The following is a 72,089-nucleotide window of genomic DNA, read 5'->3' as shown; positions in this document are numbered from 1 at the left end:
TTGAGCCCAGGAGCTACTGCGCCAGTTATGAATCAAACGTTCTAGGTCAGTTTATTTTCTTATTTCTGTTATTGCTTTGAAACAAAGCGAAGCAAATTATTTCTACCAGCCTGTAGCTTAAATATTTCTAATTTGGCCATTGGTCAGGGAGAAGAGGATGTGACAACAAGCGAGGCAGGTGGAAGGACCTTGGACATTGCGTTGGAAGAGACTCAGTTCTTGACCTTGTCATCAGGTATGAGATGAGACAACACACACATCTGAGGACAAGCAAAACAAAGCACGCATGAGAATTCCTAGAGGCCTGGCATTCTAATCAGAACTCCATCTACCTTCCCTTAAAAAACGAACTGGAAATGACATCACCCATCTTAAGAAACCAAGACCTATAAATGGAGAGGTGGGACATACCACCAGCGCTTCACTAGGGACTCTCACTGATGGTGTTACCTGGTTATGGTGACAAAACGTCTGAAAACAAACCTTCCAACTCAGCAAGCTAACTTACATCCATAGTTGTTCAGCGTGTGAATGAGGAAAGACACTGCAGGGAGAATAGTTAAACTGACCAATACATTGTGGTCCAGGAAGCCATTCAATCAGGGAGAGCATAAGAAAAACTGATAGCGGATTCTATAATTAGGCGATAGATAGCATCTTTAGGAACAGGATCAAGAGTCTGCACAGTCTGTTGCTAAAGTAAAGAACATCTCGAGTCAACTTGAAAGAATACATGAGAGGAAGAGGAAGATTCCAGTTGTTGTGGCCCATGTTGGCAGCAACAACATGACAAGAGTAGGCAAAAGGTCCATTTTTGGTGAATATCAGGAATTAGGAACAAAATTTAAAAACAGGAAGTCAAAGATTGTAATCTCAGGATTATTACCTTAGCTACACAAAAAAAAACTGGCAAAGAGATAAGAAGATTAGTGAGGTAAATAGTGGCTAAAAGGGTGGTGTGGGAAAGAGGGGTTCCATTTCATGAAGCACTGGCCTCAGTATTGTCACAGGAGGGAACTGTACCATTGGGATGGGCTCCACCTGAACTGATCTGGGACCAAGATTCTAGTGAAAAGGCTAAACAGAGTGGTCACAAGGACTTTAATTGAGTTAAAGGGGAGGGAGTTCTCAAGAAAGGTTATTAAAGTGCTTAGAATGAGTAATAGAACAGAGAGTATGGAAAGGGTCAGGAATCTAACTTTGGGATTAGCAGATAATGGGACAGTTATGACAAGGGAGGCCAGTCAAAGCAGGACTGAGGTTGTAGTACTAAAATGCATGTTGTTTATGAAACAATGTAAATAAGCTGGTACAATTGATTGAAAGTGGCAAGTATGATGTTTTGGGTATCATAGAGATGTGGCTGCAAGGGGCATGGGGCTGGGAACTAAATATCCGAGGATACATAAGAAAGAACAGACGATGGCGAGACAATGTGGAATTGCCTTGTTAGCAAGAATCAAATTAAATCAGGAGCAGATCCTGAATGACTCTCCCAGCCTGGAATTGCAGATTGGGCCAAGGGTCCAAATCTGCAGCCAGGCCCAAGCCCCTGAAGGAGTGGAAGCATCAGCAAAAGGGACAGAGGGACAGACAGTGGATCGATGGCAGCATCTGGAGGAGTGTCAGGTGGGGAACAGGAAGTTTCTCCCGTCCCAGTGACAAGATGGTTTCCAGCGACTCAGCATAGCAGCCTCAGCCCGGCGTGGTGGTCTTTTTCAGTGGAAGTTTCTGGCCAGTATTCCAGTGACTTGGCATGGCGGTCTTGTCCCAGAGTAGTGTTCTTGTCCTGGATGTGTCTTCAGGTTATTCTATTGTTCCTCAATTGGCTTTTCCCAAGCCCTGGAGCCATGAACCGAACTGTGATGAACTTTGTCTTCATTTTACTTTATTTATTATTTTGTATGACTTCTGTCATTAATATAGGCACCGTGGTGTGGCAACTTAAAAAACCTTTCACGGTATTTTTCATGTAAAAGTACAAGGGACAATAAATTTCTATTCTGCTCTATTCTATTCTAAATCAATAGCAAGAAATATTATAGGATTGGAAGATGTGGGTAGAATTGAAGAACCACAAAAGATAAAATACGTTGATGGGACTTATGTCCAGACCTCCTAGCAGTAGTCAAGATGTGAGGAAGAAAATAAATCAAGAAATAGATAAAGCACATAAGTAAGATAGTATTACAATAATCGTAGAGATCTTCAACATGCAGATAAAATCATTTTGGGAGCAGACTCTAAGAAAAATAACACATAGAATGTTTGTTGGAGCAGTCTGTGGTAGAGCCCATTCTACAGTTTGACATTTGGTGATGTGTAATGGGGCAGATTTATTAGGGTGATTAAGGTGGAGGGTCATCTAAGCGGCTGTGACCATAATATGATAGAATTCACCCAGCAGTTTGAGAGGGTGTAATTGGAAACAGATGTGATGGCATTACAATTGAGCAAAGTTAACTACAAGGACATGAGGGAAGATCTAGCTAGTGTTGATTGGAAGGGGAGCTGAGCAGGGAAGATGGTGGAGCAGCAATGGCAGCAGATTCTTAGGGTAATTCAGGAGGTGCAGTAGAAGTTCTACCCAAGGAAGAAGAAACATACTAAGGGGAGGACAAAACAATCATGAATGACAAGGAAGGTTAGGGACAGCATAAAAGCAAAAGAGAAAACAAACAATATGCTGAAGATTAGTAGAAGCCAGAGGATTGCAAAGGCTTTAAAAACCAGCAGAAGATAACTTAAAAATTGGGGGTGAAGATGCAGTATGAGAGTAAGCTAGCTAGCAACATGAAGGAAGAGGCTCAGGGGCATCTGATTGAGGTATACAAAATTAAGAGTGAAATAGACAGAGTAGATTGTGGGATTCTCTTCCCCATGGCAGATGTATTTAAGACCAGAGGGGATAGGTTTAAAGTGAAAAGCAAGTGATTTAGTGGAGATATGAGGAAAACAAAATCACCCAAACTTTGGTGGAAGTTATGAAATGTGGTCCCTGAGAATTTGGTGGAGTCAGATACTCTTGCAATATTTAAGAAGCATCTGAATGAGTAGTTCAAAGGCCATGGCACAGTAGGCTATGGACCAAGTGCAGGTAAATAGGCTTGGTATTCTTCGTGTTTGTTGGTCAGCATATTCATAGTGGGCCAAAGAGCTTGTTTGTACTGTGTGTCTGTATGTCTCTGAGATTGCCACAGGATTTTAGATATATAAAGGTGAGAAAGAGGTAACGATGGACATTGGACTGCTGGAAAATGAAGTTGGAGAATTAGTAATAGGGAACAAAGAAATGACAGAGGGACTGAATCGGTACTTTTCATCAATCTTCACGGTGGAAAACAGCAGCATACCAGAACTTCAAGAGCATCAGTGTGAGCATAGTGGCATCACTAACAAGAAAGTGCTAGGGAAGCTGAAATGTCCAAAGGTGGATTAATCACCCAGAACACATGGACTACACCGTAGAGTTCTGAAGGAGATAGCTGAGGAGATTATAGAGGCATTAGTCGTGAGTTTTCAGGAATCACAGGAGTCAGGGAGAGTCCCAGTGATTAGGGCCTGTCATATGAAGAGCGGTTGAGGAATCTGGGTCTGTACTTGATGACATTTAGAAAGATGAGGGGGGATCTGATTGAAACTTACAGAAGACAAAAAGGCGTGCATAGATTGGATGTGGAGAAGGTGCTTCCACCAGTAGGAGAGACTAGGATCTGAGGACACAGCCTCAGAGTAAAGGGGCGACCTTTTACAACTGAGATGTGGAGGGATTTCTTCAGCCAGAGGGTGGTGAATTGATTAAACTAATTGCTGCAGAAGGCTGAAGATCCCAAATCTTTGAGTGTATTTAAAATAGAGATAGCAAGTCTCTTGATTAGTAAGAGAATCGAATATTACAGGGAAAAGGCAGGAGAATGAAGTTGAGAAACATTTCAGCCTCGCTCGAATGGCAGAGTAGACTTAAAGAGCGAAGTAGCCTAATTCTGCTTTTGTATCTTATAGTCTTATGGGCACGCATGCCATGAGGCAGTATTGATATTTTTGCCATCACTCGCAGTATGTCAAATTTTCATTTAAATTTAGATGAATTAACAATTAAAGCTATTACTATACAGTTTCCCTTTCTCCCACACACCAGATGGAAACTAGACGACAACAATTCCCAATCTGAAAGTCACAGCAATTATCTAGTAACTCCAGCTTGCCACTTGATCTTCCAAACTTCGTCTTGGACATCATACACCAACATCTCAGGGCACATTCCCAAGGACAGCATCTGTGCACACCCCTCAACCACAGATATTGGCAGCAGACATGTACCAGCTTCATTGCCCCATGAGGGAGAAAGTGAGGACTGCAGATGCTGGAGATCAGAGTCAAGAAGTGTGGTGCTGGCAGCATCCGAGCAACAGAAGAGTCGACATTTCGAGCCTAAGCTCTTCACCGGGAATGTGCTGATGAAGAGCTTAGGCTCAAAACATCAACTCTTCTGTTCCTCGGATGGTGCCTGACCGGCTGTGCTTTTCCAGCACCATACTTTTTGAATTATTGCTCTGTGAGGGATGTTTTCCTCAGCAAAGTCAAGAGAAACATCCATAAATCAGAGGTTCCCAGCACATTAAATCAAGGGCCAGCTCCAATATCAATCTCGGGCTGAGAGACTGCTGGAAGTGACTTTCCATGGCATCAGCCAACTTAGCCATGGAGGTAGGCAGATGCCCACATGCCAGAGATGCCAGTACTTGAATTGGTAGTGAGTGCAGGAAGGAGGTAGTCTTGCCAGTGCATTGTGTGTGTGGTATATATGCTCTCATTCTCAGAGATGGAGGAAGGTATGCACTGCAGTTCTGCTCTCTTAGCCATTGTGATCCTTCTAATGCCATGTGTGTCTACAGGAGACCAAATGCATTGCAACAAAGGGTAGAAGTTCTGACATGTTAAAAATACATTGACAGTTGGGTTAATGGAAGGGTAGCACAGCAACCAACAAGGCTTCTTACTTGGTTGCTGGGAAATGAAATTTTTGGTGTCTCTACAGAAATGATTTCAGTCATCATTGGTGATTGCCAAGGTCCTGTCTTCACAGGGAGTGAGGAGAAAAACAGTCAGTGCCCCACCACCCATTTGTCTGCTTTCAGCTCTATCATGGCCTCTTTCCTCCTGGAATGAGACAAAGAGAGGAATTAAGTAAGTTAACATTGAATGGCATAGCTATGAGTGCTTGTGCATCTGGAGGAAAAATGGTGCAGAGTCCCGAGTATGCAGTGTATAGACCATGCAGGGTTGGTAGTATGGTGGATTGAGATGGGTAACAGTAACTGAGGGAAGTTGTTGAATGCAATAGTGGGAGTGGTAGGCTATGATCCTTTGTAGGAGGTAAAGTGAATGTGAGGTCGCAGAGAAAATATGGCTACAACTGGGAATTGTGGAGGGCAATTGGCTTTCTTCCTACATTGTTTGGCATTTAACCAGAGAGTGGAGCCTCAGACAAGGCTGGCAGGGACTGTTGGCATAGTCACCACTGCCTGTCCTGAGGAAAGTCCTCCTCTGTCCCATCCCATCTACCAGGACGTCTGGGCAAGCTGTAGGCAAATTGGGGCAATAACATGTAACTGTCTGCCAAGTTCAGAGCAATTCTTGAGATGAAAGAATTGTGCATGGCAGTCCCAGACTGATGGCACATGACCGGGTGCACCACAGCCTCTTAAACATTCAACCTTTGCCAGGAATCCGAGGATGTTTAAGCTGCTTTGAATGGTTCTGTCTATGGTGAGTGGGGGAATAGGACAGGCAGGCTACCATAAGAGTATGCTGCATGGTTAATGAGCCAAATTTGGGATGATTGTGTGAGAAAGCCCACTGTACCTTATAGAGGGAAACCCTCCATGAATCTCACCAAGAATGATATTAAACCAATTTCTTGTAAGATTCAGCCCACTGTGTCATTCTTATTAGAGCGAAGAAGGATGAAAGGTGACTTCATAGAGGTGTACAAGATGATGTGAGACATAGATAGTGTGGATAGCCAAAGATTTTTCCCAAGGGCGGCAATAGCTATCTCATTCTTTTCCAGGCTTAATTACACATCTCAGTTAGACAGCATCCAGTAATAGCTTCCCTTCCAAAACCTGCACTCTGGAAACTCTCAAAAATTTATCTTTGGCACCCATTTCTTCCACATATGGCTCCTTGACAATGCCAACCACAGACATAAAGATAGGTTCCACTTCTAATATCATCCCTCTTATACTCCCCATTTCTTTGTGCTCTTTTTTTTGTCTCAGTGCTATGAAATGGCTTCTCTGATATACAATCTTGGATAAGTTGTCACCCCTTCCAGCTGAACTATGGGATGATATAAGCCATGTTCAGCCTCCATTGCAAACTCTCAACCAACTCAGCCTTCTAACTGTTACCTCAGGCTATATCTTCATCAAAATTGAACTAAATTTTGATCACTTGTCTTCGTCATCATGAAGACTACATACCTATTTGACAACAACTGCGTCTTCTCTACCATTAACCATCTTGTGATGAAAGCAGTGTGATTTATATCTGTTAATATAATTCTTTCAGATTTCAAACCAATGGCATATGGATGTTGGTCTACTTTTGTGAAGGGGTTTAAAAATTATTTAAGTCAGTCTTTCCAGTATAGTGATTTTAATCAGTGTGTCAAAGAGCAAAACTGCAAGGCCTCCTGGAGTGAAGTTTGTTTTTATGTGAATATTTACAACAGCAGAGAGAACACACAAATCCCTTACCAGTAACAGAATCTAGGATGAGGACGCTTGTTAAAAAAATTAGCTCAAAAGGTTTTGGGGTTCAGTACGTAGGAGAGCTCATTGGAGAAGCATGTAAAGTCTCTCCCAGAAAAGGAGATGTTAAGGGACTGAGTTACCTCTGTGAAAGAATGTAACTTGTGAAATTTCCAGACAGGAATATAGCTTCTTCTGCCTTTGTCTTTCGAGGTAGTGATGTTTGCAGTTTTAGAAGATGTTGCTGGAAAAGCCTTGATGAATTGCTACAGTGACTCATAGATACCATAAGCAGTTATGTTACACCACTGCTGGAGGCAGTAAATATATAAAAGAAAGGTCTGGATGCCCATCAAGCATATTGCTTTTTCCTGGATGGTTGTGTACACAATAAAAATGCCATTTTTAATCTTGAACAAGATCTGTTTAACATTTTGATATTTTTCTATTATATTGGTAATCGTGATGACCACAGTAAAATGGGACAGCTTTCCTGAAATTCATCCTTCCTGGAACTGTGGATTGGAGTTAAAAGTGTAGTTAAATTGGTTACAAAAGTAAAAGATAGTTGTATAAAAAAGCATGATGAAATGTTGCAAAGGATTCTGGACAGAATATGGATGCAAGAAAGTGCATGGAAATGCCAAAGCAGATTCTGTAATCCCCAAAATAAATCAGGCTGTTCTTCATGGTAGCAAGATTTTCCCCAGCTTAAAATAAAGAGCAAAGTTAACACATAAGTCCACTGAAACCTCATCTCATATCGCAACGGCTCAGTTGAGAAGTAGAAACTATTTGGTCATTATAAATCATTATTCAATCTACCCAGAGTTATTCACAGTAGAAAATAACCTCAGAAAAATGGTGTTAAATCAAACGAAAGCCTTTTTTAAAATCTGATACTGAATATGTAGTAAAATAACCTCATGGAAATGTGTTGGTATTTGCTGAATCCAAATAAAATGCCATACAATGGCACTTCATTCTCACAGCTTTGAATCGAAATTATTTACAGTTGCAGGAGCTGCTGAAAAAAACCATACTGAAATGGGATTTACAAAATTAGTTCTTTCTGCAAAATTCTATGAATGGGTGGGTTGACATTGGTGCCTAGATTAGAGTGGTGCTGGAAAAGCACAGCAGTTCAGGCAGCATCCGAAGAGCAGTAAAATCGCTGCCTGAACTGCTGTGCTTTTCCAGCACCACTCTATCTCTGATTTCCAGCATCTGCAGTCATTGTTTTTACCGGGTTGACATTGCTGCAAGTACACACATAAGGAGACCAGGAACAAATCTATCTATTTCTGAATTTTTTTTTTCAATTCTACACTTTATAGCCTTGCAGGCTCAACACTGATTTTAATGATTTCACAAAATAGTTTCTGCTCAGATTTTGGGTGTTGCTCTGTTACTCTCACTTACACCTCCTCTCGATCTATCTTTAGTTCTTTACTTGTCCTATTACCATTGCCTTTTGCTTTGTACTGTCGTTACATATGTCCTGCCTTCTACACATCACAGTCTTTCCCTCTAATTCTTCCCCACCTCACCCACCCTTCCTGCTTTGGCATTTGCTTACACACTGTCACACCCATAGAATTCCTACAGTGTGGAAATGGGCCATTTGGCCTGAGTCCACAATGACTCTCCAAAGGGTATCCCACCCAGACCCATCCCTCAACCCCACCTAAGTTATACATGCCTGAACGCCAGACCTATTGCATTTCTTGAGCATTCCTTCTGTTTATTTTAAATATTATCCCATTGCAAGAAAAAAATCATTGCCCAGAAATAGTACCTGTCCTTCTGTCCCTGCAGATGCCTCCTGCCCATTACGTATTCAGAGTATTTTCTGTTTTTATTTTAGAAATAAAATTTGGGCCCCGTTCTGAATCATATAGTCATACAGCACAGAAACAAACCCTATGGTCTTCACAAGTCTCATCTACTTGCACTTGGCCCATATCCCTCCAAACCTTCATTATTCATGCACTTCTCCAAATGTCTTTTAAATGCTGTAACTGTACGCACATCCACCACTTCCTCTGAAAATTCATTCCATGGACAAACCACTGTCTGGGTAAAAAGGTTGATTAAATCTCTGCAGTTGCTGGAGTTTAGGTGTGGCTTACAACTCCTAAATTTTCAGTCATAATTTTATGGTAAAATATTGAATTTGATTTTCTACCACATTGTACTAATACTGTCACAGATACACAAGTTGTAGTTTAGCCCATAGAATTGGACTGAAATACATTTAGGTCAGGTGGCGCACCTGATCCTGCAATTTTGAAAATAACTTTGCAACATTTTACAAATGTTACAAAGTCATTTTAAAATTTACTGAAGAAAGAAGCTACCAGTTATCCATTCCCATAAAAATTAGCTTTTGGGTAACAAAGTAGGCACCCATGTTTGCATAAGTTGAATTTCTTTGCTGTTTGTTTCACTATCACCTGCAGCAAACTGTGCTACACTTGTTCTTTATTTTAATTAATGGGATGTGAGCAATATTGGCAAAGTCATTCTCTAGATCCCATCTCTAATTGCGAATGAGATAATAGTGGTTAGCTGTCTCCTTTAATATAATAAAATGGCTGAAAGAACGTTTTCAAACATCAATATGACACAGAGCCACAGGAGAGATGATTAATGACTCAGAGAGATAGGTTTTAATGTCTCTTAAAGGTAAAAAAAAGTGACACAGATAGATAAGAAGGAATTGGACTGTAGGTCCTTGACAACTGATGGCCTTGGTCATCAATGCTGGAGCAATTAAAACCGGGGATGTTCAACAGTCCCATTACTAGAAGGATGCAGCTATCTCACATGGAGAGTATTGGTTGAAGGAATGGTGGTTGATGGGTATTTTTTAGGCTGGAAAATGATTTGCAGTGCTGATCTCCAGAGGTTGTTCTTGGGGCCTTTTCCATTATACATATAAAACATTTTCTCGATCTTGGTATACAGGGGACAATTTCAAAGTTTACAGATGATACACAACTTGGGAGGTTTGTAAACTCTGATTAGAATAGTGTGGAGTTTAAAAAGTATATAGACAAGTTGATGGAGTGGGCAGACAGGTGACAAATGAAATGTATGCAGAGAAGTATAAAATTACACATTCTGGTACAAGCAACATAGACAGACAGTATGTAATAAATTATACTGTTGTAAAGGCTATGCAAGAGCAAAGAGTCCTTGGTTATATCATTAAAGGTGGCAGAACAAGTCAAAAAATTTGTTCATAAAACCTACAATATTCTAGGCTACATTAATACAGACATGAGTACAAGATCAAAGAAGTTGTGCAAAACATATATAAGAGATAAGTTAGACCTAAGTTGATGTATTTTGCAGAGTTCTGAGTTCCACACTTTAGGAAGGATATGAACACAATGGACATTGACAAGAATGGCTGCAGGAATGAGAAGCTTCAGTCATGGGGATTAGACTGAAGAAGTTGGGATTGTTTTCTGTGGCAAGGAGGAAGCTAAGAGGAAATAAGAAGTTTTCTAAATCACAACAGGCCTGGCCAGAGTAAATGAGGAGAAACTATTCCCAGTCATAAACTGAGAAACAGAGTACATTGATTTAAAGCCTTTTGTAATGGAAGCAAATGGAATGTGAGAAATAGATTTTCACACAGCCAGTAGTAAAGGGATGAATGCACTATCTGGGAGTGTGGTGTAATAGGATCAGTTAAGGTAATCAAAGTGGAATTAGATGATTTTTCAAATCAAAGCAATGTCCAGGGTTACAGAGAAAAGGCAAGAGATTCAGAGTGTCCTTGCTGAGTGCCCTCCTTTTGTACCCCTGTAACAATTCTGTAATAGTGCAATAGTGGGGCTGGAGAAAATTACAGAAATAGGGAGTTGATGTGTGATTTTGAAATAAAAGTTTTGCCTTTGGCCTTCTAGGTGGTAGAGGTGGGGGATTTAGAAAATATTGTAAAATACTCCAGAGTTCTGAGAAACTCTTCTCCTGTGTGAGTACACAATACAGCCACAGTGTATGGTAGCAGGAGGATGAATGCTTCAAATGATGAATGGGGCTCCAATCAAGCATTTTGCATTGTTTTAAATAGTGTTTTTTTTTTGGTTTTGTTCTCACCCTGTCAAATGGAGAGTTTTTCATTACACTTCTGACTTGTGTCTGAATGATTGTGAAAGGACATTGGGGAGACAGGATGAGAGCTTTTAAACCTAAATCTGACCAAAGAACATTGCACACGAAGCCACTCCACCATATCTCTGCCCTGCAGTGAAATAACTGAAAAATAATAGCCGTCTTTAGAAATGAGAGAGGAAAATCATGAAACATCTGAAGACATATTATCAGTTTTCCCAATTTAATGTGACCTTTCTTGAACCTAGGGAGTTTTGAAAAATTAAAAGCAATGCATTAACAATTTCCCTAGGAATTATTTTAAGACCCAAAGTGACATTCATTAGAACCCAGCCACTTGTCAGCCCCAGCTCCCACAATTTATTCAATGCTACATCTCTGGTGATTGTAATTTTCTTGAATTCCACCCACAACTTCCATTTCATGAATTATTGCTGCTTCTGGGAATTTCTTTGTAACTTCTATGGTGACGCTGTATGCACAACACCCACACTGTTCAATTCATGTGCCATCATTTCCCATCATCAACTCTCCACCCTCACTTTCTATAGAGCCAACACATTGTTTGGTATTTTCTTTTAAAAATATTTATAGCAACTCTTACTGTCTGTTTTTGTATTTCTGGCTAGTTTTCTCTCAATCTCCAATGTTTCCCTTTTTATTCAATTTTTAGAAATTCTTTGTTTCTTTTCTATTCTGTTCAACCTTCTCACCTAACACCTGCCTTTGCACAATGTTATGATTTCTCTTCAAGGTTGATTCCATCTTTAACATTCATGATTAGCAATGGATGGTGGGTTCCTTCCTTGGAATTTGTCTTACTCATACCATTTTAAATATAATTTTTCAATCCACAAAGAATCCTAATCTAGTGTTCATGGACTACTTGCCATTCACTAGTTTTTTTTAAAAAATGGGATGAAGCAACATGAACAGTTTCCAATCTGTGTAGCTTTGGTATGATTGGCTGAAATATATTTTATCTTAATCCCTACTCTCTTCTAAAGGAAACAGTACCTAAATAACATTGAAACATTAGAAATGTAATCTGAGGGTTCTCGTTAAAATATTGATGATTCTGATGAAATGCATTGGAAAACAACCTAAAAATATCTGAAGTAACTTTTTGTTTTCGGCTTCCATTCCTTTTCTAAACTAGCCCCTAAATTTCCAGGTGTCTGTTGTCTCATTTAATTACTAACAGGATCTCAGATTTCTACTTCTGCCTGGTTAGGTGCTGAAAGCAGGTTCAGCGCTTGGACAGTAATATCCCTGGGAAAGACCATTAAAATGAATGAAGGGGTGAGAGTGCCTTATAAATACAAACACGCGCACAGTGTGTGCAACACAGCCGCCGCTCGCACTTGGTACCTGTTTATGTAGATGTGCTGCCAATCACTCTCAAAGGAGCTTCCTGCTTGCAGCATATGGAAAGAAAGGTAAAAGTGAACGATCAGCTAAATTTTAAAAACAACATTTAAAATGAAGTAACAAGTGTTTATAATGTGAATTACTTCACAGCTTTTAGTTCTAAGGCCTCTTCTCTGACTTTGATAATGCATCATTCAAACGCTGCCGAACGCTTCTCAGTCACCAACCAAGGAACCAGTGTGGCTTCAGCAGGTAACGGGCAAACACCATCAACTTTATTCTTCCTTAAAAGATCGTTTACTGTGCCAATTACATTTTTTTTTGTAAGAATGTAGCTACACAGAGGCGATGCCATGAGAGATTCTTCACTAGTGAGGAAGGCTCCACAAGTTAGGAGTCGTCAGGGCTGGAAGATTTGCCTTAGGTTTCCCACATATAAACATAAACCTAGTGAGAAAATTGCCACCAGAGCTTAGACATTTGAGACAACACTATTAGCATTTACACAGCATCTTGAATATCAAAGATACTCCAATGCACTTCACAGAGCAATACTCGAAACACGAGGAACTGAACTAAAAGAGAGGCAATCAAAGGTTTAGTCAAAAAAGTCAGTTTTAAGAAGGGTCCTCAAAGCAAAAGGAAGTAGTCAGGCTTACAGCTTAAGGCACTGACATCAACGAAAGGGATAAATAAGCGAGCAGAATAAGAGAAAGAATGAAGTTAGAGGTAGTTTCAGGACTGAAGAAGGTCCTAAAGACAGGGAAGGGCAAGGCCGCTAAGTAATGAGGGCTAGGATTTTCTGAAGGCATTTATAGACTGGCTAAAGTTTCCTGCAGCTGTCGTTTTGATGGAGGATGTCAAGCTCAATAAATATTGTACAAATTATAATCATCTCTGATTCAATGTCAGGTAAAATGCTGCATTTTAGACAATTCAAACACAATAAGAATATCATTCTTTGTTAAAAATGTAAAGTAAGGCTTCCTTTGCCAAGTGTAATTAGTTTCATTAACTGTCTTGTTCTTTGTGAACTACATAATGTAAGAAAACAGATTGGATCATTAGAACTGTGTCACTACTTGTGGCCCAGAATAAAATAATTGAGGATATTTAGTTTACCTAGGGCTTTCTGTGGCTTTTTTACAAACATCGAGGAAAGTATCTTCTGTGGTACATGTAATGAAATGGTAAGCCATTCTTTATTAAATGGATTTACTACTGTATTTTGTTACACAGAGTGAACAGAGAAAACCTTCCCCATTAAGTTTAATCATATTAAAATAAATGTTGCAGACCTGCAAAATGTTCAGTTTATTTCAGAAAGTATATTATACCAAATGCAGTGGTTTAGCTTCAGTTACAATTAATGGATGCACGTAGAGCACCATAAGCTGAGACAGAATGTTTCCTGTAAATAATAATGATGTTAGCAAAAAAAAGTATGTTCATAATTCTAATTTACTGCATAATAGTGACAGCCCACCATATAGATGGTTTCCTTCTCTATGCTACTTTTGTTATATGACACATTTGGTTTAGGTTCCTAAAAAATATTTCTTCCCTAAACTGCATTAGTTAACTATTTACAAAGGGGTTTTTCAGTTTAGAATAACCTTCTTTTGGAAAGCTGAAATAGAAAATGCATTTTAATAAATAAATTGTAAATTATTGTTAAATATTTATTAGGATCATGTCACAAATAAATACAAAATGATGCTCAATTACCACCTGTTTTATTCGCAAGTATCCATCTGAGACTGTATAGAAATAAATGCTTTAATACTTGGTAAAAGTTTTATTAATTAATCTAACCAAATAAATCTTCCAAATTTGCAACAATAGTTCAATAAAATAGTCATTTATATAACTGAGAATTACTGCTGGAAAAGATACTGAATAAAAGGCAATGTGCCCATATGAAATTGCACTTTTTTTTCCAAATTGGAGGAATAGAACAAAATAGTGACAGATAAATTGTATGAACAGATTATGTTATGGAAAATAACAACATGGATAACAATTTGTAGGCTCTGAACACTTACTATCATCTAACTAACCAAATGTGGCTTACTTTATGCATTTTCTTACTAGTTCCATCAATGTTATCTTCGATTCAACCATTGTCTTCACCCAAATGTTCTTTTATGCACCTCTCTCCGGGCACTTTAACTAACACACCTACACGTCTTCACTACTCCATGCCATCTTGCCATTATGGGAGCCAACAATCTGCATATGGGGTGATGGCAGGTGAGACAAGCAAATTTCCTCATTGTTCATTATATTTGCAATTCCTTCTGTGTTTCAATTTCTCATGGAAATGTGAAAGAAAGAAAAAATATCTGCCGGCTGGCTGGTTGTTCATTACACCATTGTAATGGTGGAAAAATTAATGTCAATTTATCAAAGCAATGTTTTACAGTTCTGTGTTTGACACAATATTTTTACATTTCATCTTGGAATAGATCATGAACCTTTTCTTTACTGATGATACAAGTGTCACAAGTGGTTAATCAGCTTGACTAAGCAAGGAAGTCTGTTTCATTCGTTCCTTTTCAGCTTAATGAATTTGACCACCCACCATTCCCAACTGCCACAAAGCTACTTGCTCGTCACTTGCCTGAGTGCAGAGTATGCAGGTATTCTGTACTGCCAACATCATTTGGCCAGCAGTTCCAGGGCCTGGGCTGCAACCTTTTAAAATCATACCATGAAGCGGGCAATATTAGTATGAGGAGCAAGAGCCCTTTTGCCAATATACCTGAATGTCAGATAGTATAATTGATTGTTCTAAGTCAAACTCTGTTGTCTGCTTTGGTTCAATCACCAATCACACTTTCCTTCCACAGGTGTGGTAAAAATGGTGTGACCAAAGTTGTGACATCGTTAATATCCCAATCAATGGACTTGTATTTTTTTCTTGGTAGCCAATAGTGTCGTGTTTAGGAAGTGGCACGTTTACAATCTATACATTAATGGTATGGACAACCTCTTCAATTTGAATTAGATCCAAATGTTATTGTAGCACAATTAGCAGTACAACATGTGTATTTCTCTCCTACTATTTCCTGTGAACAAGTACTTATCAACTATATTGATGACCCAGAATAGTTTTTTTTAAAATTCACTTATGGGATGTAGGTTTTGCTGACAAGGCCAGTTTCTGTTGGCAATCCCTAACGTGGGAAGGTAGTGACTCGCCACACTCTTTATAGACTATCACAGTTTGACCCAGTGATAATGGAGGAACAGCAAAATATCTCCAAGTCAAGATATGCGTGACCTGCAGAAAAACCTGCAAATGAAATGATTTCATGTGAGTATAAGAGGTACAGTTAGTAAGTTTGCAGATGACACCAAAATTGGAGGTGTAGTGGACAGCGAAGAGGGTTACCTCAGATTATAACAGGATCAGGACCAGATGGTCCAATGGGCTGAGAAGTGGCAGATGGAGTTTAATTCAGATAAATGCAAGGTGCTGCATTTTGGGAAAGCAAATCTTAGCAGGACTTATACACTTAATGGTAAGGTCCGAGGGAGTGTTGCTGAACAAAGAGAACTTGGAGTGCAGATTCATAGCGCCTTGAAAGTGGAGTCACAGGTAAATAAGATAGTGAAGAAGGTGTTAGGTATGCTTTCCTTTATTGGTCAGAGTATTGAGTACAGGAGCTGGGAGGTCATGTTGCGACTGTACAGGACATTGGTTGCCACTGTTGGAATATTGTGTGCAATTCTGGTCTCCTTCCTATCGGAAAGATGTTGTGAAAGTTGAAAGGGTTCAGAAAAGATTTATAAGTATGTTGCCAGGGTTGGAGGATTTGAGCTATAGGGACAGGCTAAACAGTCTGGGGCTGTTTTCCCTGGAGTATCTAAGGCTGCGGGGTGACCTTATAGAGGTTTACAAAATTATGAGGGGCATGGATAGGATAAATAGACAAAGTCTTTTCCCTGGGACTGGGGAGTCCAGAACTAGAGGGCATAGATTTAGGGTGAGAGGGGAAAGATATAAAAGAGACCTAAGGGGCAACTTTTTCACACAGAGGGTGGTACGTGTATGGAATGAGCTGGCAGAGGATGTGGTGGAGGCTGGTACAATTGCAACATTTAAGAGGATTTGGATGGGTTTATGAGTAGAAAGGGTTTGAAGGGATATGGGCCAGGTGCTGGCAGGTGGGACTAGATTGGGTTGGGATATCTGGTTGGCGTGGACAGATTGGACTGAAGGATCTGTTTCCATGCTGTACATCTCTATGACTCTATTTGCTTGCTGAAGGTGGTAGAAAACTTTGTTTGGAATGTGCTGTCATGGACAATTGGTGAGTTGCTGCAGTGCATTTTGTTAATCGTACACATTGTTGTCACCATCCATTGGTGAAGAGACAGAAGATTTATATTAGTGGATGGGATGCCAATCAAGCAATTGTTTCTTCGATGGTGCCAAGCTTCTTAGAGTCATAGAGATGTATAGCATGAAAACAGACCCTTCGGTCCAACCAGTCCTTCTGACCAGATATCCCAACCCAATCTAGTCCCACCTGCCAGCACCCGGCCCATATCCCTCCAAACCCTTCCTATTCATATACCCATCCAAATGCCTCTTAAATGTTGCAATTGTACCAGCCTCCACCACTTCCTCTGGCAGCTTGAGTGTTTTTGGAGCTGCACTCAGCCAGGCAAGTGTTTCACCACATTCTTCCTTGCAGATATGCAAAGACTTTTGGAAATCACAAAGTGAACTACTTTCCACAGAATGCTCAGCATCTGACCTGTACCCATAGTATATATATGGCTGGTGCCATAAATGTTTGGTCACTGGTGATCTTCAGGATGTTGATGATGGGTGATTCAACTTTTTGTGAAGGAAGTGGTTAGTTTCTTTACTTTTACTGGAGATGGTCATAGCCTGGCACCCAGCTAGAAAATAGTATTACACTATACACCAGCCAAAGCGCGAATGTTACCTAACTCTTGCTGCAAACAGGCACTCACTGCTTCAGTAACTGAGTTACAAACAAGCTGTGCAATGTGCAATTGTTAGTGAATATCCTTGGTTCTGACCTGATGAAGAAATGTTGCTAAAGGAGCAGAATGTGTGTGGCTAACACACTACCCTAAGGAGGTTCTGCATCATTATTCTGGAGAAGGATAAAAATCACACAACACCAGGTTTGAGTCCAACAGGTTTATTTGGAAGCACTAGCTTTCAGAGTGCTAATCATAGAGTCATAGAGATGTACCACACGGAAACAGACCCTTCGGTCCAACCCGTCTATGCTGACCAGATATCCCAACCAAACCTAGTCCCACCTGCCAGCACCCAGCCCATATTCCTCCAAACCCTTCCTATTCATATACCCATCCAATAAACCTGTTGGACTATAACCTGATGTTGTATGATTTTTTTTAACTTTGTAGTTAACACCGGCACCTTCAAATTTGGAGAAGGAATGATTGACTCCAACAATTACAACATCTACCTTTGCACTAGATTTGTCAATAGTGAATAACACTGTGATTTTCATTGAGTTGAAATTTGCTTGGGTCCCTTAATGCTTCCGTAACTCAGAATGCTGGCTAATGTCAAGAAGTTATTCTTCATCTGAAATTCAGCTCTTTCCTCCATATTGACCCCAAGTTTGTAATAAGACCTGGCATTGTATGTTTGGCAGAAGCTAAATTGGGCATTGCTGAGGATCAATAAAAACACAAACTGTCACTTTGGTGATGAGTGAGGGTGTACTGAAAAGATGATCACTGGTCAAATTGAATTAGTCTGTTTTTCATGGACAGGCCTTGGCCATACAAATTTCCACATTGTTGTGTCAGTGCCATTGTGGTGGTTGTACTATAACAACTTGGCTGGAAATGTAAATAGTTCTGAAAAACAAGTCTTCAATCTTATATTCTGATAATATTCAATAATATACAGCACATGGACTGCAGCAGTTCAAGAAGGCAGCTTGCCATGACCTTCTCAAGGGCAATATATGCTGGTCAACCAGTGATACCCAAATCCTACAAGTGAATTTAAAAAAACATTGGATTATGAGTCCAGAGGGTTAGGCTCATACGTTGGGGCTATTGTAGGAAAATTGTTGTAAAAGTCCACTCGGTTCACTTGTGGTCTTTACGGAAGAATCTGACCCAGTCACCATGTGTCCAAAGTAAACTGCGCCTCTCAATACCTCTCAACTGCCTCCTGAAAGGACCTAGCAAACCACTCCAGGGCAAGAATTGTTGGCCTTGATAGTGATGTCCACATCCCATTAAAGAATAAAGACAAAAAGTGTTTTGGAATCCACAAGCATTGCCATTTCTGATGCTCTCAACCTTTGTTATCCCATGGGGTGAAATAAATTGGCTGAAGAATGAGGTTGAGATTGATGATCCATTCAACATCCTCCAAATACAGGCATTAACGTGCTTGAGTTACTCTGTTGAACAAACTTGCACCCACATTACTGATTGCCTTTTCATGGATGGGATGCAGACATCACTGGCGAGGTCAGATATCATTGCCTATTGCTGCTTACCCATCAGTGAGCCATCATTTTGCATTGTTGCAGTCGATCAGTTTGGACAATCCAAATTACTAGAAGAATGATCTTGCCAAACATACAATGTTAGAAGAAACTGAACATTATATATAAAAGAAGTTGAGTGTGTAGAAATAACCAAATGTAGCTGAGAACAGCAGCAGATGAAAAACAAGTTGACCAGATAAAACTATATGATGACATTCTTTTAAAGTTATCTTAACATTTATAGACATTTCTGGTTATGTCACACCTCTGCACTAGATTAATTTGAATCCAGACCTCCTGGCCCGGGGAGGGGGGGGATACTACCACTGTGCCAAACAGGCCGTGTCTTAATTATTTTTGTATTCAAATTACCATTTTGGCACCTTATTAAACCAAGAGAGCTTTTGACATTTCTTACTTTATGAGTGGAGTCAAAACCCGTTTTATTTGCATTTTTTTCCACGGAGTCAGTAGTGTTCTATGATTTGGGAAATGTAGTGACTTTTATGGATTTTTTTCACCTGAAGTGTTTATATTCAACTGATCGAATCCCAAAACTGTACATAACCTCAGCCACTTTAAAACATACACTCTGTGGAAGCTATACGGCCGTTTTGGGATATATTCGTTACCTTTAAGGCCTGAGTCTTAGCACTATCCATGTGCAGTCCGGTGCACGCAGTACTTGCCATTAATCATATGCCTTTAACAGTCTGCAGTAATGCCTCTATATGCACAGATGGGTTGGCTCCATGCTTGTACAAACTGCCTGACCACACGCTGAGTACGTCCTCGTGTCCTCTGGGACATGGATTTGCCCCGATTCATCAGTCGGTCCTAAGCGAAGAATCCATTGTCATCGACCTCAAGCAGGAGTTCCGAAAAAAGAATAAAGCAATTGAGGAGCCAGTTAGTCTGGATTCTCCAGAAATCAAAGAGTTGGAGCTGTTTGCGAATCAATTTAAAGTGAGAAGAATAAAGCTAGGTAAATGCTGGATTCAATGTCTTCACTCGTTTGCGATATCTGTGATAAACGTAACAATTGGGAACATGAAAGATCAGAAATACTTTCCAAAACTTCTCAAAGGCTGGATTTGGGTATTAGACTGAGGTGGTCATTGATAGTGGTGTTTAAGATGGGGTTTCTAGAGGGAGAAAGATATTGGGGAATGCATGAAGTGCTAATCGAACACCCCTTTGGTAATAAACGTAACGGAATTTTAAAGCAAGTTTGGAACACATGGCCAGGTGGACGTCATTCAGCTGCTCTGATCGGCTGAGCCACTCCCGAACAAGATTTACCCTCAATACTATATTGTTGCTCCTATATTCCTCCTATCATCACTGCCTAGGAATCTATCAATCTGTCTCTTGAACTTGATGAATGACTGAGGCTTCACAGCCTCCAGGTGTGAGAGAATTCTAGGCAAAAGTGAGGACTGCAGATATTGGAAACCAGAGTTTAGATCAGAGTGGTCCTGGAAAAGCACAGCAGGTCAGGCAACATCCAAGGAGCAGGAAAATTGACATTTCGGGCAAAAGCCTGTCATCAGGAAAGTAGACTCCACAGTCACTTAGTACATCTTACTAAGTGGCTGAGCTCATGCTTTCAAACAATACAAAGTTACTCAAGCATAGGGTCAAGCTTAAAAATAAGATGTCGGCAGTGAGATGGTTGGGAAAGTTGTGAGAGGGAAATTCCAATATTGGGAAACCCAATTAAGAGTCTATCATGTAGATATTTCCAAGGCTTTTTGGTTACAGAGAAAGTGATAACAGCATTATTCTTATTGCAAACTTTTTGACAGCACCAATATCATTTATCCGTTGCTCCCAATACGGTCTCCTCTACATTGGGGAGACAGGAAGCCTACTTGCAGAGCACTTTAGGGAACATCTCCGGGACACCCACACCACTCAACCCCTTCGCCCCGTTGCCCAACATTTCAACTCCTCCTCCCACTCTGACGAGGACATGCAGGTCCTGGGCCTCTTCCACCGCCACTTCCTCGCCACCCGACGCCTGGAGGAAGAATGCCTCATCTTCCGCCTTGGAACACTTCAACCCCAGGGCATCAATGTGGACTTCACTAGTTTCTTCATTTTCCCCTCCCCCCCACCTCACCCCAGTTCCAAACTTCCAGCTCAGCACCATCCTCATGACTTGTCCTACCTGCCAATCTCCCTTCCCACCTATCTGCTCCACCCTCCTCTCTGACCTATCACCTTCATCCCCACCCACATCCACCTATTGTACTCTTTGCTACCTTCTCCCCACCACCACCTCACTCCCATTTATCTCTCTACCCTGCATGCTCCCTAACTTCAGTTCTGATGAAGGGCTTTTGCCCAGAACGTTGATTTTCCTACTCCTCGGACGCTGCTTGACCTGCTGTGCTTTTCCAGCACCACTCTAATCTAGACTCTGATTTCCAGCATCTGCAGTCCTCACTTTTGCCGAGTACCATCAGAGCCAGCTCTGAAGGAAATGCGTACTATCTCGATCCAGGAGAACAGAATCCTTCTGGACTGAGGGCGTAAATTGATTCAGCAAATCCAACCTTTCTTGGGGACAGTGTAGATTTTACTTCCAATTCATGTGCTAATTTGGAGAATAGTTTTTAAGTATATCAATGATATCAATTAGAAATACACAGCAATCATGATTTGGAGGGAGAGGAAGGCGGCAGTTGTAGTTAAAATGTTCTGGTAACAGTATTTGTGCCGACCAAATCATTACAGCCATTGAAATCTCACTCCACTGCGAATGAATCTCTGCCAACCCTCCCTCACCACCCACCGCCCTCCACCCCCAACCAAATGTAACCTGGAGAGGTAGCAACACCTCGACAGGAATAAGTCTACCACACAATCATTTAATGCGAAGGGATATGTAGACTCCAACACACCCCAGCATCCCCAGTTCTTTAGAGGTTTGCTTTTTTTTAAGAAAAATCATCCTCACAAAGTGAAAAGGAGGCATTAGATTTAAGCTGAAGTAAATTATTTTGCTCACTGCAAAATTGTTAGTGAAATGCATTTAGCAATTCTAGTCATTTCAATTCGTTTAACATCAGAACACAGGACAAAACAAATGAAGCAATGTGGAACTGCAGCACTTCATCAAAAAAAGATAGTTTATAACACAAGTACTCTCCCAGAAGCTCAGAACTTGCATCGATGGATCTACAGCACTAAAAAAGATCCTTGGGTCCATCCAGTCTGCTGTGAGTCAAAACAACCATTTATTCTCGTCCCATTATCCAGCATTGGTCCATAGTCTCATACACCTTGGCATCACATGTGTACATCTAAATACTTACTAAATGCTCTGAGGGCTTTTGCCTTCAGCAACATTACAGTTCCACACACACTCTGTCCATCCTCTACATGAAAATTTTTTTTCTCATATTTCTAAATCCTCTGCCCCTTACCTTAGATCTACGCTCCCTGATCCCTCCATCAAGGTGCAAAAAATCCTTCCTGTCTGCCCCATGTCCCTCATAATTTCACACATCTCAATTATGTCCCTTCTCAATCTCCTCTGCTCTGAGGAAAACAGCCTATCCTCCTCATGTCATAGGTTGTGAAGAGCCTATATCGAATGTATTCATTTTTCAATAATCTTTAACTTAGTTCATGTGGTTCTGCAACACAACCCTGTCCACAAGTTGGTACCTACTGATGTTAAGGACATGAGATGGAAAGTGGAATAATGAGGGCAGTCCTGAATATGGAAATGACATGGCTGCAAAGCTGCATTGGCTAGAATAAAGGGGAAGGATTGATACAAACTTTGGATACAAAAACTGGGCAACTGCTGTATTCATCGGCACTGGTACATCATGGGAATTTACTTAAAAGTTCTTTCAATATGACATATTCCCAATTATTTCATTGCATAGCCCTGAGTTTTACTCCTGTAATCATTGACATAGCCAACTAATAGGAAGCTTTGCATTACTCTAACGTAGGTAAGAATGTGAATAATATTTGTACTTTACCTCCTCCTACCTTGGCTGAATTATACTGAGTAATGAAATCCACATTCCATTGCAATTTACAGTGTAATTGTCACTGGCATTAAGCTGTGGGCTCCACAGTTTGAACATGAAATATGCACTTATTTCTCAATGGTTATATTTGGCTCTGTTTATAAATAAAGAGGCAATAGGGTGTACAAAACTAAAAATTCGTGTAATGAAACAATGTCATTTCATTCCCAAAATGGATACCTTCTGAGTTAATTAGAAATTAAGCAGTTATTATGGTTTGCAAGAATAATCAGAATCAATTTCGACTGAACAAACCTCACAGTTCTGAAAGGATTACCAAGACCTTTTAAAATTGCTTTAAATGGCAGAACAGGCTTGAGGGGGTTGAATGGCCTATACCTGTTTCCTACATTCCTAAATTTCTATGTATACACACCTCTTTTTTTTCTCTTTCCCTCTTTCTCATCACAGGTTATACTCAAACAAATGTCGGTGAGGCTCTTGCTGCTGTGCATGGCTCCGAGTTTAGTCAAACAACTATTTGTCGCTTTGAAAATTTACAGCTCAGTTTTAAAAATGCTTGTAAGCTTAAATCAATCCTTTCCAAGTGGATAGATGAAGCAGAACAAGCAGGAGGTATGTAGCTATTAATCTTTACCAAGATTGATACTCCATCCAACATTTATGGACAGGAAGATTCATCATATTCAATTTTATGGAAGACTTAAATTTCTATGTTGTATTTTGTAAACTAATTTCAGATAATCTTTACATTTTAAAACATTTGTTATAGAATCATTGAATCCCTACAGTGCAGAAAGAGGCCATTCAGCCCATTAAGTCTGCACCTCCAAAGAGCACTCCACCCAGACCCAAGACCCCTATATATCCCTACAGCCCCATATTTGCCATGGCTATCCCACCTAACCTTCATATCCCTGAGCACTGCAGGGCAATTTGACACAGTCAATCCATGTAAACTTTTATAGGAGCATCTGGTGGAAACTCCCAAGCTAAGGGGAGAATATGCAAATTTCACACAGATGGCTGTTTATGGCTTTTGACAAGTCTTGAGTCTGTGGAAGTTATTGTATACTAACTTCTGTTCTTACCTTCATATTTGATTTCATTTATACTTTAGTATTTAGAGCGCAGAAGTTTGGCCCAACCTGTCATGTGTGTTTATTTTCCTCCTTCATCTAAACTTTTAAAAATAACATCCATTCCATTTCTCTTCACTTACTCTTCTGGCTTCCTCTTAAATACATCTACATTATTCACCAATCTAAGCTCCTATCAAGTTTAGGAGTGCAACTGATACTTTAAATATAAAATGGAGAAGTGGCAAAATACTAGATGTTCACCCAGATCAACAAATCATTCAATTTCTTTTAATTGAAATGTTCTCCCTATTGCCCTTATGCCATTCTTTATTATTTGAGCTACTAGTCAGTTTTACTACAACGCACATTTCTTCAGCGCAAATTGGCATAATGCGATTGAAGAATTTAAACCATTATTTGTAGAACATGAACTTTCCTTACCTGTATTGGTTATAACGTGATTCCAGTCCCATTAGTTTAAATAGTGCTGCTTTTACATGATTTTCTTATAAAACGAGGTTGCACAGGAACAGACCTATATATCAGAACCATTACATCAGAACCAACTGTATCTTGCTTCTTCCTCCATTTTGCCTATGTTCCCGAAAGATCAACAGATAGAAATGAGTTCCCAACCTTGTCACCATCCAACCACTACTCAGCAATGACTATTAGACCAAACCAATTCATCATCTTTTGTGCCATTAATTTATCTTGTCACAGAATTTAAATTTGCAAAGTGACTTACTCAGAGCACACTAATCAATGGTCTGGAAAAGTAAAAGGGATGTAAAATGGTGCATGTGCGGTTTTGCACTGGGGACAGAAAGATGGCCAATTTTGCACTTTATTTATGCAAAGTGATAAATTTTGCATTTAACCTATGCTGTATTGACATGGAGATATTCTATGTAAATAACAGCAGCCAAAAGCAACAATATTAATATTTGAGTATTGCAGAGCATGAGGCAACGTTCTTTGTCTTGTACTCATTAGAACAGACATAAGAATATCAAATCTTAAAGGGAGAAACAGTTAATACTGCATGATAAAACAATACTGATTGTTTGAAATTCAACTCTGCTTGAGATTTTTACATGGAGAATGCACAAGTGAATCAAATCAAAAAAACTAAATAAATTTACACATCTCAGATCAAGCAGAGTAGATTCATAAACATATTACCAATCTGTTCAATATCACCCTGCACTAATACTCACTCATTAATGAAATTGTGTCTCACTTGAACATTATTAATACACATGAAAATGAACACTGTCACAATCTTAGGCCTAATGTGCTCTTGGAGAAATTAAATAGATAACATATCTGTTCATACATAATGTGTGAATCAAACCATTTCTTAATATGCATGATCAAGTTCAAGTATTCATGCAGGATAAAATTGAACAGATGAGTTGTTGATGACAAATTTGTGTCCTGACCTTATATTCTGTTCTATCTGAGATGCACAAATTTCTTTCATTTGCTTTTATTTGAACAACTTGTACATTCATCATGGCAATGCCTTAAACAATCCGAATCAATGCCAACCAATTGACATCATTTTTTTCTCATAAAGCACAAATTGTTCCTTCCATTCATATTTGGCATTCTTGCTTCTGTCCTGATAAAGACAAAACATAATATTTCAATAGCCTGTGTCTTTGTTTTCAGCAATACCTCAGTTTTATATTATTGAGTAATAAACCACATTCATGCTTCTGCTTGCAAATAAAACCTTTCATTTCTATGCCCCAAAATTCCTGAGAAAACAAAGGACTAAACAGTAGTGCATTCTAATTAAGACAGCTTACATGGTCAAGCAGAAGATTCATGTATAAACAGAAGTAGGTAAATTATCCCCTACTATCTGCTCTACCACTCAATTAGATCAGCCTCGGGTAACTGTGTGAAGTTTGCATGTTCTCCCCGTGTCTGTGTGGGTTTCAAAGTTCAAAGATGTGCAGGTCAGGTGAATTGGCCATACTAAATTGCCCATAGTGTAAGGTGTATTAGTCAGATGGAAATGGGTCTGGGTGGGTTACTCTTTGGGGGGTTGGTGTGGCCTGAAGGTCCTATTTCCACACTGTAGGGGGGGAAAAAATATTTAAAAGGTGGGTGGCACGGTGGCAGTGGTTAGCACTGCTGCCTCACATTGCCAGAGACGTGGGTTCAATTCCCACCTCAGGCAAATGTGTGTGTGAAGTTTGCACATTCTCCCCGTATCTTCATGGGTTTCCTCTGCGTGCGCTGGTTTCTTCCCACAATCCAAAAATGTGTCATGCTAAATTGCCCGTAGTGTTAGGTGAAGGGGTTAATGTAGGGGAATGGGTCCTGTTGGGTGTGGCCTTGTTGGGTCGAAGGGTCTGTTTCCACACTGTAAGTAATGTAATCTAATCATCGCTTATTTCTACCTTCCTCCTTAACTTACAGTATTTTGCCTAACAATAATCTATTAATCTCAGTTTTGAAATTTTCTTTTGACATTGTTTCAACAGTTTTCTTCAGGAAGAAAGTTCCACCGTTTGTGTGCAGAAGTCTTTATAACATTACCTGCTAAATGGCCTAATTCTAATTTTAATGCCTTGTCCACTTATTTTGGACTTCCTCACCAAAGGAAATTGTCTCTATCCACCCTATAAATGCTTTGATTATCTTAGAAAACCTCAATGAAGTCATACTTAATTTTCTTCACTTAAGGTATTACAAAACCTGATCAATGCAACCTGTCCTCATTGAACCCTTTTAGTTCCAGTATCATTCTGCAGAATTTACACCGCCCTCTTCCAAAGCCAATCTATCCTTCTGAAGATACAATACCTGAACTTAATTGAGGTTAACCCACAGCTTTATCTAACGTTAATAATATTTGATCATACTCACAGTAACTAAAGGTAAAAATATATGCTCTACAGCATTCTTGCAAGTTAGTTCCCTTATAGTGAAATAGATGACTATCTCAGGTAAATCCTTACTGAATTAAATACTTTTTAATTCAAAACACTAACTGAGGAACTGGAAAAAAAATTGCCATTTCATATGATGTATGTGATTTATATTTTGTAACTGCGTATTTCCTTGCAGCTTTAAATAATGAAAGGACTGGAACAAATGAAAGAAAAAGAAAGCGAAGAACTACAATCAGGTGTGTATGACAACAGCAGCTAAAACATGAACATGGAAGGAAAGTGCCCATGTTCCAAGTAGTGAGAATAAAAGGATCTCGGATGCAAGATTAGGGTCTTGCCAACTCTTGGTCCTATTTGGAACTCTTGCTGTGACAAGACAGTAATAATATTTTAGTTTTTACATGTGGGATAAGATAGATTAAACTTATGAATTCTGCAAACATATGAATTCAGAGCAAATATAGTCAATCCAGTCTCTTGAGTCTGCTCCAGTATTTGACGGGCTGAGCTGACTATTGTTGAAACTATACCTTCCTGTCCTGCTCCCTATCCTTTGACTCCCTTGTCAATCAGAATCTAACTTATCCTTCAAAATATTTGATTGCCCTGTTTTCATTGCTCTTTGGGGAGCAAATTCCAGATGCATGATTCTCTAAGAAAAAAAAGTCTTCTCAGCTGCACTTTAAATGGAAGGTCCTTTATCTGTCTGTTCTGTAAGGGGAAACATTCTCTCAGCAGTTATCCTGACAAGTCACTTCAAGGTCTTTTTTGTTTTCAAAAAGATCACTTCCCATTTTTCTGAACTCCGACAGATGCAAGTTCAATCTGTCCAGTTTACCCTCTTAAGCCAACCTCTTCATTCCAGGAATCAATGGGTGAACCTGCCTTGCACTGCTTCTAATGTAATCATATACATTTTTCCCTAAGTAAGGAGCCTAAAATTCTTAGACTTAGACTTACAGTGTGGAAACAGGCCCTTCGGCCCAACAAGTCCACACCGACCCGCCGAAGCGCAACCCACCCATACCCCTACATTTATCCCTTACCTAACACTACGGGCAATTTAGCATGGCCAATTCACCTGACCCGCACATCTTTGTGACTGTGGGAGGAAACCGGAGCACCCGGAGGAAACCCACGCAGACACGGGGAGAACGTGCAAACTCCACACAGTCAGTCGCCTGAGTCGGGAATTGAACCCGGGTCTACAGGCGCTGTGAGGCAGCAGTGCTAACCACTGTGCCACCGTGCCGCCCCATTCTTTATAGGACCTCAGATATTGTCTAACTAAGGTCCTGAATGACTTTACTAAAACTTCATTAATTTTTTTTACTCCATTCTCCTTGCAATATGCAATAACATTTCATTTGCATTCCTAACCATTTGCTGTAGTTAAATACTTTTTATCTGTTATTCATGCACAAGGCTACCCAAATCTTCCTGCACAACTGAGTTCAGCAATCTCTCCATCTCCATTTAAAAAATATGCTGCCCTTTTAAAATTTTTCTGTCAAAGTGGACAAGCTCACAATTTCCAGCATTGTACTTCATCAGCCAATTGTTTGATCACCTCACTTAACCTATCTAAATCCCTTTAAAGGCTTTACACCCTTTAATAACTTACCTCCAACTTTGTATCAGTAAATTTAACAAACATACATTCAGTCCCTTCATCCAAGTCATTAATATATATTGTATTACAATCAATTCCTTCCCCAACACGGATCCCTGTGGCATTACACAAATTATAGCTTACCAACCTAAAAATTACCTATTTATCCTCTCTGCAAGCTGTTAGACAACCAACTCTCTATCCATTCTAATATACTACCCCACACATCATTTGCCTATTTAATGCTGTAATCTTTGATATGGCTTTTTTGTTGTTGATGAGATTATGATAAAAAACGTGCAAGTTTTCAATACACTCTGGCACCTGACAAGACCAACACTGTATTGTCAGAGTGCTGTGGAAAACAGTACTGCAGAGTCATAGAGATGCACAGCACAGAAACAGACCCTTCAGTCCAACTCTGACATATCTACTAGATAGGTAAAAGCAATGACTGCAGATGCTGGAAACCAGCAGATTTTACTGCTCCTCGGATGCTGCCTGAACTGCTGTGCTCTTCCAGCACCACTAATCCAGATATCTACCAGATATCCCACCTAATCTAGTCCCATTTGCCAGCACCTGGCCCATATCCCTCTAAACTCTTCCTGTTCACTTACCCATCCAGATGCCTTTTAAATCTTGCAATTGCACCAGCCTGCACTGCACCACTTCCTCTGGCACCTTATTACATACAAGCACAACCCTCTGCTTGAAAATGTTGCCCCTTTGGTCCCTTTTATATCTTTCCCCTCTCACCCTAAACCTATGCCCTCCAGTTCATGACTCCCCCGCCCCAAGGAAAAGACTTTGTCTATTCATCCTATCCATGCCCCTCCTCATGAATTTATAAAACTCTATGAGGTCACCCCTCAGCCTTCGACGCTCCAGGGAAAACAGCCCCAGCCTGTTCAATCTCTCCCTATAGCTCAAATCCTCCAACCCTGGCAATACCCTTGTAAACCTTGTCGAAATCCATATAGATCATGTCCATTACTCTGCCCTCATGAATGTCCTTTGTTACTTCCTCAAAAAACTCAATCAAGTTTGTGAGACAAGATTGCCCATGCACAAAGTCATGTTGACTATCCCTAAGCAGTCCTTACCTTTCTAAATACATGTAAATCCTGTCCCTCAGGATTCCCTCCAATAACTTGCCCATCACCAACATCAAGCTTACTGGTCTATAGTTCTCTGGCTTATCCTTATCACTTTTCTTAAACAATGATACCATGTTAGCCAACCTCCAGTCTCCTGGCATCTCACTTGTGACTATCGATGATACAAATATCTCAGTAAGGGGCCCAGCAATCACTTCCCTAGCTTACCACAGAGTTCTAGGGTACACCAGATCAGGTCCTGCGGATTTATCCACATTTATGTGTTTCAAGACACCCAGCACCTTCTCCTCTGTAATATGGATGTTTTTCAAGATGTCACCATTTATTTCCACATATTCTTTATCTCCCATGCCCTTTTCCACAGGAAACACTGATGCAAAATACTCATTTAGAATCTCCTCCAGCTACTGTGACTCAACACATAGGCTGCCTTGATGATCTTTGAGGGGCCCTATTTTCTCCCTATTTACCCTTTTATCCTTAATCTATTTGTAAAATCCCTTTGGATTCTCCTTAATCCTATTTGCCAAAGCTATCTCATGTCCCCTTTTTGCTCTCCTGATTTCCCTCTTAAGTATACCCCTATTGCCTTTATACTCTTCTGAGGCTTCACTCAATCTCTCCTGTCTATACGTGACACGTGCTTCCTTCTTTTTCTCAACAAAACCTCAATTTCTCCAGTCATTCAGCTTTCCCTAACTGACCAGCCTTTCCTTTCATCCTAACAGGAATATACTGTCTCTGGACTATCGTTATCTCATTTAGAGTCATAGAGATGTACAGTATGGAAACAGACACTTCGGTCCAACCCGTCCATGACAACCAGATATCCCAACCCAATCTAGTCCCACCTGCCAGCACCTGGCCCATATCCCTCAAAATCTTCCTATTCATATACCCATCCAAATGCCTCTTAAATGTAGCAATTGTACCAGCTTCCACCACATTCTCTGGCAGCTCATTGCATACACATACCACCCTCTGCGTGAAAATGTTGCCCCTTAGGTTTCTTTTATATCTTTCCCCTCTCACCCTAAACCTATGCCCTCTAGTTCTGGACTTCCCAATTCCAGGGAAAAGACTTTGTCTATTTATCCTATCTATGCCCCTCATAATTTTGTAAACCTCTATAAGGTCACCCCTCAGCCTCCGACGCTCCAGGGAAAACAGCCCCAGCCTGTTCAGCCTCTCCCTATAGATCAAACCCTCAACCCTGGCAACATCCTTGTAAATCTTTTCTGAACCCTTTCAAGTTTCACAACATCTTTCCGATAGGAAGGAGACCAGAATTGCATGCAATATTCCAACAGTGGCCTAACCAATGTCCTGTACAGCCGCAATATGACCTCCCAAATCCTGTACTCAGTACTCTGACCAATAAAGGAAAGCATACCAAATGCTGCCTTCACTATCCTATCTACCTGCGACTCCACTTTCAAGGAGCTATGAACCTGCACTCCAAGGTCTCTTTTGTTCAGCAACACTCCCTAGGACCTTACCATTAAGTGTATAAGTCCTGCTAAGATTTGTTTTCCCAAAATGCAGCACCTCGCATTTATCTGAATTAAACTTCATCTGCCACTTCTCAGCCCATTGGCCTATCTGGTCCTGATCCTGTTGTAATCTGAGGTAACCTTCTTCGCTGTCCACTACACCTCTGCAAACTTACTAACTGTACCTCTTATGTTCACATCCAAATCATTTATGTAAATGACAAAAGGTAGAGGGCCCAGCACCAATCCTTGTGGCACTCCACTGGTCACAGGCCTCCAGTCTGAAAAACAACCCACTCCCACCACCCTCTTTGAGCCAGTTCTGTATCCAAATGGCTAGTTCTCCCTGTATTCCATGAGATCTAACCCTGTTAATCAGTGTCCCATGGGAAACCTTTTTGAACGCCTTACTGAAGTCCATAAAGATCACATCTACTGCTCTGCCCTCATCAATCTTCTTTGTTACTTCTTCAAAAAACTCAATCAAAGTTTGTGAGTCATGATTTTCCATGCACAACACCATGTTGATTATCCTGAATCAGTCCTTGCCTTTCCAAATTGGAAACTTGGCTGTTCATGCTACATTCCCCTGAAAGTCTATCACCCCTACATTTTCCAAAACAACATACTTGTTTGAAATGGTAATAACCACAGAAGACTCCTTTTGTAACCACCTATCTCTAAACTTTCTTGGAGTTAACCCATCTACTGTACCTGAGGCCTTTCTCCCATCTTATAACTGCCATCCATCACACACCCCAGCTCTTGTAAATTTTTCACTGCCTCTAACTGTCACTCCAACTGATCCATTCGATCTAATAGGATTCATAACCAACATTTATTGCAGATATAATCTTCACTAACCCTTAAACTCTCTTGAAACTCCCACATCCAACAAGAAGAGCATATCTTTCTTTCTGCCATTTTGCTCCTTCCAATCTACAGACCCAGAAAATAGCACTGTCTTATTGCTATACAAAACACTGCTCCAGGCTAACTTAATACTTATGGTTATATTCTTAAAATTTAAATCACGAGACAAACCCCAATAAAAACATAATCAAGAAAGAACTCTACTCATTATTGTAGATTTACAGCAAGGCTATATTTAAAAGTATTCACTTATCTATTTCTGTGCTGCCAAACAGGTTCCTCCAACAATTTCACTGTTTGTTCAGTTTTCCTAGCCACGCTCCGATGTCCAGCGATACATGAATTCAAACAGCAAAGGCAGTAACTGCACAGATTCACTGCTGTCAGTTAGCAATGTGGGTTTCTTTCTCTCTCCCTTAAAGACCATGTGTTTGCTGCCTTTGTCTGTCTTTCTCCCTTTTAAAAAGGTGTTATTGTTTTGACCTTTTGTTCCAAAATTCGAAAACAATTGCAACAGCATTAAAAAAAAGTAATTGCAACAGCACAAAAAAAAGTAATTGCTGCTCCTGGAATTCAAGGAAATCACCTCCAATACCTAAAAAAAAAATAAGCAGCCTGTTACAGCCAGAAATTTTTCCTGTCCTCAATCTTGGATTACCCGCATAGTACGTTGAAGTTAACAACTTGACATTAATTTTCCACAAAATATTAATTCAATATGAAATACCAATTAGCACAAACACCTATTGATTCACCTCACCTCAACTAACACTACTGCTCCACCTCCCTGTGCAGCAACCTTACCCTTGTGCTTTGCTCTTTTTGTATAAAAAGTGAGGTCTGCAGATGCTGGAGATCAGAGCTGAAAATGTGTTGCTGGTTAAAGCACAGCAGGTCAGGCAGCATCCAAGGAACACCTCCTCCACCGCCAGAACATAACAACACGACGGTTGGAGGAAGAGCGCCTCATCTTCCGCCTGGGAACCCTCCAACTACAAGGGATGAACTCAGATTTCTCCAGTTTCCTCATTTCCCCTCCCCCCACCTTGTCTTAGTCGATTCCCTCGAACTCAGCACCGCCCTCCTAACCTGCAATCTTCTTCCTGACCTCTCCGCCCCCACCCCACTCCAGCCTATCACCCTCACCTTGACCTCCTTCCACCTATCACATCTCCATCGCCCCTCCCCCAAGTCCCTCCTCCCTACCTTTTATCTTAGCCTGCTGGACACACTTTCCTCATTCCTGATGAAGGGCTTATGCCCGAAACGTCGAATTTCCTGTTCCTTGGATGCTGCCTGACCTGCTGCGCTTTAACCAGCAACACATTTTCAGCTTTGCTCTTTTTGGTTACTTAAGAAATGCAACCTAGACAAATGGTGCAGAAAGAGCAACATGTGAGTAATGTTGAAGACTGCATGCAAGTAGTAGGCAACTCCGTGAGCATACTTGTGGCCCCAACCATGATGTAGTATTTAATGGCCAATATCTCAGCTACCACTGCTGAAGCAGAAGCCATTCACACTCTGTATAATGAAACAGAGGGTCAAATGTCTGTCATGAAAGCTCAAATTGTTACCATCATGATTTTGGGTGACAGTATGCAAACGAGTGTGTAGGATATCACAACGGTCTGACAATCAGCAAGTGGCATATTATAGGGACTCTGAGAGGTGTTGATGATCTGCATGTGATTCTTTGCTAAAGTTTTTTTTGTTCACAAGATGCATTGTTGCTGGCAATGCCAGCATTTACTGCCCATCGCTAATTGTCATAGATAACATTGTGGGAACCACCTTCTTGAACTGCTGCAATGCATGGAGCAGGGAGGATGAACAGGTGCTCCCTTCCAGGATTGTGAACTAGCAATAGCGATATAGTTGCAAGTCATGTGGCTTCTAAGTGATAGAAGCTGTGGGTTTGAAAGGTACGGTCAAAGAGCCTTTGGCAAATTGCTGCAGTGTGTCTTGGTGTACACTGCTGCCACTGTGTATCATAAGTGAAGGGAATGAACATTAAAGATGGTGAATGGGCTATGAATAAAGTTACTTGCTCTGTTCTGGATGATGTCAAGTTTCTCAAACATTATTGCAACTGCACTAATGAAGCAGGTGGAGACCATTCTCTTCAATTATGACATATGCCTTGTAGATGATAGGCACATTGTGCAAAGTCAGAATGACTTACTCATTTCAGAGCTGCTAGTCTCATCTGGAGATCACATTTTGTTCTATCCAAAGGCAACCCCCAGGTTAAGAGAAATGCTTCCTGAACAGCACCTTTCACCCCCTTTCCACTTGAAGCAGCTAGTCGTGTTTTGCATGCCTTCTGCTCACTCTCGAAGTCATACTCTATGCCAAGGAGAGTACGCAGCATATCTAAAAGCAACTAGTTTGTGCAGAAGTTTTAAGTCAGCCACACCACTACTTGTAGATTTTTGTAACATAATATTTGATAATTGCAAACAACATTCAGTACTAGTGGGAACCAAAGCCATGTCAGAAGTAGTAAACTTGCAAATAGTGCATGATTTTTTTAAAATAACAATGGCAATAGGTCCTACTTGATGAACGTGGGTTCAAAGCTTTGTGATTAAGAGACGTCAACTTGAACATTTAGCTCTGAGATGACTGTTCTACTGATCAGCCTACTCTGCATACTTCAGTGGGCACAAATGTGTGTGCCATGACTCATTTCATAAGTGTGTGTAGACCTCAAATGCTACTGTTGTCATGAAATAGTGCCCAGATACTGCAGTTCAATTTTGTGCCACACTACACAGTTGAGCAGAATTGCAAAATTAAGCAATTGCAACAGAAACCTGGAGAATACCTACTTAAATATGTATCTCTCTCCTGTTGTACATTGTATTTTACAATTAGTATCATTTACAATCTGAAAATCTCATCCCATCAAAAAAAATATGCAAATTCACTTGATTCACAGGTAATTGCTAAGAACAAACTAATTGTAGGTACTAGCTTAATTTAGTAAATAACAAATTAATTTAGTATTGCACTTGTTTTGCATCATTAGCCTGCTTGCTAAAGAAGCGCTGGAGACACATTTCGGACATCAAAATAAACCTTCCTCACAGGAGATCATACAGATGGCAGATAGTCTAAATCTGGAAAAAGAAGTTGTCAGAGTTTGGTTCTGTAACCGCCGGCAGAGAGAGAAACGAGTGAAGACAAACCTGCATCACAATTCATTTCAGTATCCTTTCAAAGAACATCACGATTGCAGATAGCTATTAACCGAAGTATTGAAAACATCCAGAAACCTATGAATCGGAATGTATTTATATTAAAAAAATTATTGCTCATTTCAGTCAAATGATGTTTCTTCCTTGGAGGAATTAGGTCACAAGATTTTGATGATTAATTTTTGGAGATTTTCAATGTTTATTTCAAGTACCTTGCCAAAGTGACATTAACATGCGAGCATCTAAACAGAGTGCTGCTGAAACCTTCACAGGAAAGTTGGTGGTGAGAGCAGTGAGGTTTTATTCTAGAGATTAATCTTCTTTCATTCAGCAAAAACACCAAAGTTTCTAGAGTGGAGTTCCTGGCATAAAACACATAAATCACTTGTGGCAGTTTTGTTGCCATTAGTTAACTCAATACTAAACAATTGTTTTGATCTGTGCATCTCAGCTATTCACCGACCAAGCCAGCTACGTTTCAGTCAAATTATCTTTAACCTGTTAGTTACTTGGTTACTTTCTCATTTTAGAATTGTAAAGTTCATGTTATGAAAATCCGACAAAATCATGATTTCCCTAAATTATTCAAGGCAGTCATTTGAGTTTGATGGCAGTATTATTTATTGACTTGACGGTGAACTCATCATAAGTGTGAATATTTTATTGTAAACTTCAAATATTAGTGACGAACAATGAATATTAATCTCTCTCAAATTGGGATCAAGGGGAAATAAAATACTCAGTGAAAATGAGAGAACTCCAAAAGAATGAATAATAGCCGTAAAGTTGATGAAATGTGCCCAGTTACTTATGGTGTCTGCACAATTAATATTTTAGTGCCAATAATAGGAAAACAAAATATTCATTTACCTACAGAAGATAGGAAATATTAATTGTAATTTTTATATTACAGCTGAATACTATATTGATGTCTTAATTAATAATATTCTATAACAAGCCCCTTTTATGAGTCTTGTTTAATTTTCATGAAATAAAATGTCAAATTTTACATTTTGTCAATTGATTAATAGCACCAATGCAAGTACTTGGACATGCAAATAAAAAGAAAGAATGAACAAATGGAATAAGATAAGAGGAGCAGTACAGAGGAAATTAAAAAGGAATCACAGAGAGACAAAAGAAAAGAAAAAAGGAAGAATATCACGGTGAACAGGAGTAGGTAATTCAGCCCTTGAGCCTACTGTGTCATTTGATACAATCATGGTTAATCTTACCTAGGCCTCAATTTCACTTTCCTGCTCGCTTTCTATAACTCTCAAATCCATTATTGATTAAAGATCTGTCTCCTCCTCAAATTTACTCAAGGTCCCAGCACTCAGGAATAGTAAATTCCACAAATTCATCACTCGTTGTGAGAAGCTATTTCTCATCTATTTTAAAGTTGCTACTTTTTATCCAAAAACTATGATCTATTGTTCTAGATTACCCCATATGAGGAAACTTTGTAAATCCCCTTTAGCATCTTATATAACTCAATTTGATCTCCTCTCATTCTTCTAAGCTCCAGAGAATATCGGCTTTAACTAGTCAATCTCTGTTCCCAAGACAAACGCCTCAAAACTCTGCAATCAATCAAGTAAACCTCCTCTGAACTGCTTCCAATGCAACTACATCCCTCCCCGAAAGGGATGCAATACTCCAGGTTCGGTACTGCACAGCTGCAGCAACAAGGTCCTATGTTTACACTCTATTTGCTTAGCAATTAATGCCAAAATTCCATTTGTCTTACATCTTACCTGATGTACCTATATTCCAGTTTTAATTATACTAATATAACACCTTTAACAATTAAACATCCCCAGGTACTTCACAGAAGCATTTTTAACTAGAAATTGTCAAGCTACTCAGAGCATCAGGCAGGTGATCAAAAGCTCAGTTAGAGACAGGATATGGAAAGATGGCAAGGAGACAAGGCATAACAGCCAAGTAAATGGTGAATGAGAATGTGTGAAAGGGAAGAAAAAGTTGCAATTATAACAGCAGTTTACATGACCACTGGACATCAAAATATTTTACAGCTAACATCCTTCCAAAGTGCAATCACCAAGTGTGATAGCCAAGTTGCACTCAAGACAAAGCAATAATGAGGTTTTTTTGAGATGCTGAAGAAGGGGAAAAAAGAAAATTGACTAAGACTCCAGGGATAACTCCCATAGTCTTCCTCAAAATAATGTCCTGAGATTAATGTTTTATCTGGAAGGCCAAATCTTCAAAAAGGCAGAACCTTCTCAGTATCGAACTGGAGTGTCAGCGTTGGTATCTGCATTCAAGTACTGACGTTAGGGTGTGAACCTGGAATCATAGCTCAGGCAAGAGACTGCTATAAACCGAGCCACTGCTAATAAGTTTAAAATAAAACAAATGAGGAAGAGAAACGAAGGAGTGAAAGGTACAATGCAAATTGTAAGTACAACACGATTGTGCAGGTTTCAAGATCTCTCAGACTTTATTTTCGCAAAACAGTGCACTAATTTTTAAGTTATGTACCTTTTGTCTAAATACAAAACTTCTGTTCCTTCTCTTGATCTTTGAAAACAGTTTTAAACAATCAGTAAATCAAGAGCCAAAAGAAAGGAAAACATTCCAAACAGTACAAATGTATCATAATCCTTAAATACTGCTTTGAATGCTCCGATTATTTTATTACTGACAATGCATTTGTCAGTACTAGAGAACAGTGCAGTATATATTTAAAAACTCCATTATTTAAAGTTAAGCTGGAAATCATACAAATGTATGGTAATAAATGTTAACCTTTGCATAAAAGCAACAGAATCAGAATTTTAAATTACTTTTCAAATACCCAATTTCATATATCTAAAAAATAGGTTTAACTAAACTATTAGCTACCATTATCACAAAAAAACTTTTTGAATCACTTGAGAAAAATGCACAATTAATAAGAATACACCAAACACCACCTGCACAATCTTAAAACAAAATGTCTAAGGCTATAACTGAGAGTATTTGCTTTCTCCACTTCCCAATAGTTGTGACATATAATTTGCAGTAGTCTTCACTATGTTCAACTTTTAATTTGAATGAACTTGAAAAATGCATCAGCACAGACCTTATCTCCATGCTCCCTTAAATATTACAAAATATTGTTCTTGTATTAAGTTAGTTGGTAACTGAAATAAGCCACGGAGAAAACTATAAATTCGACTATACCTCTGAAAGAAAAAGTTGGTATTGTTGCTATAATGTCATAAAACAACTACCTATACATGTATTAGTAGGCACTTGAGTAATCATATTGCTCTGAATTATATTCATCTGATCAGTATAATAGGTTATAGAATTAGGGCACCAGTTATCTTCTATACAAGTAAAGATATCTGCATAACTTAATAAAGCACAATTGTTATCGTCCTTAAAAGGATACTCTACAATTCATCATAATGGCAAAAGGAAAAACTAAAGGATTTTAGTGAAGTGAAAGTTAATGCTAGTTCAATTACTTATATTGAAATAACTTAAAATTAATCAAGTTTCAAATGACTTCCAAGATCAAATCCAAAAGTGAAAATAACCTATAAACCTGGGAATAAAAATTTGTGTTCACAAATATTTCATTATTCCAATGACTTCAACTAAGTTAGGTTTTTTTTCAAATGACAACTAAAACCTTTGAGGCAAGAATTTGCTAGAAATTCTTTTGCAGCAGGCAAAAAAAAAGCACAATTAATAGTGAATACAGTATTGACATATTTACAGATCTATACAATAGACAAGTTTTGAATTCAGTGAAAATTCAAGCCTAGAGAGTCAAAGATTTTTAAAAGTCATTAAAGAGATGTGGGTGTTGCATTTATTGATCAGAGACAGTTAAGTTTCAACCACATTGCTGTGGGTCTAGAAGTCATACGTAGGCCAAACCAAGGGAGGCGGACAGATTTCCTTCCCTAAAGCTCATCAATGAACCAGTTAGTTTAAAAAAATTGCAGTGGTGATGTGGTTGTCATTAGTTTAGCTTTTATTTTAAAAAATCAAATTTCACCATTTGCCATGGTGGGATTTGAAATTTTGACTCCAGAACATTAACCTGGGGTTTTGGATTGCTAGCTCAGTGAAATTACCATGACACCACTACCTCCTCATGATCTGCCAGACCTGCTGAATATTTGCAAGACTCTGTACTTATTCAGACTTCCCACTTCCACAGTAGTTTAATTATTGCCAAGGAATGGTTTAAACAAAGTTAATTGGTTTTTCTTTACTGTCATTATACTACAGCGAAGTCATGTCTATTGACGGCAAGGATGTTGTGAAGTGTTAATTTGAATGTCTTGCAATGAGCTCCAGGTCATTACATAGGTTGCTGTTACACCGTAGATACCAGACTGTAGAATGTAAGATTCAATCAGTAAAGCTAAATTACTCTGCCAGCTGTATTTTGCTGTGGGCTATGTGCATCTACATATTTGAATATATGTTTAGATATTTTTTAATGCTAGAAAAAGCAGACAATGGTTTGTCTTTCCTGATTAAAGTAAATTATAAAGTGACAAGGACATGTTCTGTGGTCCATTATATTTTTGTAATATGGATTTATTATTATTATTATTCTATATGCAGCATTAAAAATCAGAATTAGAGACTACCCACAAAAGAGTATTTTTACCACTAAGTTTCAATCCACACTAGAATCCAACTTTAGTAACAATTGCATTGTTCATATGCTACTAGAGCACATCAACCCAAAAATAGCATGTAACTTTCATAAATTAGATCTTAATGTAGCTTGTAGTAATAAATGGTTTGTTGTACAAGTAAAACCAAACAATCCAAATACACGTACCATGCTCGATAGGCCTGTCAAGTCATCAAAAGACATTACTAACCATACATTTTTTATTTCCACTTCAAAAATCAAAAAATCAGTTTTAAAGCAGCAACAGATTAGAGTGTTTGGCAGAGTGTGGCTTTAAATTCAAGTCTTGTAAAGAAGCATTTTTGTTAAAGTTACAGAAGAATATCCACGATGCTTCCATTATTTATCTAATGGTGCCTTTAAGGTAGTCAAGGTAAAAGGCATTATTCACATATGATCAAATATTTCCTCCTCCCCCAATAACAGCAAGTCAACTAGTCCACTCCCAAAGCTTTCAGCTGCCGTTCAATATCTTCATCTGAGATGTGAGATTTAGATGTGGATGCTGTGGGTAGACCTTTGGCTGCTGATGGAGCATTAGCCATCTGTGGAGAAAACAAGTTTTACTTTCATACAGTGACAGAAATGTATCATCTAAAACAGAACAACAGGAAACATTTGGGTAGTGAGCCTTCACTGAAACTCCTCAATTTCTCCAAAATTTCATTATATTTCAAACTTCCTGCATACGGGGTGGGGTTATTAAAAAGAGAGACTTGTGGTGGGTAAACCGGAGTGTCAGCACACCTCAGAAGAAGGGACAGGTTGAAAATGAAATTCTTTCATTGTAACCTCAGCCAATGTGGAAACTGAACCCATGCTGTTGGCACCACTCTGCATCGCAAACCAGGCCATCCGATCAACTGAGCTAACTGACCCAGTGTCCTTCACCAGCATGGTTAAAGTGCTTGGATCATGAGCTGTAAAAATTATATTGGCTCATTTTCAATCCACAAGCCATAGTTTAATGGTGCAGCGAGAGAGCTAACCAGCAGTCCCCTCCGCAACTACCTGGTCAGATCCACACCCCCTAAAAGCCCATCCTCTCTTCCTAGCATCTTCCCCTGCCACCGCAGGAATTGCAAACCCCCACCTCCCCCCTCACCTCCATCCAAGGCCCCCAAAGGAATCTTCCACATCCATCAAAGCTTCAGCTGCACTTCCACACGTCATTTACTGCATCTGTTGCTCCCGATGCAGTCTCCACTACAGTGGGGAGACTGGACGTCTACTCACAGAGCGCTTCAGAGAACATCTCAGGGATACCCGCACTAACGAACCCCACAGCCCCGTGACCGAACATTTCAACTCCCTCTCCCACTCTGCCGAGGACATGCAGGTCCTCAGCCTCCTCCATTGCCACTCCCTTATCACCCGATACCTGGAGGAAGAACACCTCATCTTCCGCCTCGGAACCCTTCAAACCCATGGTGTCAATATGGACTTCACCAGTTTCCTCATCTCGACTTCCCCTCACCTTACCCAAGTTCCAACCTTCCAGCTCAGCACCGTCCTCATGACCTGTCAATCTTCCTTCCCACCTATCCGCTCCACTCCCGTCTCTGACCCATCACCTGTGCCCCCCCTCCATCCATCTAGTGCACTCTCAGCTACCTTCCCACCCAGCCCCACCCCAGTCCCATTTATCTCTCTACCCCCCGAGGCTCCCAGCCTCATCCCTGAAGGGCTTTTGCCTGAAACGTCAATTTTCCTTCTCCCCAGGTGCTGCCTGACCTACTGTGCTTTTCCAGCGCCACTCTAATCTTGACTCAGCAGCTAGAAAAGTCCAATTAGACTCGCAATTAGGTTCTTGCCTTGTTTTTGTAGGACTGCTTGATTGTATGACAAGAATTTGTTCCCAGAAATCCTGATATAGCCCCAATATCATGCCTCTGACAACAATCTTAATCAGGCACAATACCCAGCAAGGAGGGACCCCCCCTGAGAGTCCACGCCTACCCACCACTGGTTCAATCCCAGTAGAGGCAAGATGACATGCATAAGTGAGCATGAATGTTGTCAAATGATCTCCAAGTCTGAAAATTGTCCTCAAGCTTCCAGCACGAACTAAATTAGAGGGAGGCAGAAAGCTCTTACCGTCATTACCTCAATTTGTGAACTGCTTTCAGAATTGAGTGGGATACTAAAATCCACAAATAGTATATGAAGATTACAGCAAATAGGATCAAACTAGAAATTTTATGTTCTGTTCTATGTTTCTTCTTTTTTGCTCTGCTGCATTAGTTTACAAATGAAGTCTAGCTTTAGTAACTGTTCAGGGAATATCCCAAATGATTGCTATGGACATCAAATTATTATGGTAAACATTTCAGTTGTCTAGCTGTGCTCCCTTTTCTTTCAACCTATGCTCTTAGAATTGATGCTTTAAAGACAAACTTGTTCTTAAAATTTACATTTTAAAAAGTGATGCAGTAATATTATAACAATTTACTATTTGTATAACAGAAGCTGGAATTTATTCAGGGTAAAGGTCACTATAAGTACTGGACTTGGGTATTCCCTTAATTACTTTTCATAAATGTAAGGAATACACTGCTGCATTAGCTATAAAAAGAATAGCAGGAATATTTTTGACTAGATAAATTCTAAAGTTTGAAGGAAGAAAGCTTTGTGCAGGATTTTAAAATTTTAACCCACCAGCTTCTCTGGGTGAATGATATTCTGAATATCTTAATCCTTCTATCTTACATCCATGCCCAAGTTTCAAAACCTTATTCCTGAACCCAATTTCAATAATGCAAATTCTAGTTTTTCTATAGATTACATAGGTGCAACAATTTTCCAACCATATTTGGGCTTCAACTGGGGAAAAAAAAGCAATTAGTACCAACTCTTCTGAGAACTAGTTCTGGTGCTCCAAATGACAAATCTTAGGTGGAGAAAAAAAGATTACTTCCCTTTTTTGATTAATTCCACATCAAAGAAGAACATTTGAGTTTACTTATTTTCAAACATTTTTTAGCACAATGCAAGAGGTATAATTTAAATCTTTATATTGTAAACTTTCAGATGTTTTTAATCAAAGAAATTTGAAAGACTTTAAACCTCCTGTCCATGGGTTTATTAGAGCACTTCACAGGCAAAAAAAACTAAGAATCAGATAACGTTGACAGCAGAATGTGGTTAACATTACAGAAATTTTAGTAAAAAGACAAGAAATGTGTTTTTTTTAAAAAAAAACTATGCGGCTATTTGGTATTCAGCCATGGATCGAGGACGTCGCTGGATCTCACAGTTAAGAGTCATTTCTGTGGGTCTAGTCACATGCAAGCCAGACCAGGTAAGGATGACTCTAAAGGATAATGGATTCACAATCATCATTAAACTCTTAGACTTTTATTGAATTCCAATTGCACCATCTGCAATGGCAGGATTTGAACCTGGGTCTCCAGAACGTTACCTTGACCTCTGGAAAATAGTCCAACGGTAATACCACTAGTCTGCTGCCTCCCTATTGTACTGGAATTTTAAATTTCCAGTCTGATGCTATCTTAGGTGGATTTTCAGTTAGAACCAGTGATGAGAACCAAATAATTGTTGAAAATCAACCTGCCTTGCAGTACCAGAGTGCTCCTCATGCAGTGAAAAAAGTACAATTATAAATGAAAAATAGGGATCATTTTCCATTTGGATGCAGCTTAAACAAGTAAAATTTTCTAGTTTTTTTGATTCAATGACAACATACGCAATCTTCAAATAGATAAAATATCTCTAAAAAGGAAATAGGTAAATACCTTTCCAGAAATCTCAATTCCGATTTCATCCAACACCTGGTTCACAATATCTTGGCTTTCTTCTTCATCTCCAGACTCATCAAAAATGTCGTCTAATGTATCATTCACTGGAAGAAACCATAGGTTTAATTATTTCACATGTGCTATCAAATGAAACAAGAAAATCACAATTCTAATTGCAAACTGCAAGAACACAAGAAAAGTAATAGTAATCTAATGGAACTTGAAGTCATTCAGTAAAATTATGTTGATTTCCTATTTTAACTCTACACCACTAACCTATCCTCTACAGATACTTTTCTGTAGATTCTTTCAGATACAACTACTTCTTATGCCAAAGGCAATAAGGAAACAAACGTTTAGTACATTATTCTGGCATAAAAAATTCACTGGGTGAAGACTTCATATACAAAAGTACCAATGTTGCGCTTTATAAGCTAACTACTATTAATACAGCAATGCTGAGCTGCCCATTTCATCAAGACCAAATTTAACGTGGATATTTGGTATTTCATATTTATTCCTTGATTTGCTATCTTCTGGAGTTAGACACTTTTCTGAATTTATATAAACAACGTTAAGAGAAGAAAGTTTATGGAATAAATCAAATCGTAAATGTCATAGAATGCAGTTGAAGCCAAAACACTGAACGTTTTCAAGAAGTTAGGTACAGTTCTTAGTTCAAAGGGTTTTGGGAGAAAATAGAACATGGCACTGAGTTGGATGATCAGCCTTGATTATACTGAATGGTGCAGCAGGCCTAAAGGGCTGAATGGTCTATTCCTGCTCTTATTTTCTATGTTCTTACTCAAATTGTGAAATTGTTAATTGAGTATAAGTAATGTCAAGCATTCAAGAAATAAAGAGAGAGTAGAAATGCACACATACTAAAAGTAGTCTTGAACTCCAATTCTGGACAGCAGCTAAGCCTTTCATGTTGCTTACTGACATGTCACCACGTGTTCATTTAAACAAGACAGTCAAAGATATTTTGAATGCTGAAAACACCTGGCAGATCAGACTATATCCATGCAGTTCTGATTAAAATCACTTACCTGGAACATTAACTCCTTTGGTCTACATATACAGACCTACCTGCTGTGTCTTTGCAGAATTTTCTGTTTTATTGCAGCATCTCCTTTCTATTTCCTACCTCCCAGGCTCGGCCAAGCACTCCACACTAATTTCTTCCTAGCCTCAGGCATGTCAGAACACTAACTTCAAGTCCGCTTGCACAATGAGGGCCACATTGACTATTCCAGGTTTGACTTTTCAACACTAGAATACAGCAACCAGTTCTTTATCTAGCCCAGCTGAATGTTGCAACTAATTCCCTGGCCAGCTGGACACTAAGTGCTGCTGGCAACATTCCAGACAATCTGAACCAAACAATCATGAATCATCCAGCTCTCTTCCCAAAACTAAATGTCATAGTCGGCTTCAAACTCTGTTTAAAACTCAATATGCTTCATCGATTGCATTCAACTCTCAAGGCCTGAGATTAAGACAAGCATTAGTTAAGTATCTAAATGCCATTAACATTTTTAATTGTTTTATAAACTTACAAAATCTGAGTTTATTTAGTACATTTGAGATAACATTTTGCCATAATACATTTAATGATCTATTCATGCATTTAAACTGTGTAAACATCAATTAATGCCAGTATATGTACAATCAATTATTATTCCTAATTATTCTCAGGTCTGCTTCATCAATAGCAAGTACTGATGCATCATAATTCATGGCATTAATTCAGTTCCCAGCTCAACTAACATTCTGCGGCACTATGCCTGCCTAAAACTGGTTCAAACAAGCTGGAACCTCATGGGCTGACCATCCAATTCTTTAGGAACCACCTCTAATGCTTCCAATCCCCAAACTGCCCAATTTTCAGATTCCCATCAACCACTTTATCCCAATCTACCTCCCTATTTGACAGCAAAATGGTGTTGTACACCATAACATCCCATTCCCAAAAACTGACCTGACTACTTCTCCAAATATTGGAGATTTTGATCTTAAACTCTGCCTCACAAATAGGCAACACATATGGACAAATAAAGAGGGTGTTATTCAAAAGAGATTTCTTTTGGATACAGCATATAATTAAACCCTAATAAACATGAAAATTTGTCGTCACAAAATATGTTGAAAGCTGAATCCTTTCCCAATTTAAAAATGCAGTTTCAGCAAAGACTCAATTTTACCTATTTGTTGAAAAAGGGATCATCAGGTTTAAAAATCAGACTAAATATATAAATGTATCATTTATTTTTATTATTTAATTAAAAGTTAGCACAAAACCATAATGGAGCAGGAAAGCAATAGGAAATCCATTGACTAGGTTTAAATAAGTTTCTAACTTGGAAATTCAGCACTTACATAGTTCTTCCTCTGGTTCTAAGAACACTAGTACCACCAAACATTTTCTAGTAACTCCTCCATTTAGTAGCATATATTTTTGGTGTTTGGGTGGAAACAGAAAGGGAAAAGATGGAGCAAGATATCCTCAGATCTAGGGCAGAATGGTGGCTCAGTGGTTAGCACTGCTGCTGCACAGAGCCAGGGACTCAGGTTTGATTCCAGCCTCAGGCGACTGTCTGTGTAGAGTTTGCTATTTCCCCATGTCAGCGTGGATTTCCTCCGGGTGTTCCGGTTTCCTCCCACAGTCCAAACATGTGCAGGTCAGGTGAATTGGCCATGCTAAATTGCCCTTAGTGTTCAGGGATGTGTGGTTAGGTGCATTAGTCAGGGGTAAATGTACAGTAATTGGGGAATGGGTCTGGGCGTATTACTCTCCGGAGGGTCAGTGTGGACTTGTTAGGCCAAATGGTTTACTTCTACATGATAGGGATTCTATTCTATTTGTCCCAAATGTATAATGTTTCCCTTCGGTTTAAAATTCTTTAACATAACTTTTAATGGTATAGAAATCTTGAACTGCTAGAAGCATTTATGTCTGAATATCTTTTGAATAAATGCTTCAGCAAAGCACCAGAAAAGGCAATTCTCAGCAGATTTACACCAATGGATACTTACTCATTTCCTCTGTCATTTCCATTTTCATGTTTTCTTTCTGGAAATCCTTCATAGTTTGTAGGGTTTTCTGTGGATCCATTTTCTTGTTCACAGTTTGCATGGTCTAAAAATATAAAAGTGTTTTTTTTCAAACAAATTTCAAATTATCTCAGTAAGTACATCAATTAATCAAAGAGAAAAGAGCTAGCAATTTTAAATAATGCATTCCTTCTAAATCAGCTACAATGTTTATTGGAATGGATTGACAATGGACCAAAACCAATGAATATTTACATTAGAAACCTTAATACTAACCTCTAATTTTCCAAAACATTGCCCAAGTAACCAAAATGTCACTTTTGAGCAATGTTTTCTTCACGGTATTTGCAGTGGCAAATTACTCAGGTGTGGTGCAATTCCTACATTCAATAGGAAAATAAATATTTACTGTATATGAGATGGATGTCAATGTAATTTGAACACTTGTGTGTTTGCAACAATCCAAGTTTCAAGGGAAATGCCTAAAATCCAAGGAGATGCATCCTACTGAAAGGACAGGTAGCTGGGTAAAGGAAGCGGGATTGCCTTGTTGATAAGGAATGAAATTGATAGCAAGAAACTATAGAGTTTTGGAAGGTGTAGAATCTGTGTGGGTAGAGTTAAAGAGCCATAAAGGAAAAAAGACCACAATAGGATTTATGTACAGGCCTCCTAGTCAGGATATGGGGAAAGGGAAAAAAAAAAATCAGGAGATAGAAAAGGCATGTAATAAAGGCACTATTACTATAATCATGGAGGACTGGAAAAATCAGGTTGGTAATAGATCTCAAGAAAAGGAAGCACACTAGCTTTCGGAGCGCTGCTCCTTCATCAGGTGATGATCACAACCACCTGAAGAAGAAGCGTCACTCTGAAAGCTAGTGTGCTTCCAATTAAACCTGTTGGACTATAACCTGGTGTTGTGTGATTTTTAACTTTGTACATCCTAGTCCAACACCAGCATCTCCAAATCAAGAAAAGGAATTCATGAAATGTTTGCAGTTTATGGTAAAGTGCACTACGAAACAGACAGTTCTGGATCTGATGTGTAATAAGGCAGACTTGATTAGAGAGCTGAAGATGAAGGAATGCCTAATGGGGGCAGTGACCATAATATGGTAGAGTTCACCCTACAGTTGGAGAGGGAGACGACTGAATCAGATGTAGCAGTATTACAATGGAGTAGAGATAACCACAAAAACATGAGGGAGGAGCTGGCTAGAACTGATTGGATAGGAAGCCTAGCAGGGAAGACGGTGGGGCAGTAATGGCAGGGGTTTTGGGGATAATTCAGCAGGAACAGCAAAAGTTCATCAAGGACAAACAAACATACGAAGGGGAGGATGAGGCAACCATGGCTGACAAGACAAGTCAGGGACAGCTAGGTACCAATATAAAAGATGATTGCAGAGCTTTATTAAAAGGTAAGAGAGACAGACAAGACTGGACATCAGAATGCTGCAAAGTGAGGCTGGAGAAATTGTAATGGTGGAGAAATGAAGAACTAGCAGAAAAACTGAATAGGTACTTTGCATCAATTTTCACAGTGGAAAAATACCAGTAACATCCCGGAACACCAAGAGCATCAGGGAGTAGAGAAGGATGCAGTGGCCATCGCTAAGGTGGTGGCGCTGGGAAGCTGAAAAGTCTGAAGGCAACTAAGCCAATTGGACCAATAGACTACATCCAGAGTTCTGAAGGAGATAGCTGAGGAGGCATTGGTAGTGATCTTTCAGGAATCACTGGAGTCAGGGAGGGTCCCAGAGGATCAGATAGTAGCTAATGTAACAGCCCTGTTTAAGGGAGGTAAAAGACAGGAAACTATAGGCCAGTTAACTTGATCTCAATCATTGGTAAGATTTGAACAGTCCATTATTAAGGATGAGATTGCAGAGTACTAGGACTTGTGAGGTAAAATAGGGCTAAATCAGCACGATTTTGTCAAAGGCAGGGCATGTTTGACAAACGTGTTAGAATTATTTGAGGAGGAAATGAGCAGTTTAGACAAAGGAGAACCGATGAACATAATCTATGTGGATTTCCAGTAGGCCTTTGACATTGTGCTGCTAAGTAAGGCAAGACCTCAGTGTTAGGAGCAAGGTACTGACATGAAGAGATGCTTGACTGACAGGCAGAAGGCAGAGAGTAGGGACAAACAGGTCTTTTGTAGGATAGCAGCTGGTGACTAATGAAGTTTCTCAGGAGTCAGTATTGCAACAACTATTCGAGTCCTACATTAGCAATCTGGATAAAGGAACTGAAGGCATTATTTCTAAGTTTACAGGTGACACAGATAGGTGAAGAAACAGTTGATGTTAAGGAAGTGGGGAATCTGCAGAAGGACTTGGATATACTAGGTGAGAGGGGAAAGAAGCAGCATATAAAATGCAATGTGGCAAAGTATGAGGTTACATATTTTGGTAGGAAGAGTAGACAGGTAGACTATTTTATGAAGGGGAAAGGCTTCAGAAATCTGAAGCACAAAGAGACTTGGGAGTCTTACTTCAGGATTCCCTTAAGGTTGGCGGTTAGGACAGCAAATGCAATGTTCGAGAACTATAAAATAAGACGACATATGTACTGCTGAAGCTGTATAACGCTTGGTTCAGACAGCATTTGGAGTATTGTGAACAGTTCTGTGGCCCCATATCCAAGGAAAGATGTGCTAGCATTGGAGGAGTCCAGAGGAGATTTACAAGAACGATCCTGGGAATGAAGGGCCTGTCATATGATAACTCTGGATTCGCAGTCAATGGAGTTTAGAAGGATGATGAGGAATCTCATTGAAACTTACAGAATCCTAAGAGGCCTGGATATAGTAGATGTGGAGGTGATGTTTCCACTAGGAGAGACTAGAACCCAGGGGCACTGCCTCAGGGTGAAGGGACAACCCTTTGGAACTAAAGATGAGAAGGAATTTCTCCCGCCAGACACGGTGACTGTGGAACACATCACAGGGGACTGTGGAGGCCAAGTCATTGAGTGTATTTAAGACAAGAGATAGATAGGTTTTTCATTAGTAAGGGGTTCAAGGGTTAAGGGGAGAAGACAAGAGAATGGGGTTGAGAAACATATCAGCCAATCGAATGGAGAAGCAGACTCTGTGGGTTGAATAGTCTTATTCTGCTCCTATAATCTTATGGTCTTAAATCTAGAGATAAAATGTGCCATCAGGCTTGTACATGTCCCTCTTTCCTATATACGTCTGTATAAAATAGAGAGCAGTTTATTGATGCTAGCATACAAAATTTTGAAAATTTTATACAAAAAGGCAGGCAAAGGATTAAAATGAAGCATAATAACATTTCCTATTGGGATAGAAACTGTCTAAATAATATTCCACTTGTATGACAAAACTCTGTAGGGAAATTCTTGAAAAAAGAGAGACTCATCTGTATTCCTAATTATATAATCAATCATTTGTTGATATTTCCCCAGGAGTATCCTCAACTCCATATTACCCAACATTTAGAAGCAGAGTCTAGTCCTTAAAAGAGACAAATTTCATTAAGTCAATTGCTCCTTAATTTGACTGGTTCGTTTTAGGGATGGTAGTCAATAGACAAAATATGCCCTGAATTGGACTTCCATTTTAATTCCTATAAAGTACCTGAACACATACAAAATGACACAAATGAATGCAAAATGAGATCACATTATGTTTTTCATTCTGTCTGATCTAATCTTCTGCAATATCAACTTCATTTAATATAGGTTTCTCCTTCACACACAAAACTGTACTTTTCCAGAGGGTCTACTAACATCTGGTAAGATATTAAACATACTGCTAACACTCAATTATTTCCCTAAGGCCGTAGAAATGTAAGAGAATTGAACTCTTACATGCATCCAGGGAAAAACAGGATCACCACAAGCAGAATATTCAATGCTGACTTGAAATAATTTCGTTATTCTGTAAAGCCTATTTCCATAAGGAAGACATTTGGATGAGATGTGATATAGCTCATTACAACTAGACCTTGAGAGCCAACAATGTTGACTTATTATAAGTTTAGTGAAACACAGGCATTCTTCCCTAATGTTAAGTTTCTTCCTTTTAAAACCTCATGAAAAATTGAAAACGCTCTGCATCTTCCACAATTTCTTTTAAATCTGCATCACTTGTTTAACTGGACGTACACACTTTAGATTTCTTTATATCTGAAGTTGTTCAGTAAATCAAAAACCTAAATTCTGTTTTGATATCAGAGCTAGATCCTAAAATTACAAAAGGAAAATGTAAAGATGTTTGATTTTTTAATAGTAGTTGTTACCAACTTTAAAAGGTTTTGTAAAATGTTTTAGCCCCTAATATTTAGTTTATATGCATTGACTAGAATTTCTAAATACTACTATAACGTGCAATATCTGCATGCGGCACAATGAAAGGTGCTTTAAAGTCCATTTCATCTTCAATCTCCACTTGCTGCAGAGGTTTTGCCAAACAAGATACAAGACTGCACAAATCCTATTGAGGCCTCACATCAATCCAGACTGGATGGTCTTATGGGAGAACAATAGAAGCATGCCATCAAATATCCACACATCAAAGTGAGGGCAAAGAACCCCAGGCTGCATGATAGAAATTACTAACAGGACAAACCTGCAGAATTCCATTGTACTCATGCGCATCCTTCTCCAAAGCAGTTGATCTCTTATTAATACCGTGTTAATAAAAGTCAGCATTTATAGTCATAGAGATGTACATTTATTTTAAATCATACACAAAAGATTTTCAAGGATATTTACTGACAAATAAGTCATGCTTTTATCAATGTTTAAAAATTCAAGAATTTTTTAAAAAAGTGTACCTTTGTTGTTGTGGCCATGGCCCCAGCCATCTTCATTTGAGAATTCATTAATTTAGCCTGGGTGGACAAAGAAGTGACCTTTGAACTCACAGCATATGTACGGGTCTTCTGTTTCTGTAATTGCACAAGTTGTTTTGCAAGAACCTTGCAAGCATCTTTGTTGCCAGCCTTGGCCATTTTCTTAATTTCCATTTCCTGGCAAAGTCAAATAAATATCAAGTTTAAAAAGGGAGGAAAAAAATTCTATTGCAAGAAAATTAAAATGAAAATAGAAAACCTGTAACAAGCAAAATTAAGTTGGGTTATGCAGATCTTTCAACTCAAAAATAGAAACATCAAGTTAAGTAGTATTAGATCTGTCCAGTCTGTTTGACATCACCCCATTCCCAAAAAAACCCACTGTTGACCTTGCCATCTTTACAAACCATCACTACATATCCAACTTTGTCTTCCTCTCCCAAAACTGGTAATATGCCATTGCTTCTGAAATCTTTGTTGACCTTGCCATAATTCAATGTTTGATCACCTTAAATCAGGTTCCATGTTTTGAACATCGGTAGTGAGGGAGTCAACTTTCATGAATGCGGTGCCAATCAAGCAGTTTCTTTGTCTTAGATAGTATTAGGCTTCCTGAGTACAGTTGGAGCTGCAGTCATTCAGGCATGTAGAAAGTATCGTATCATACTTTGCCTTTCAGATGGCAAAAAACCTTTTGGGAAGACAGGAAGTGAGTTACTTCTCACAGGATTCCTAAACTTCTGACCTAGTCTTGTAGCCATTGTATTTTTACGACTAACAGAGTTCACTTTCTGGGGAGTGGTAACCACTGGACATTGACAATAAGGTATTTAGTGATAACACCACACAAAGGGTAGGTTCTAGGATGGGCCTTTAATATTTCAAATTTAGCATTTCCTGTGTAGCATGAGATTTCAAATAACTGTGTTACAGTGATAACTAGCTGCGTACCACATAAGCAAAAAGATTTATCAGGTGCCGCATTAGCCTAAGTGCAGTGTTTTCAAAACTAATTCTTCTTGAAAAGAATTAAAAACTAACCTTCAAATAGAGATGAGCAAGGAGACAAGTCAGCTGATGTCATGAGTAGCTGTCCTATGGTCACTGGCCAAAAGGCAGATTGATTGACACAATGCAAATTATCTGCCACTAGAAACAAGGTAAGTTAATAAGCGTTAAGGGACACTGGACGGTCCTCAGACGGACTTTGGTAGTAGCAAATCCCATTTCAAAAACCTTACAGAGCTATCTTTTCCAAATTAAAGATGGACTAGAAGATGAGGAGGGGAGAGATCCCTAACACCTTGACTAGAGGGCAGGATACGGCCTTCAAACTTTAACAAGACCATCACATTCCATTCCATTTGTCATTTGATTTCGGTGAACCATTCCTATTGTAAAGATTGTATACTTTAATGAAAGAATGTGCATTTTCTAGATTGCTGCTTCTTAAAATTAAAATACCAAACAAAATCAGCAATTTTCTATATTAAATATATGGGATGATGAACCCCCAAGTGAAAACAAGTTTCATTCCTTTGAAACCTTTTAAAGTGACTGATAAAACTGAGAGGCTTTCCATTTCAGAGTACAGTTAAGAATTAACCACAATTTCTGGTATGGAGGAGTGCAAACACGCTGGAGGACCACCTCATGGATCTTGGGCCTGACCAAGTTGCCTATAAACAGGCTCAGGCAGCAGGCTGTGTCGGGGGTCATAGTTGCCAACAGTATGCAACTCTTCTGTGATTACGATTGTGCTCAAGTGGAGAGGAAGTAGGCATTGTCCACTAGTACTCTTGATGCTGTTACAGAAAGGTGGGCACCAGAGGGGTGGAGTGCTTCATCACCCTTCCAACTCCATTGTGATTTAGCTCCCTCCCTCTCACCTTTGATGGTCTGCATTACTCTTAACAGGATCTTCATGTAAACTGATCAGAAAAAACAGGTGATTTACTGATGATGGAAAAATACGCTGCTGTATCTAAGAGAGCTTCTGAATGTTAAAAAGTAAACTACATTGCTGTGTGTCCAGAGTCACATATCCTTCTATGGTTTAGAGGACAGCAGATTTCCTTGCCTGAAGAAAGGAAATTAGTGAACAGATGGGTTTTTAAAACGAAAATTGACAATGGATTTATGGTCATCATTTTTAGTTCCATTTTTTAAATTGAATTAACCCAGGTCACTAGAACATTACCTCATTCTCTAGATTACTAGTACTAGAGATCACTACGCCATCCTTTGCCCACAAATGTCTCATTCCAAAGATACTAAACATGGTTGCTACAGGAAGCGAGGGAAGAGCTTGCTGTGCCTTTGGCGATGACCTATGTGTCCTCACTGTTCACTGGAGTAGTGTCAGATGATTGAAGGATGGCAAATGTTATTTCCTTGTTCAAGAAAGGGAATACGGATAATCCTGGGAACTACAGACCAATCAATCTTACATCTGTGGGAGTCAAGTTATTTGATAGGATTTTGAGAAACAGGATTTATGAATACTTGGAAAACCAAATCTTTATTAGAGGTAGTCAGCATGGCTTTGAGGTGGGCGGGTCATGCCTCACAAACCTTACTGAATTCTTTGAAGATGTGACAAAACACATAGATGAAGGCAGAGCAGTGGATGTGATGTACATGGATGTTAGCAGGGCATTTGATAAGGTTTCCCATTCATAAAGTAAGGAGCCATGTGACACATAGAAATCTGCCTGTCTGGATACAGAATTGGCTGGCCCATAGAAGACAGAGGGTGGTGGTAGGTGTAAAGTATTCCGCCTGGAGCTTGGTGACTAGTGGTGTTCTATGGGGATTGGTTCTGGGACTTCTGCCCTTTGTGATTTTTATAAAATGGCTTGGATGAGGAAGTGGAAGGGTTGGTTAGTAAATTTGCCGATGACACGAAGATTGGTGGATAGTGTAGAGGGCTGTCGTCAGTTGCAATGGGACATTGACAGGATGCAGAGCTGGGCTGATAAGTGGCAGATGGAGTTCAACCTGGAAAAGTGTGAAGTGACTCATTTTGGAAGGTTGAATTTTAATGCAAAATACAAGGTTAAAAGCAGAGTTCTTGGCAGTGTGAAGGAACAGAGGGATCTTGGGATCTATGACCATAGATCCCTCAAAATTGTCACCCAAGTTAATAGAGTTGTTAAGAAGGCATATGGTATGTTGGCTTTCATTAGCAGGGGGATTGAGTTTAAGAGCCACGAGGTTATGTTGCAGCTGTATAGAGCCCTGGTTAGACCACACCTGGAATACGATATTCAGTTCTCGTCACCTCATTATAGGACAGATGTGGAAGCTTTAGACAGGGTTCAGAGGAGATTTACCAGGATACTGTCTGGACTGGAGGACATGTCTTATGAAGGAAGGTTGAGGGAACTAGGGCTTTTCTCATTTGAGCAAAGAAGGACGAGGTGACTTGATAGAAGTGTACAAGATAATGAGAGGCTCTTTAAACAGAGTGGTGGGTGCATGGAATGCACTGCCAGTGGTGGTAGTAGAGTCAGCCACATTAGGGACATTTAAGTGACTCTTGATAGGCACACGGAAGATAGAAGGGTATGCAGGTTAGTTTGATCTTAGAATAGGATAAAAGGTTGGCATAACATCGAGGGCATGTACTGTTCTATGACAATGGAATGATCCTCGTACTGCACTAAATAAAGCCTTTACATCTTGCAGTGAAACAGATTGCTACTTGAAATGGAATGCCTCTCATGGAGTACCATGCTGGTGCAGTGTTTGCAGTCTTGATGATCACCCAATTTACTCTCATCAGGGTCCTGGTCACTGGGGTCAGTTATAGAGTCATAGAGATGTACAGCATGGAAACTGACCCTTCGGTCCAACCCGTCCATGCCGACCAGATATCCCAACCCAATCTAGTCCCACCTGCCAGCACCCGGCCCATATCCCTCAAAACCTTCCTATTCATATACCCATCCAAATGCCTCTTAAATGTTGCAATTGTACCAGCCTCCACCACATCCTCTGACAGCTCATTCCATACATGTACCACCCTCTGCATGAAAAAGTTGCCCCTTAGATCTCTTTTTTATCTTTCCCCTCTCACCCTAAACCTATGCCCTCTAGTTCTGGACTCCCTGACCCCAGGGAAAAGTCTTTGTCTATTTATCCTATCCATGCCCCTTAATTTTGTAAACCTCTATAAGGTCACCCCTCAGCCTCCGACACTCCAGGGAAAACAGCCCCAGCCTGTTCAGCTTCTCCATGTAGCTCAGATCCTCCAACCCTGGCAACCTCCTTGTAAACCTATTCTGAACCCTTTCAAGTTTCACATCTTTCCGATAGGATGAAGACCAGAATTGCACACAATATTCCAACAGTGGCCTAACCAATGTCCTGTACAACTGCAACATGACCTCCCAACTCCTGTACTCAATACTCTGACCAATAAAGGAAAGCATACCAAATGCCTTCTTCATTATCCTATCTGCCTGCGACTTCACTTTCAAGGAGCTATGAACCTGCACTCCAAGGTGTCTTTGTTCAGCAACACTCCCTAGGTCCTTACCATTAAGTGTATAAGTCCTGCCAAGATTTGCTTTCTCAAAATGCAGCACCTTGTATTTATCTGAATTAAACTCCATCCGCCACTTCTCAGCCCATTGACCCATCTGGTCCAGCTTCTGGTGTAATCTGAGGTAACCTTCTTCGCTGTCCACTACACCTCCAATTTTGGTGTCATCTGCAAACTTACTCACTGTACCTCTTCTGCTCACATCCAAATCATTTATGTAAATGACAAAAAGTAGAGGACCCAGCACTGATCCTTGCAGCACTCCACTGGTCACAGGCCTCCAGTCTGAAAAAACAACCCTCCACCACCACCTTCTGTCTTCTACCTTTGAGCCAGTTCTGTAACCAAATGGCTAGTTCTCCCTGTATCCCATGGGGAACCTTGTCGAACGCCTTACTGAAGTCCATATAGATCACATCTACTGCTCTGCCCTCATCAATCTTCTTTGTTACTTCTTCAAAAAACTCAGTTTGTGAGATATGATTTCCCACACACAAAACCAAGTTGACTATCCCGAATTAGTCCTTGCCTTTCCAAATACATGTATAACCTGTCCCTCAGGATTCCCTCCAACAACTTGCCTACCACCAAGGTCAGGTTCACTGGTCTATAGTTCCCTGGCTTGTCCTTACCAACCTTCTTAAACAGTGACACCACATTTGCCAACCACCAAACTTCCGGCACCTCACCTGTGACTATCGATGATACAAATATCTCAGCAAGAGGCCCAGCAATCACTTCTCTAGCTTCCCACAGAGTTCTCGGGTACACCTGATCAGGTCCTGGGGATTTATCCAACTTTAACCATTTCAAGATATTCAGCACTTCCTCCTCTGTAGTATGGACATTTTGCAAGAGGTCACCATCTATTTCCCTACAGTCTATATCTTCCATATCCTTTTCCACAGTAAATACTGGTGCAAAATATTCATTTAGTATCTCCCTCATTTTCTGCATCTCCACACAAAGGTCGCCTTGCTGATCTGTGAGGGGCCCTATTCTCTCCCTAGCTACCCTTTTGTCCTTAATATATTTGTAAAACGCCTTTGGATTCTCCTTAATTCTATTTGCCAAAGCTGTCTCATGTCCCCGCTTTGCCCTCCTGGTTTCCCTCTTAAGTATACTCCTACTGCCTTTATACTCTCCTAAGGATTCACTCGATCTATCCTGTCTGTACCTGACATATGCTTCCTTCTTTTTCTTAACCAAACCCTCAATTTCTTTAGTCATCCAGCATTCCCTATACCTACCAGCCTTCCCGTTCACTCTGACAGGAATATACTTTCTCTGGATTCTTGCTATCTCATTTCTGAAGGCTTCCCATTTTCCAGCCATCCCTTTACCTGCGAACATCTGCCTCCAATCAGCTTTTGAAAGTTCTTGCCTAATACCGTCAAAATTGACCTTTCTCCAATTTAGAACTTTAACGTTTAGATCTGGTGTATCCTTTTCCATCTCTATTTTAAAACGAATCATGTTTCCCTTTCCACTTGCCTATCCCTCATCCATTTCGGTAATCACATACACAGTCTCAACTTTAACTTACAGCTTCGGTGAATGTATAATCACTTCAATTTCCATCTGAGCAATTCCAAAGTAATTTTATTTATTTTATGGTACATACATGTTCTTTGCTTCCTTTTTTGCCCCATTCTTCTTTAAAAATACTTTAATGGATACTCTTTCAATTTTGCTGCAGGAGCATTATCTGAATCATATTGCCATTAAGTCTGCCTAAATGCTGAGTGTTCCCCACAAGTTCCAATTATTTCAAATTTCCAGATTGTATAGTACAGTACAACACTAGGTTTTTACTAACCACTGCCATTCAAAGTACCAGATAGGAAATAGGAACTAGCCATGATTACACTTCAGCTTAGAATTTCATCAAGGTGACTTCTGATCTACTTACCAGCTGTTTTTGTTGTTTCTCTAAGTCGGCTCTATCTCTGGCTATAGATCGCTGAGTTCCCCTCAACTCTCGATTCTGTTCTTTTATTATATCTGGAAAGAAATTGAGAGCACTTAGAATAAAATATCAGAATTATCAATACTGCATACCAGCCTACTTGAAAGGAGAGTGAGATGGAAAAGATAACCAGTGGTGTTCAGCTGAGGAATAGTTCCAGGAGGAAACATCCAACTGATGGCTGGATTTGAGTCTCTGTGGTTCAATCATGAATAATAAGACAAGTGAACAGTATACCATGCCATTAGAGATGGGACTGAGTATTAACGGGGCTCTGCTTTTTCACATTTAGCTCCAGATAATCCCATAAGCCAATGTCCTAAAAAATGGGATTTGTGGACAATTAATGAGAGACTTATAAGTGCATGGCGCTGGCAACTGTAAAGTTAAACTCCGGCATTTCCTCTGCATATGTATGATGTCATTAATAGTATTCCAAAATTTATTAGGTTCTGGAAAGGTTCGGTCAGACCACAAGAATAGTAAATGCACTCCTCTATTCAAGGAACAGAAAACTATAGGCCAGTTAGCTTGACATCTGTTTTGGGGAAGGTATTAAAATCGATCATTGAGGAGAATACAGCAGAGCACTTAGAAAACCTCAAGGTAATTGGGAAGAGTTGGCATCGTTGTGTGAATCTGACTTCTTAGGAGTATCATGTGCTGTTAAAGGAGAGTCTGTAGACGTATTGTACTTTGATTTCCAAGAGGTGTTTAAATGCTCCATAAAAAAAGTGATTGTAAACTAGAATCTCATAGTATAGGGGTGACATACATAAGATAGAAGGTTACCTGGCTGCCAGAAAACAGTAGACATGAGTGGGTCTTCATATCCTGCTAATCAGGAAGAAAAGCACAGCCCTGCCAGGGTCTGTGCTGGGCATTAGCTTTTCAATGTGTGTCAATTACTTAGAGGTCAGGAGTGAAAACACAGTAGTCAAATTTGTAGATGATACAAAGATAACGAGGTAAGCATACTGTGAAGAAAACACAAGGAAACAATCACTGATTGGTTAAGTCAGTGGGCAAAGGTTTGGTAGATGGAAAACTGGGAAAATGAGAAGTTGCTCACTTTGGTCGGAAGAATGGGAAAAAGAGAGTTTTACTTAAATGCAGAATTACTTCAGTATTCCAAAGTGCAGAGAAATCTAGGTGTTCAAGTGCAGAAGTCACAAACATTTAGTACGCAAGCAATTAAAACTACAAGGATACAATCCTTCATTACAAAAGGAACTGAACATAAAAGTAAGGATGATATGTTTCAGTTATGCAGGGCATTGATGAGACAACATTGAATACTGTGGGCAGTTTTGCTCTATTTAGAATAAGAATGACAAGTTTAAGAGGTGGTTCAGAGGAAGGTTTATCAGATTGACGTCTGGAATGAATGGGCTGCTGTGAGGAAAAGTGTGAACAAACAGGGTTTATTTCCACTGAATTTAGAAGAATGAGGGGCGACTTGATTAAAGGATTAGACCAACCTGCAGGAACTGTTATGTTTTTTAGTTCTATATCGAGGATCTAACTGGCAAAGGACAAGAATACTGGCCAGTCTAAGTCTTTATTAATTTTCCTTGCCACAAGGACACTGCCAGAACCATTGCTGGGGTTTTAGACTTTGGATATGATCACTTTATCCGAATGTGGAACGAGTTAAACAGTTGAACATTTCAGAGGTTACTCAGGAGCTGAATTATATTTCAACCAATTCTGTTATATAGGGTTCTACACCCTAGAACATTCCTGAGCCACATTGCTAATTGCTATGATATCCCAGTCCCATGCTCCCAACCATGCCCTCAGTTCATCGGCCTTACTTAGAGTCATAATGAAGTACAGCACGGAAACAGATTCTTGGGGCCAATTCATCCACGCCGACCAGATATCCCAACCTAATCTAGCCCCACTTGCCAATACTTGGCCCATATCCCTCCAAATCCTTCCTATCCAGATTTAAAAATCACAACACCAAGTTATAGTCCAACAGGTTTAATTGGAAGCATTAGCTTTCGGAGCGACGCTCCTTCATCAACCATCTGATGAAGGAGCGGCGCTCTGAAAGCTAGCGCTTCCAATTAAACCTGTTGGACTATAACTTGGTGTGTGTGATTTTTAACTTTGTACACCCCAGTCCAACACCAGCATCTCCAAATCATTCCTATCCAGATGCCTATTAAAATATTGCAATTGTACTAGCCTCCACCACTTCCTCTGGCAGCTCATTCCAAACACGTACCACCTGTGTGTGAAAAGGCTGACCCTTATGTCTCTTTTATATCTTTCCCCTCTCACCCGAAACCTATACCCTCTAATTCTGGACTCCCCCACTCCAGGGAAAAGACTTTGTCTATTTATCCTATCCATGCCCCTCATGATTTTATAAACCTCTATAAGGTCACCCCTCAGCCTCCAATGCTCCAGGGAAAACAGCCCCAGCCTATTCAACCTCACCCTATAGCTCAAATCCTGAAACCCTGGCAACATCCTTGTAAATGTTTTCTGAACCCTTTCAAGTTTCACAACATCTTTCCGATAGGAAGGAGACCAGAAATGCACGCAATATTCCAACAGTGGCCTAACCAATGTCCTTTACAGCCGCAACATGACCTCCCAACTCCTGTACTCAATATTCTGACCAATAAAAAAAAACATACCAAACACTTTCTTCACTATCCTATCTACCTGCGACTCCACTTTCAAAGAGCTATAAACCTGTATTCCAAAGTCTCTTTGTTCGGCAACACTCCCTAGGACCTTACCATTCAGTGCATAAGTCCTGCTTTGATTTGCTTTCCCAAAATGCAGCACCTCGCATTTATCTGAATTAAACTCCATCTGCCACTTCTCAGCCCATTGGCCCATCTGATCAAGATCCCATTGTAATCAGAGATAACCTCTTCACTGTCCACTGCACCTCCAATTTTGGTGTCATCTGCAAACTTACTACCTATACCTCTTATGCTCGCATCCAAATCATTTATATAAATGATGAAATGTAGTGGACCCAGCACTGATCCTTGTGGCACTCCACTGGTCCCAGGCCTTCAGCCTCCACCACCACCCTCTGTCTTCTACCTTTGAGCCAGTTCTGTATCCAAATGACTAGTTCTCCCTGTAATCCATGAGATCTAACCTTGCTAACCAGTGGGGAACCTTGTCAAATGCCTTACTGAAGTCCATATAGATCACATCTACTGCTCTGCCCTCAATCAATCTTCTGTTTCTTTTTCAAAAAAACTCAATCAAGTTCAAAGCCATGTGGACTATCCCTAATCAGGCCTTGCCTTTCCAAATACACGTACATCCTGTCCCTCAGGATTCCCTCCAACAACTTGCCCACTACCGACACCAGGCTCACCACTCTATAGTTCCCTGGCTTGTCCTTATCATCTTTCTTCAATCATGATACCACATTCACCAACCTGCAGTCTACCAGCACCTCACCTGTGACTATCGATGATACAAATATCTCAGCAAGAGGCCCAGCAATCACTTCCCTAGAGTTCACTGGAGTTCTAGGGTACACCTGATCAGGTCCTGGGGATTTATCCATCATTATGGGTTTCAATACATCTAGCACTTCCTCCTCTATAATATGTACATTTTTCAAGATGCCACCATCTATTTCCCTACATTTGCGATCTCCCATGTCCTTTTTCACAGTAAACACTAATGCAAAATACTTGTTTAGTATCTGCCCTACCTCCTGCGATTCCACACAAAGGCCACTTTGCTGATCTTTGAGGGACTCTATTCTCTCCCTTTTTACCCTTTTGTCCTTAGTGTATTTTTAAACTCCCTTTGGATATTCCTCAACTATAATTGCCATAGCTTTCTCAGGTCCGCTTTTTGCCCTCCTATTCCCCTCTTAAGTATATTCCCACTGCCTTTATACTCAAAAGGATTCACTCGATCTCTCCTGTCTGTACCTTAGATATGCTTCCTTTTTTTTCTTAACCAAACCTGCAATTGCTTTAGTCATCCAGCATTCCCTATACCTACCAGCCTTTCCTTTCACCTTAACAGGAATATACTTTCTCTGGACTCTCGTTATTTCATTTCTGAAGGCTTCCCATTTCCCAGCCATCCCTTTACCTGCGAACTTCTGCCCCAATCAGCTTTGGAAAGTTCTTGCCTAATACCATCAAAATTGGCCTTTCTCCAATTTAGAACTTCAACTTTTAGATCTGGTCTATCCTTTTCCATCACTATTTTAAAGCTAATAGAATTATGTTCGCTACCCCCAAAGTGCTCCCCCACTGACATCCCAGTCACTTGCCCTGCCTTATATCCCAAGAGTAGGTCTGTAATGCAATCCTAATAAGGTAAACATCCCTTTATTTCTCAGTTCCACTCAAATAACTTCCCTGGATGTATTTCCAGGATTATCCTCCCTCAGTACAGCTGTAATGTTATCCCTTATCAAAAACACCACTCCTTCTCCTCTCTTGCCTCCCTTTCAATCCTTCCTGTAGCATTTGTATCCTGGAACATTAAGCTGCCAGTCCTATCCATTCCTGAGCCATGGTTCTGTAATTGCTTTAATATCCTGGTCCAGTGTTCCTAACCATGCCCCGGATTCATCTGCCTTCCCTGTTAAGCCTCTTGCTTTGAAATAAATGCAGTTTAATTTTCAGTCCTACCTTGTCCTGTGCTTTGTTTCTGTCTGCCTCGACTGTTTGACTCACTTCTGTTCTCAACTGTACCAGTCTCAGACTGATCTCTTTCCTCACTATCTCCTTGGGTCCCATCCCCCTCCACCTTATTCATTTAAATCCTCCCGAACAACTCCAGCAAATTTCCCCGCCAGTATATTAGTCTCCTTCCAATTCAGGTGTAATCCGTCCTTCTTGTACAGGTCACTTCTACCCCAGAAGAGATTCCAATGATCCATAAATGTTAATCCTTCTCCCATGCACCAGCTCATCAGCCATGCATTCAACTGTTCTGTCCTCCTATTCCTACCCTCACTATCTTGTAGCACCGGGAGTAATCCACATATTACTACTACCCTCGAGAAGGTCCTTTTTAAATTCCTACCTAACTTTCTATATTCTCCCTTCAGAATTTCATCCTTTTCCGTTCCTATGTCATTGGTTCCAGTGTGTACAATGACCTCCTGCTGGCCCCTCTCTCCCTTGACAGCATTCTGCACCCTCTCTGAGACATCCTTGATCCTGGCACCAGGGAGACAACCAACCATTGATTTTTTTGCTGCTGGCCTTGTTAGGCCTTTTGCAGTGAAATAGACGCAGTTTAATTTATCAGTTCTACCTCATTCACCGCTAGTTCCTGCTTGCGCCGACGGCCTGTCTTGCTTCTTTCCCCAACTGCCTAATTTCCTCTGTTCTCGCCTCAGAACTTTGTCCTTTTCTCTTCATAGGTCATTTGCGCCAATGTGTGCAATGACCCCCTGCAGTTCCCTCTTACTTTTGAGAATACTCTTGACCCTGGCACCTGGGAGGCAACACATCATTCTGACATCTCTTTGCTGGTCACAGACGTGTCTGTCTGTGCCTCTGACTAGACGGTCCCCTATCGCAATTGATTGCTTGCAACCTTGTTACAATAGAGCCAGACTTGGTACCAGAAACTTGGCAGTCAGTGCTACATTCCCCTGAGAGTCCATCACCCCCTACATTTTCCAAAACAGCATACTTGTTTGAAATGGGGACAGTAACAAGAGACTTCTGCACTACCTTCTTACACCTCCTAGAGGTAATCCATCTACCCAATTGTCGGGTTTTTTCTACCTTTCCGAAACTGCCATCCATCACACCCCGACTCCTGTAAATTCCTGATTGCCTCAAACGGCCTCTCCAACCAATCCAAGCGAACCAAAAGGATTTGCAACCTAACTCATGTCCTGCAGACATAATCATCAGGAATATTGAAATTCTCCCTAATCTGCCACATTTGACAGGAAGAGCACATCACTCAACCAGAAGCCATCTTTGCACCTGTCTACTTTTCTTAAAACAAATTCTAATGTCCAGAGCTACTTGAAACTAAACAGCAGAGGCAGTCATGTGTAAGCTCACTGCCTGGTCAGACAGCTGTGCAGGTTCACTGCTCCTTCTTTTTACACCTTCCATGTGGTACCTGCTCATTCTCGCTCTCCCTCCTTTGTTGGAGACTGTATTAATCTCCACCCAACCCAATTATGTCATACAGACTTAGGTGGGGAAAACAGGGAGAATCTTACCAAGACTATTCAACGATTCAGTGCCAATGAATCAGTTGGTGTAACTTGTATAGAAACGCTTTCATGCAATAAACTGTACCTTGATGAGGCCTACTATTGTTCTTCCACCATTATAAACCAAATAGTGTTAATACACACAGTTACACAGTCAAGCAAAAAGGAATGGTTGCAGCATCAATCTACCTACAAATACAGAGGAACCTCAATTATCCAAATATCAATTATCTGAATTTAGGATTATCCGAAGAAGATCTCAAGATAGAAACATTACACCAAAGATGTGATTCCAATACTGATCGCATCTTTTGTTTACAGTGATTAAAAGTGAACTCTGTTTACTGACGTGCTACCGAGAACAGTCTTTGACATCTATGGGAGCCCAGGCACCACCTCCAAATGGCAGACCTCCCACTCTTTCTCTCTCCCCCTCCATTTTCCCTGGAGTTTTACACAGGGTGAACCCTAAACCCTCCCCCCACCCCCCATAATCTCTCCAACATTGTCCTCTACAGGGAAAAGGTGAAGCCTGTCAAAACATTGTAGTAAAAAGTTGTGTGAGAGAGAGAGTGCAAAGAGTGTGTGTGTGTGTCTCCAAAGGCAACAGCAGTCTTAATTTGGTGTCCAGTCTAGCCGCCGCAGAGGGAGTGCAGGGATAAGATAGCGACTGGGTCAGACAGGGGCGGGGACGCGGGCAGTGGGTGGAGGCTGACGGGGGTCGGCGGGGTCAGTGCTGGATGGGGTTAGGGGGTCAGGTGTGGGGTGGACAGGGTCGGTGTTGGATTGGGTTGGGGGACAGGCAGGGGGGGCAGGTGTGGGGTGTACGGGGGCGGTGTCGGATGGGATTGGGGGGGCAGGCAGGGGGTCAGGTGTGGGGTAGACAGGGTGGTGTTGGATGGGGTTGTGGGGGCAGGCAGGGGGGTCAGGTGTGGGCTGGACAGGGTCAGTGCTGGATGGGGTTGGGGGGACAGGTGTGGGGTGGACAGGGTCAGTGTTGGATAGGGTTGGGGGCGGATGGGAGGGCAGTATTGGACGGGGTTGGAGGGCGGGCGGGGGCTTGCGCATGGTGTGCTGCTGCCTAGTCTCCTGAACGGGAAGCGGACTTAAGAGAAAACTCCGAGCCACAGAAGAAAGGCATTGAATCAATTAGCCAAATAATCATTAATCCCCACCCATCTCGTTCCGGTAATCGCGGTTCCTCTGAATAGCATACATTGCTTCAGACTTGTAATGGAAAGCTGTGTCAATGACCATTCACAATAATCTCAATTAAGTCACATGTTTGGGTGTATCAGCATGCCAGTGAGTCACCCACAATGAGTCATTCTTGTCAAATCAATACGGCACTGCACCACAGAGTGAAAAGAGAAATATTTGGAATCAAGTTTATATTCTATTGTTTTAGAGAAAACAAGCCAGTTTTCAAAACGTATGTTACTCCATAATCTATATGAAATTTCATATAGATTTGTAATTAAACCAGACATGATAAAAAATATTTCCAAATATTTTTCAGCTGATTCTCTTTATAAATGGGACCAACTGCTGGTGTCATTCAGATAAATCTAAAACAATTATCTCAACCTTCCTCAGAAGTTTATAATAATATCATTGGTTTCAAAGAAAAATAGAGCACAGTCAAGGAGCACAGGTTAAAGTTTGGTCAAAGACATGGGCTTTGAGAAGGCTTTTAAAAGTAGAAATGTGGAATGATTGAGCAAGTGTATTTCAGTGAAATCTGCTGACAAGAGAGAGAATGACTTTAGTTCAAACAAAAAAGTTAAAGTCAGAGCAAACAATCAGGATCACATATAAGATTGAGAAAGATTTCAGTAATAGCTCTAATTAATAATAACCTTTCTGCAAAGGGAAAATAATGATTTAATTATTCTCCTTTCAAAAAATGTATTTTTTTTTTCTGAAACCAAGGTCACAAATCTGAACAAAGGAAGCTATGAAGGGTATGGCAGATTAGGAAAATACCCAAAGATTTGACAGAAGACTGGCTGGCTTTGAAAGTATTACATCATCTATAAAATTATAGATTTCTCCAAGAAAAAAAATTAAAAGGTGAATCAACAATGGGTAACAAATGTTAAAGACTACAGTGGTACAAATGATATAATAATTCAAATATGAGGACCAAATGGAATATTTCAAAACATATAAATGACACAAAACTAGTGAGAATAAAAGTTTTGAGGAGGATGTAGTGGGGCTTGAACAGGTAAGTGAATTCACAAAAACATGAGAGATGTAACATAAATCTGAAGCAACTCATTTTTGCAGAAAACCATATATCTTAAATAGCAAGTATTTGCACAAAGGGACTTGGTATCCTTGTTTGTGAGTCACTGAAAGCGAGCATGTAGATGCAGCAATCAATTAAAGTAGCAAATACAATAGTGGCTTTCATCACGGGGGGTGGGGGGGGGGATGGAGATTAAGTAGAGGGAAGGATGGCTTGTTGCAATTGTACAGAGCCTTGGTGAGATCAGACCCAAGGCTGCGTACAGAGTTTTGGTCTCGATATCTAAGAAAGGATACATTTGCCATGAGGGAGTGCAATACATCAGACAAATGGAGTGGTGTGACTACCTTATGAAGATTTACTAATTCACTAGAATTACTAAAATTTAAAGGTGACTTCACTGAGATTTACGAAATTCTTATGGGGTAAAACAGGGTAAATATAAACAGGATATTTGCTTTGAGTCTAGAACCCAAGGGACAGAGTATCAGAATCAAGAATATTGGCATTTAAGAGGAGGGATCATTTCATTCCACTTTGGAATTTTCTATCGAGTCCCCACAGCGTCGAAACAGCTATGGAAGCTCAACCATTGAGCACACTCAGATTTCTAAATATTAAAGACAAAGGATTTGGAGATAGTGCGAGAAAGCAGAGGTGCAGACATGACAGGATTATTCCTGCTCCTATGTTGCTTTGTTTCTAGGGCTGGGTAAGGCAAGATGAGAAGTTTAAAGCTATTACACGAGTGGGTGAATAGGGAGGGAGTGCGAGAAGGTAGCTAATGTAGATCAGTGAAGATGGGTGATGGATGAACAGAATTTAACTCAGGGCAGAATACAGTAATTTTGTTCATGTATGGTATGAGACCCCAAAAAGCAGGTATTGGTGCAAAGACAAGAAATACAGTAAAAGAAGGGCTGAAGAGTCTTTAACAGTAAGTACTTCCAGAACAGGTATCTTTTTCTGTATGTATGCAAAAGGCCAGCCAGAGGACACCCACACAGACACAGGAAGAACGTCCAAACTCCACACGGTGGCCAGAGTCTGGAATCGAATGCGGGTCCCTGGGGCTGTGAGGCAGCAGCGCTAACCACTAAGCCACCCTGATGTGGTGAAGCTGCCTGGACAGACAAGGGATGCGTGCTGTCATTTCCTCCCGTGGTGAAAAAAATTGGATTGAGGAAGAAGGCTACATCTTAGATCAAATCTTCAAACTTGGATGAGACAGGTTTATATCGGGAGTCAATGCAATCCAGAGCCAACATTTCTAAAAACAAAGCACATGCTCCAGGATTTAAGGTCACAAAGGACCATATGACTGTTTGCTGGGTGCCGATGCTAGTGGAGACTTAAAGCTGAAGCCTGTGGTGGTGTACCACTTGATCACGAGCCTTGAAGCGTTACTTTAAGTCCACTCAAGGTGTTCACTTCAGGTCAAGCAAAAGAGGTTGGGTGACAGAGCACTTTTTTTCTGACCTTATTGGTGATATTTGAGGATGTTTTTCAAAATTATTGCAGGAGAAAAAAATTTTGGATTTCAAGATTCTCCTCATTCTGGACAATGCACCAAGTCATTCTCCTAACACTGAAAAGCCCAAAGTGCCATTTCTATCTCCGAACACAACCTCGCTCATTCATCCCATGGACCAGAGTTCAACAGCAGCTCTGATTTCCTCCCACAGTCCAAAGATGTGCAGGTTTAGTGAACTGGACATGCTAAATTGCCCAGAGTTTTCAGCAGTGTGTAGGTCAGGTGCGGTAATGAGGGGAAATGTAGAGGAGTAGGGGAATGAGTCTGGGTGGGTTACTCTTCGGAGGGTCAGTGTGGACCTGCTGTGCTGAAGGGCCTGTTTCCACACTGTAGGGATTCTATGAATACATATTTGGATCTCAAGATCTCCAAATTTAACTGCATCACAAAATTAGAGATAACTACAACTGACAAAAACGAGATCCCAGATTCAGGAATTCTAATAAATACAATTATGGCAACAAATGCAATCACTGCTAACCAAAACTACCAGGAAATGTTGACTTTTAAAACTTATAATCATAAAATTATAACAATGAAACTTTCTTTTAAATTGGCAGGAGAGGTTATGCAGCTCCCAGCCCCCAGAACCCAGGGAGACCCCAGTCCCCGGGTAGACCCCAGCCCCCGGGTAGACCCAGGGTAGCCCCCAGTCCCCGGATAGCCCCCAGACCCCGGGTAGACCCCAGCCCCCGGGTAGACCCCAGCCCCCGGGTAGCCCCAGGGTAGCCCCCAGTCCCCGGGTAGACCCCTGACCCCCGGTATCCCCCGGGTAGACCCCCGGTATCCCCCGGGTAGACCCCCGGTATCCCCCGGGTAGACCCCGGGTAGACCCCCGGTATACCCCGGGTAGACCCCTGACCCCGGGTAGACCCCTGACCCCCGGTATCCCCCTGACCCCGGGTATACCCCGGGTATACCCCGGGTATACCCCCGGGTAGCCCCCAGTCCCCGGGTAGCCCCCAGTCCCCGGGTAGACCCCAGCCCCCGGGTAGCCCCCTGACCCCGGTATCCCCCCCCCCCCCCGGCCTGCCCTCTGACAGGGACCTGCTGACACTCACCTTCCGCCGTCTTCTTCTTCCCGAACAGAGACATTTTCCTCCGCGGCCCGACCGTCAGTCACTCCAGGCTCAGAGAAACCAGGAAACCTTCTCCCTCTCCACCACCTATTTACGTAAACCCGCGCCTCTTCCTGTTTCTATATTTCTGTTTCCTTTTCCTTTACCTTTTGCTTCTTGATCTCCGAACTATCGTTTCAAATGACTTCGGGGAGCCGGCGTTACTGCGCCCCCTGCTGCTGCGGAGGACTAGAGACAGGAGCCGGCATTACCGCGCCCCCTGCTGCTGCGGAGGACTAGAGACAGGAGCCGGCATTACCGCGCCCCCTGCTGCTGCGGAGGACTAGAGACAGGAGCCGGCATTACCGCGCCCCCTGCTGCTGCGGAGGACTAGAGACAGGAGCCGGCATTACCGCGCCCCCTGCTGCTGCGGAGGACTAGAGACAGGAGCCGGCATTACCGCGCCCCCTGCTGCTGCGGAGGACTAGAGACAGGAGCCGGCATTACCGCGCCCCCTGCTGCTGCGGAGGACTAGAGACAGGAGCCGGCATTACCGCGCCCCCTGCTGCTGCGGAGGAGGACTAGAGACAGGAGCCGGCATTACCGCGCCCCCTGCTGCTGCGGAGGAGGACTAGAGACAGGAGCCGGCATTACTGCGCCCCCTGCTGCGGAGGAGGAGGACTAGAAACAGGAGCCGGCATTACTGCGCCCCCTGCTGCTGCGGAGGACTAGAGTTGGGAGCCGGCTTTACCGCGCCCCTTGGCGGTGTGGAGGACTAGGAGGAGAAGCAGGCGAGCTCCTGACCGATCACAGTGTGGGGGATACTGTACTGCATTGAAATGTACCCAACCTATCAACACAAGCAGCCTCCAGCTTGACCACTTTATGAAACCAGGAAGATTTACCCAGAGTTCAATTTTTTTGCCTCAGCTGTTTGCTTTCCCAAATCTCTCGTTAAAACTTATTCTCTTTAAACATTTTGAACACCTCTTTTAACACAACTTGTGATATTAAATGTTGTTTGAAAGCATTCCTGTGAAACACCTTGAGAAGCTTTAGTCCATTAAAGGCGCAACACAACTTGTCCTGGTTAATCTCATTACCCACCCCATACCTTTTTTTTAATTCTCCATTCCCTACACAGTTTTCTTCAATCTGGTGCTGAAGTTCATTTGTCCAGCGGGGTCACTGGTGTTTCCTATACACTTGGTTAACATGGCCTGGAACAGGTTTATTCCTGAATAAATAAATGCCCGAAACGTCGATTTCGCTGCACTTTGGATGCTGCCTGAACTGCTGTGCTCTTCCATCACCACTGATCCAGAATCTGGTTTCCAGCATCTGCAGTCATTGTTTTTACCCAGGTCAATTCCCTGGCAGGGCTTTGCCAACTTGGACATTCATGCACAGCTTCAGGTTTTTCAGGCTTTCTGGAAAACAACCTTGAGGGCGGCACGGTGGCACAGTGGTTAGCACTGCTGCCTCACAGCGCCAGGGACCTGGGTTCAATTCCCGCCTCAGGCGACTGACTGTGTGGAGTTTGCACATTCTCCCCGTGTCTGCGTGGGTTTTCTCCGGGTGCTCCGGTTTCCTCCCACAGTCCAAAGATGTGCGGGTCAGGTGAATTGGCCGTGCTAAATTGCCCGTAGTGTTAGGTAAGGGTTATATGTAGGGGTATGGGTGGGTTGCGCTTCGGCGGGTCGGTGTGGACTTGTTGGGCCGAAGGGCCTGTTTCCACACTGTAAGTAATCTTAGGTCGTATTGCCAACTTTCTATATGATTATCCTCGAGTCTCGTGAAATTAATCTCCTGCTCACTACTGCAAATGATTCAGGAAACGTTAGTAGGAATATTTAAATAATTTTTTACACTTTAGACAACAGCTTTTGTTAGTTGTAAAGAAATTAGAGATTGGTTAACCTTTGAGCTTCCATTCAACACAACATTTCTCTTTGTATCAATCCTATCAGTCACACCCATACTCACACTCAGTTTTCATGCTTTTTGGCCTAGCAATGCTATCACTCTCTTTTATTCAAGCCAGCCTCAGCTTCATTCTCTGAAGTGATGAAAATTTGAATGTTCATGATGGAAAATTGTTTTAGCTACTCATCATAATGTCTTGTGTGGACATTACAGGTATAATCATGTTTTGACTTCTATTGCTAAATCTGTTGGCTATTCCAGGAGTTAACAACTGTATGGCTGTGTAAGGATCATATATGTCATTGAAACATTAGTATTCTTAAGGGTCTTGACAGGGCAAATATTGAGAGGTTGCTTCTCCCATTGTAAATGGGGCGGCACGGTGGCTCAGTGGTTAGCACTGCTGCCTCACAGCACCAGCGTCCCAGGTTCGATCCCAGCCTTGGGTGACTGTCTGTGTGGAGTTTGCACATTCTCCCCGTGTCTGCGTGGGTTTCCTCCAGATACTCTGGTTTCCTCCCAAAGTCCAAAGATGTGCAGGTTAGGTGAATCGGTCATGCTAAATTGCCCAAAGTGTTAGGTGCATGAGTCAAAGGGAGCTGGGACAGGGTGGGTTACTCTTCGGAGGGTCGGTGTGGACTTGTTGGGCCGAAGGGCTTGTTTCCACACTGGAGGGAATCTAATCTAAAATCTAGGCCCAGAGGGCATAGTCTCAGAATAAACAGCCACCAATTTAAGACTGAGATGAGAAGGAATTTCTTCTCTTAGCAGATCATGAGTTCCTTACCATAAAGAGTTGTGAGGCAGAGTCCTTGTTTATTATTAAAGCTGTGATAGATAGATTCTTCAACAGTAAGGAAACCAAAGGGTATGGGATCCTATTGAATGGCAAAGCAAGCTCGAAGAGCCAAACTGCTCTTGTTCCTACTTCTTTTGTTTGGATGGTCTTATGGGAGAGATGCCTCTTTCATTTCTAAACTTATGAAATGTAGAATAATGAATAGCACAGGAACTGGCTCTTCGGCCCGCCATGTTTGTGCTAACTATGATGCTATTCTAAACTAAACCCATTGGCTCATACATGGTCCATACTCATCTATTTCCTGTCTTTTTTGTTATCTGTCTAAATTACTCTTAACTGTTGCTATCTTATGGAATGTTTCCTAACATCTCTTCTGAACAGTC

At 40.7% G+C, this 72,089-nt stretch overlaps 2 protein-coding genes across 2 annotated transcripts; one reads left to right on the top strand and one right to left on the bottom strand.

Annotated features, from left to right (window-relative positions):
• The first annotated feature begins 12,415 nt into the window (after positions 1 to 12,415).
• Positions 12,416 to 35,141, top strand: pou1f1 (POU class 1 homeobox 1). Its single transcript, XM_060833178.1, has 6 exons — positions 12,416 to 12,509; positions 14,352 to 14,510; positions 19,524 to 19,769; positions 23,251 to 23,415; positions 26,970 to 27,030; positions 34,928 to 35,141. The coding sequence occupies exons 1-6, from the start codon at positions 12,443 to 12,445 to the stop codon at positions 35,139 to 35,141; spliced, it is 912 nt and encodes a 303-aa protein (XP_060689161.1). The 5' UTR covers positions 12,416 to 12,442.
• Positions 35,142 to 37,535: 2,394 nt separating this feature from the next.
• On the bottom strand, positions 37,536 to 69,165 carry LOC132820833 (charged multivesicular body protein 2b-like). The gene is made up of 6 exons (XM_060833176.1): positions 68,982 to 69,165; positions 57,877 to 57,968; positions 51,398 to 51,592; positions 46,569 to 46,671; positions 43,527 to 43,633; positions 37,536 to 40,316 (listed from the first exon to the last, which is right to left on the bottom strand). The coding sequence occupies exons 1-6, from the start codon at positions 69,013 to 69,015 to the stop codon at positions 40,206 to 40,208; spliced, it is 642 nt and encodes a 213-aa protein (XP_060689159.1). The 5' UTR covers positions 69,016 to 69,165; the 3' UTR covers positions 37,536 to 40,205.
• Positions 69,166 to 72,089: the final 2,924 nt, after the last annotated feature.

This window comes from Hemiscyllium ocellatum, chromosome 12, assembly GCF_020745735.1.
Source record: "Hemiscyllium ocellatum isolate sHemOce1 chromosome 12, sHemOce1.pat.X.cur, whole genome shotgun sequence".
NCBI classification, from domain to species: Eukaryota; Metazoa; Chordata; class Chondrichthyes; order Orectolobiformes; family Hemiscylliidae; genus Hemiscyllium; species Hemiscyllium ocellatum.
The sequence above is the reverse complement of the archived record's forward strand: the minus strand, read 5'-3'. Positions and strand labels throughout refer to the sequence as shown.

Coding starts and splice junctions, on each gene's coding strand:
- pou1f1 (XM_060833178.1), top strand. CDS start 12,443: ATGCATCATTCAAACGCTGCCGAACGCTTCTCAGTCACCAACCAAGGA. Junction 19,770..23,250: donor AGTGAGAAGAATAAAGCTAG/GTAAATGCTGGA, acceptor TTCTCATCACAG/GTTATACTCAAACAAATGTC. Junction 23,416..26,969: donor TGAAGCAGAACAAGCAGGAG/GTATGTAGCTAT, acceptor ATTTCCTTGCAG/CTTTAAATAATGAAAGGACT.
- LOC132820833 (XM_060833176.1), bottom strand. CDS start 69,015: ATGTCTCTGTTCGGGAAGAAGAAGACGGCGGAAG. Junction 51,593..57,876: donor AGAAACAACAAAAACAGCTG/GTAAGTAGATCA, acceptor TGACTTTGCCAG/GAAATGGAAATTAAGAAAAT. Junction 46,672..51,397: donor CCATGGCCACAACAACAAAG/GTACACTTTTTT, acceptor TTATATTTTTAG/ACCATGCAAACTGTGAACAA.